Genomic DNA, 72,089 nt, shown 5'->3' with positions numbered 1-72,089 from the left:
TGTTCCAGTCGCGTATGGTTCGCGGGAAGAATGACTGCCGGAAAGCCTCCGTGCGCGCTCGAATCTCTCTAATTTTACATTCGTGATCTCCTCGGGAGGTATAAGTAGGGGGAAGCAATATATTCGATACCTCATCCAGAAACGCACCCTCTCGAAACCTGGACAGCAAGCTACACCGCGATGCAGAGCGCCTCTCTTGCAGAGTCTGCCACTTGAGTTTGCTAAACATCTCCGTAACGCTATCACGCTTACCAAATAACCCTGTGACGAAACGCGCCGCTATTCTTCGGATCTTCTCTATCTCCTCTGTCAACCCGACCTGGTACGGATCCCACACTGATGAGCAATACTCAAGTATAGGTCGAACGAGTGTTTTGTAAGCCAACTCCTTTGTTGATGAACTACATTTTATAAGGACTCTCCCAATGAATCTCAACCAGGCACCCGCCATACCAACAATTAATTTTATATGATCATTCCACTTCAAATCGTTCCGTACGCATACTCCCAGAAATTTTACAGAAGTAACTGCTACCAGTGTTTGTTCCGCTATCATATAACCATACAATAAAGGATCCTTCTTTCTATGTATTAGCAATACATTACATTTATCTATGTTAAGGGTTATTTGCACTCCCTGCACCAAGTGCCTATCCGCTGCAGATCTTCTTGCATTTCGCTGCAATTTTCTAATGCTGCAACTTCTCTGTATACTAAAGTATCATCCGCGAAAAGCCGCATGGAACTTCCGACACTATCTACTAGGTCATTTATATATATTGTGAAAAGCAATGGTCCCATAACACTCCCCTGTGGCACGCTAGAGGTTACTTTAACATCTGTAGACGTCTCTCCATTGAGAACTACATGCTGTGTTCTATTTGCTAAAAACTCTTCAATCCAGCCACACCGCTGGTCTGATATTCCGTTGGCTCTTACTTTGTTTATCAGGCGATAGTGCGGAACTGCATCGAACGCTTTCCGGAAATCGAGGAAAATGGCATCTACCTGGGAGCTTGTATCTAATATTTTCTGGGTCTCATGAACAAATAAAGCGAGTTGGGTCTCACACGATCGCTTTTTCCGGAATCCATGTTGATTCCTGCAGAGTAGATTCTGGGTTTCCAGAAATGACATGATACGCGAGCAAAAAACATGTTCTAAAATTCTATAGCAATTGATGTCGGAGATATAGGCCTATAATTTTGCGCATCTGCTCGACGACCCTTCTTGAAAACTGGGACTACCTGTGCTCTTTTCCAACCATTTGGAACCTTACGTTCCTGATGAGTGGTTCGCGAGTGTGACATTCAGTTCTGCACCGTTGCGTCATCATAGGCCTCGTCACGGTCTCTAATAGAACTCTTTGCCTCAGGAAGGCTTGGATCGCGCGGAGGTCGGAGGCGCGAGGGCAGTGCCAATGAGACTGGGAAGGTGAAACAGTTCGCTCGCGATGAGGCGGCCGAGTTGTAACCTGGCGGCAAGGCGAGTAGTGTGCCGGCAGTTCATGGTTGATACAAGTTCGGCAGTCAACAGCCACAGGCTCTGAGAGTAGTAGCGATACGAGGAAGATACACTCAGGCGGGTGCCTACATTGGCAATCATTATTATCTCGGTTGCGGCTGGCTGCAAATCTTTGGACGTGTGGGGTACCTAACGAGGAAGGAAGCGTGTTGTGTGCTTCAGATACCGACCGGACATCGAGACGGACGGCAGACTGCTACTATGTTCAAGTTGTGTGTCGACTCCATGCTGTCCTTCATGGACCGTTGTATGGATATCTCTGGTGAGCTTCCGATTTGACTTATCGGATGCGAGTGAGCATCGGCATCGGCAGTAACCACAGGTATACACTCCTGCAAATGGAAAAAAGAACACATTGACACCGGTGTGTCAGACCCACCATACTTGCTCCGGACACTGCGAGAGGGCTGTACAAGCAATGATCACACGCACGGCACAGCGGACACACCAGGAACCGCGGTGTTGGCCGTCGAATGGCGCTAGCTGCGCAGCATTTGTGCACCGCCGCCGACAGTGTCAGCCAGTTTGCCGTGGCATACGGAGCTCCATCGCAGTCTTTAACACTGGTAGCATGCCGCGACAGCGTGGACGTGAACCGTATGTGCAGTTGACGGACTTTGAGCGAGGGCATATAGTGGGCATGCGGGAGGCCGGGTGGACGTACCGCCGAATTGCTCAACACCTGGGGCGTGAGGTCTCCACAGTACATCGATGTTGTCGCCAGTGGTCGGCGAAAGGTGCACGTGCCCGTCGACTTGGGACCGGACCGCAGCGACGCACGGATGCACGCCAAGACCGTAGGATCCTACGCAGTGCCGTAGGGGACCGCACCGCCACTTCCCAGCAAATTAGGGACACTGTTGCTCCTGGGGTATCGGCGAGGACCATTCGCAACCGTCTCCATGAAGCTGGGCTACGGTCCCGCACACCGTTAGGCCGTCTTCCGCTCACGCCCCAACATCGTGCAGCCCGCCTCCAGTGGTGTCGCGACAGGCGTGAATGGAGGGACGAATGGAGACGTGTCGTCTTCAGCGATGAGAGTCGCTTCTGCCTTGGTGCCAATGATGGTCGTATGCGTGTTTGGCGCCGTGCAGGTGAGCGCCACAATCAGGACTGCATACGACCGAGGCACACAGGGCCAACACCTGGCATCATGGTGTGGGGAGCGATCTCCTACACTGGCCGTACACCACTGGTGATCGTCGAGGGGACACTGAATAGTGCACGGTACATCCAAACCGTCATCGAACCCATCGTTCTACCATTCCTAGACCGGCAAGGGAACTTGCTGTTCCAACAGGACAATGCACGTCCGCATGTATCCCGTGCCACCCAACGTGCTCTAGAAGGTGTAAGTCAACTACCCTGGCCAGCAAGGTCTCCGGATCTGTCCCCCATTGAGCATGTTTGGGACTGGATGAAGCGTCGTCTCACGCGGTCTGCACGTCCAGCACGAACGCTGGTCCAACTGAGGCGCCAGGTGGAAATGGCATGGCAAGCCGTTCCACAGGACTACATCCAGCATCTCTACGATCGTCTCCATGGGAGAATAGCAGCCTGCATTGCTGCGAAAGGTGGATATACACTGTACTAGTGCCGACATTGTGCATGCTCTGTTGCCTGTGTCTATGTGCCTGTGGTTCTGTCAGTGTGATCATGTGATGTATCTGACCCCAGGAATGTGTCAATAAAGTTTCCCCTTCCTGGGACAATGAATTCACTGTGTTCTTATTTCAATTTCCAGGAGTGTAATTGCCATTTCCTGTACCAGTACTGTGACTCTTTAGGTCGGTAGTTTTCTGGTTGTTTGTTCAAGGTTCAAGACCGGTTCCATACCATCCTTCTGGTTATTGATCCCGCTTTTGTGTCTGGGCTTGGAAGTTATGTGTGCACTGTTACAAAACTCCTGAGTTTGTTTCTTTCTTTAATGCTCCAGTCTGAATGTTATTTGCTGTAAGGTGTCAGATTCCAAGCGATGCGCATTTATATATTAAGTGGGTTCATTTCATGTGCTGTGTCCTGCATTTACTGTTAATGGAACGCACGATTTCATCTATTCTCTTGTTGGGTGTTTATGCTTTTTATTGTCTATAAGGGTGGGGCCTCTTAATCTTCGTTATTAATTCTCTCCCAGTGAGGACTTTACTTTGCGTTCGTTACTACTGCCTTACATGTGGCTGTAACGTTATTCAAAAGGCTTGTAAGACGTATGCATTGCCGGCGATGGGCGAGGCATGGCAGAATCTCTGACCAGAGAGTAGTATGTAGTTAGTTGTTGCTTGTCGCGAGTCGGCGTGAGTCAGTAGTAGTCTTCAATCCGTGCTAGTCGGCAGTAGTGTTCAGTCCGTGCTAGTAAGTAGTAGTCGTCAGTCCGTGCTAGTAAGCTGTAGTCGACAGGAGTCATTGCGTGCCTGCGCGTGCCGGCAGTCTGCTCTGGTCGGGACTCTGTAGGATGAGTATTATTGTAGAAGGTAAAGAAGCAGCCTTGCGCATATCTAGTAATGTATATTAAATATCAATTTGTTTAAAAAAATGCCCCCAATAATAATTTTTATAATATAAAGTAATATTTTTAAAGAAAAGCATTCATTTCAATTTAAAGAATATTTCCAATGCATGATCATTCCTTCCAAGAATCAAAAAAAAAAAAAAATATACGCCAGCATTGCACGAAGCTGTGTCGAAAAATATCTAATTAAGAGCAGATATAATTGCAGTTTTTATTGAGGTAAGAATTTTTGCTTTTTTATTCAGAATACAGGGCCGAAGGGCAGCGCTGCTGTCCTCATAAAATTTATCAGGTTACTAAACTTTTTTATTATTTTTGGTGTTTAGGAATTTTTCTGTTTCGATCTTGACATTTAAATGAGAAAAGAATTTTGTGGGAACATTAAATGTGAATGCATTTCTGCGCACAGACTATAAATGGGAGCCAATTTTGTTCAGAGGTTACAATATTAGAAAAATTCATTTAATTATTATTTCCGTGGGAGGTTACATCTGGTTCATGGTTCATATTTTTATTTATCATTTTGTGGGGAGGTTACACATGGCGACATCCGGCCAGGATCGTATTTCTTTGTGAATATTCTGAGAAGTAGTCATATATCTGCTCTTATTTACTTAAATGTAGTTTGCATCTGGCGCAACGCATTTACTAATTTGTCACTCTTTCTTTCACAGATCATCGGCAATTTGTTGCTCTTTGTTGTATTTGTGTTTGTTGCATTTTGCATTGGCTTTGTTTCATTTGTGAATAATTTTTGATTTGTGAAAAATGCCGCGAAAAACTGTTAACAGTACATCGCGATGTACAATGAGTGAAATAGCCGACTCGAATAGTTTGACCGATAGCACTTGCAACACTCAGTGTAATAGTGACAGTCCTCCATTTACAGACAATCAGTGCGTACCGACCACTAATATTGATTTTGATCCTAGTGATGATCAAACAAATTCAATTGTGTCGTCTGTTAATTTAACGACAATTGATGACGCTGCACGTTCTGTTACAATGAACGCTGCCCAGCTTGACACACCCGGTTTGCAAAATCTGCGTAATGAACAGATAAATTTTTCTAACGAAAATGAACAGTGTACTCAAAGCACGACAGATTTATTTGATTCCGAGGTAGTGACTAACAGTGCACATCCGATTGGCGAAGCTTTTCAAGAATCACAGAATATCCAAATGGATACACAAAACGTGACAATTGCAGATACACCATCGCACAGCACGGAGAATAGAGTTACTAATTTTAGCTTGGATCCAATTAATGGCATTGTTGGTTCAAATGGCTCTGAGCCCTATGGGACTTAACATCTATGGACATCAGTCCCCTAGAACTTAGAACTACTTAAACCTAACTAACCTAAGGACATCACACACATCCATGCCCGAGGCAGGATTCGAACCTGCGACCGTAGCAGTCGCGCGGCTCCGGACTCAGCGCCTAGAACTATGGCATTGTTGCTACAAATTAATGAACATAATAAAAAACAAGACGAAAATTCCAAACAACAGAGTGAAAATTTCAAACAACTTAGTGAAAGTCCTAAACAGTCGAATGATAAGCAAGACAACAATCACAAACAACTTAATGAAAATTTCAAACAACTTAGTGAACAGAACAAACAACTTAGTGAAAATTTTAAACAACTTAATGAACACAACAAACAATTTAGTGAACAGATTACAGCCATTGCCGTGCAATGTCATGATAGTAAAGAACAATTACGTGAGGAAATTAAGGCTTATGCTAGGAAAACTAGTGAAGAAATTAGATCTATTGCTCAAGAATTAAGGAACATGCAAACAGCTACAACAGAATCACTTAGAGATGAAATTAATGCAGTCACTGAACAATGTTCAGAAAACGCAACACAGATACGCGACGAGTTTAATTTAAAGTCACCAGAACTTTCACACACTCTGGATACGGAAGTCGATAAGAAATGTGAACAACAGAACAGCCAAACTTAGGAACGTATTAAAGTAACAGAAATGAAAAATGTTTCAGCCTTTAATAGATCACAGCATACGGCACATTCCGAACATTTGTCACACTCACGCAGCAAGTGTAACTTAGCCAATTTACAGAGACTATGTGACTCAGAATACGAAGTGACACAGACAAATAGATTCTTATGCAATCGTGAACCTGTTCACACATTCAGAGACGATAACGTTGATCACGAGCAATTCTTATCCGTAAGAAAATCTAAGGTATTTGAAAATGACAGAGCACAGGTATGCGCTTTGAACTGTATACGACAATTTATTTTTGTACTTTCACCAGCATGGCCTGTAATGCAGAAACTAGAATTAGCATGGATACAGCAATTTGCTTCTGAATTTCCAACGGCATTGCCTCTAACGCAAAAGCTAAAATTTATTTGCAGCGCGTAATTGACCTCAGGGGATTCATTACGCTTTAATGAATATGTGCCGTAGCGTGCACAGGGCCCCGAGCCGTAGTAGTGCTATTTCATCTTTAGTTTTCTGCACTGCAGCTTCTCTTCTACTATCCTATATATCTTTCACAACAGCTCTTCAACTATCGATCTATCTAGTATTAAGAATGAGTAAAGAAAAACCGGATATGACAAATTTTACTGAAAGTGACAATTTTCATTAGGCACTCCAGAACCACCAGCGTAATTTTAATAACAGGCAAATTTTTAATCATCAGTATGTACAACATTTTCAGCAATCGTCAAAATTATCAGCACCCGCATTTTTGTAACAATAGAGGTTTTTCATCGCAACAGCAACAAAACCAACCGGTTAGCATACCAAACCAACAATGTAATGTACAAGGTCAACCAAGCTTTAATGTTTCGCCGCCTGCACGTATAGCGTCAGCTTCAACAAATCGTAACGCACAGCAACAAGGAAATCAGTACGTACAGAAAACACACCATTTCAATTCCTATCGCAATGCACCGTATAGAAATGACTATCATGACAGACGTAAAAGTAATGAGCACAATTTTCAGCGTACGTTTAATAACAGTCGGTCTTACCAACAGCAAAATCATCCGCAACAACATATTATCATGAATGAACCAGACAGCAGATATCATCCCGAACGTAATACATCAGGACGAAATAACAGAACAGTACAAATAGTGGAAATGCCACAGCATCCTCCCGAAAATAATAGCACGTCAGATAGAATTTGACTAAATACAGTACAGGTTGCATCTTACAGTAACGCAAGCGATACTTTTGACACGCAGAATCTTGTTCACGACATGTTATTTGAAACATGCTTTGTTGAATGCACTTCTTTTATCACATACAGATCTTACTAGAAATTTTTCCATTGCCATCGACAGTTCTAACACCGCTTTAGGCGTAAACATTTTTCAGGAAATTTAAGAAGATGGTTCTACAGTAATTAAAAACATCGCCTTTGCGAGTCGCATTCTGTCACCTGCTGAACGTAATTATTCTGTTACTGAACTTGAAACATTATGTGTTGTATGGGCATTTACGAGATTTCGGCATTTCTTTATGGAAGACATACCACCGTTTATACAGACCATAGAGCGATACAGTTTTTACTTTCCGCTAAATTTACACACGACAGATTAAGTAGATGGATACTTTATTTGCAGGAATTTAATTTTACAATTATTCACATTCCCGGCACACAAAATATTGTAGCAGACGCACTATCCCGTTCTCTTAACAACAATCAGCAAGACATCGCAACCAACTTCTGCAAAGCAAATTTCAGCGTCATGTACATTCAACAAATTGCATTTGAAAATTTCATTTCGTCGTCATTACAAGACATAGCACCAGAACAGAGTAAAGACAACGTATGGAAAGAAATTAAAGACCTTTGGCAAGATAGGAATAATGTTACCATTAGAAACCATTACACTGTACGCAATGACATTCTGTTTCGCCGCTCTCACCCTGACAGCAACAATTGGTTATTATGCATTCCTGACGAACTTGTTAACAAATTAATCTGGTATACTCATTTAAGTTACGCACATTACGGAGCCAGAAAATGTTTTCTTGTACTGAGACAGAACTGTTATTTTACCAACATGGAGAAACGTATACGACGAGTCTTAGCGTCATGTAAAATCTGCCAGAAAGCTAAATCAGACACGACTTCACATGTTCCTCCAATACATCCCATTGTACCTGTTAAATTGAGACACATGGCCGCTGTAGACATTTTTGGTCCGATTCCCAGAACTAATAGAGGTTTTTGCTACATCTTTGTCGCTGTTGAACTCACTTCAAAATTTGTTACCTTCACTCCGTTACGCAAACCTACTGCTAAAACTGTTTCGAAAGCATTTGTAAAACATTTTCTATTTCATGTAGGGCATGTGTTGAAAGTAATTTCCGACAATGGATCACAGTTTCGATCTGCTATATGGACACGTATGTTACGAGCTAGAAACATTTCTCCGATCTATATATCCAGGTACCATGCTTCTTCGAACCCTTGTGAACGATTAATGAAAGAAATTGGTAAACTGTGTAGAATATACTGCCATAAAAGACATATTGATTGGGACATACACATACTCTCATTCCAGGATGTAATTAATTACATACCAAATGAATCTACTATGCTATCTCCGTCTGTTATACTGAAAAATGTTGAACCACCTAACAAAATTAAAGAATTAGTAACCTTTCCTACATCTCGTCGACTACGCCACCATGAAATAATTGACATTGCGCTGAACAACATCAAACGTGCCGCAGAGCGCCGGAGAAGACAGCAAAAACAGGTTTGTACACGCCGTGACCTTCACATTGGACAGAAGATATTAGTACGTACACACTATTTATCCAACAGAGGAAAGAGTAGATGCAGTAAATTTGAGCTTCTATATGCAGGTCCATATCGAATTAGCAGCATTCCTCACCCCAATGTACTACACGTCGAAACTTTGAGAACCAGAAAATGCAAGGGCAATCACCACGTCTCCAACATCAAACCCTTTATTGAATGAACATACTTTATGATTTATCACACTGTAATGTCATTTCCTAATTTTTTATGACCACTTATGCAATTATATTTATGTGATTACTTACTGATGATTATCGTATTTTTTCTTGGCAAGTGCGCGGCAAGGTAAGGTTAGCAGGTCGCTTTTCTTGTCGTTACATATCAGACCGTGCACATTTTTCCAGATAAACTCACGTATCTTATGAATAATTATGCAATTTTATCTAGCGACATATTAATTTTATTAAATTCTCTCTCCATTAAAGTCTTCAATTCTCGCCTCTATTAACTACACAACATACAAGCTGAACACAAATAAGGTCAGATTTGTTGTCATCATATATCAGACTGTGCATATTTTACGTTTTTCATGTATGTATGATTGTTTTCCTGTTTTGTTTGTATGCACTATGAAATATTTAAGATATGACAAACACCAGTTGACTTTAACTTTTTGCCTTATGATATCTCAATATCGTGACTACTTTTTTTTTTGTTTTTGCTGCTACATTGTGATACACTGTGTACATTTTTGCCTCTGAACACTGTCTATGTTTTGACATATTACGCTTTCTGACATGCTATGCTGTCTGCTCAATTATATCACTAGAAACCAGTTTTTATTTAATGGGTATATGAATTAAATGCAAGACATTAATCTTTGTTCATCATTTTCAGAAAGAAATAACGTGTAAAAGAAATAAATTAAACAGAAATGGGAATTTCACCTTTGGAATGAACGAAAGAAGATGCAATACTTCGTGACGAAGAGTAAATGGATCTGAATTAACAAGCATTAACGAGAATATACTGTACACATCGTATGGTAGCAGTCTTAACTAATTTTTTCTTTCAGAATACAAGGCGATTGATGCAGGCTGTCAGACAGAACGACACATCTTAGTTTTAGTGATGAAATATGCTAGAAATAAGGAATAGTTGTATAATGAATAATGAAGTGACTTTTTTGCAGATGATAATGAATGGTGATGAATAATGATGAAGAATATGTTAATATGGATAGTGAAGTTTTTCTTTACAGGTAATGATAATAATGGAATTATGTTGATATGGATAATGAAGATTTCTTTGCAGATGAGGATAATGTTGAAGTTTATGTATTTATGCTATATAGTTATTTAAGTAATTGTTGCAGTTCGTTTTGACAGTATGTCTTATGTCGCATGGTATGATGACTGAAAGTTTTGGAAAGGACAGCCAGAGAACATATATATTTTATACAGATTTCACTACCTGTTAATTCGAAGTTCACTACTTTTCAGCATAATATGCGTTTCTTCTTTCAGCTTAATAATCCATTTTGTATTTTTCAGGGAGAAGCTCACGAAATTAATACGCTATAAGCAGTTAATCATTAAACGTGTGTCATTCATGAATGTGATCACATATATTCTACTTGTTTCATAACCTTGCTATAGCTGACTCATGACGAATGACATTACACATCTTCATTTGCAGCAATAACTCAAAAGTGAATATTGTTATGCCCGTGTAATTAATTATCGATCCCAACGCAATGCATTGCTAGCACAAAAAAGAATGTATTACCTGTCCCAAATAATGCTACCCGTTTAAGATCAGTTCTGAGTAATACTGAATGATGTTTTCTAGTCACAGACGTTGAATAATAGTTACGGTGTATTACATTTTCACTATGTCCTATGTCACTTGACTGATGAGTTCTGAATAATATTTTCTAACCACAGACTTTGTGTAATAATTACAGTAGGTTACATTTTCAATATGTCCTATGTCACTGGATTGATCAGTTCTGAGTAATACTGAATGATGCTTTGTAATAATGCATACATGCTATGCCAACAATTTCTGTAAATAATATTTTGTTATACTCTATAAATGCTATGCCAATAATGGACTCTCATTTTCAATGATGACTTCTGATGTTGTGTAACTGGCCAATGAGTGCCAATAATTATTTTAAATATGTTGTATGTCACTTGAATGATGAAAAATGTTTTGTACTATTCAATACTTGATATATGTTTTGTAACTGACCAATGAGTGCCAATAATTATTTTAAATATGTCGTATGTCACTTGAATGATGAAAAATGTTTTGTACTATTCAATACTTGCTATATGTTTTGTAACTGGCCAATGAGTGCCAATGTTCACTGTAATCAGATGATTTATGAACATTATTCTGTAATACTTCATACATGGTACAGAAATGTTCAGTAACTGGGCGATGAGTGCCACCAATTACTTAAATCAGTTGTTAGACTAGTGTAATTCTCAATGAAGACTAATATGTGACTTAATGTCCTTCACCTTCTGACCTAATTACCAGGAATCACTGCAATATTCGTTTGTCCTGTGTATCCTCATGATCATGGAGCACTATATTTGGTTTTTGCACTAATTCTACGTTGGTGTACCTTACAAGAACGTGGTGTTGACACGACATGCTGTCCACCACCTTGAGTGATGGAGATGTTATTATGGTCCCACTGTTTGGTGTACCTAATGTACTACCAAAATGATAACATGGAATGTTACTACGACATTTCAGTGTCTTGGCTACACTGATTAATACTTCAAGGAAAAGAACTTCAGATTTTCTCACTTGGTGTTATGCTTCTGTAGAAAGATATGGACTTTCAGTGCAGCTGCGTGCAGCCTAAAGTGCTACAACCATGATGCAATCCTTCCCTTTCCTATCCTAGTTCTTGTAAAATAGTAAAGAAAGTATATACAGTGCATGTGCACTTTATGCATTTCTTAATATGATTTGTACTCATTGCCTATACATTTATGATTTCCTGATATGTTCAGTACTACAGTGCGTGTGCACTTTATGTCATTTTGTTAACATGATTTGTATTCATTGCATATACATTTTGTGATTTGGTGATATGTTCTGAACTACAGTGTGTGTGCACTTTTTGTCATTTGTTAATATGATTTGTACTCATTCCGTATACATTTTGTGATTTGCTGATATATTCTGAACTACAGTGCGTGTGCACTTGTGTCATTTGTTAATATGATTTGTACTCATTCCGTATACATTTTGTGATTTGCTGATATATTCTGAACCACAGTGCGTGTGCACTTTATGTCATTTGTAAATATGATTTGTACTCATCGCCTATACATTTGTGACTTCCTGATATGTTCAGTACTACAGTGTGTGTGCACTTTAGGTCATTTGTTAATATGATTAGTACTCATTCTGTATACATTTTGTCTTTGCTTGATATGTTCTGTACTCAGTGCATGTGCACTATATTTTATTTCATGTTCTGCACCTATATTCTGTGATTGTAAAGTCAGTTAATTGAGAAAAATTTGTTGCTCATGGCAAGTCCAATTGACTCACCAACGCTGCCAAATTTTTGACCCCCCCCCCCCCCCCAGTGGAGGGTTATGTAAGACGTATGCATTCCCGGCGATGGGTGAGGCATGGCAGAGTCTCTGACCAGAGAGTAGTATGTAGTTAGTTGTTGCTTGTCGCGAGTCGGCGTGAGTCAGTAGTAGTCTTCAATCCGTGCTAGTCGGCAGTAGTGTTCAGTCCGTGCTAGTAAGTAGTAGTCGTCAGTCCGTGCTAGTAAGCTGTAGTCGACAGGAGTCGGCGCGTGCCTGCGCGTGTCGGCAGTCTGCTCTGGTCGGGACTCTGTAGGATGAGTATTATTGTAGAAGGTAAAGAAGCAGCCTTGCGCATATCTAGTAATGTATATTAAATATCAATTTGTTTAAAAAAATGCCCCCAATAATAATTTTATAATATAAAGTAATATTTTTAAAGAAAAGCATTCATTTCAATTTAAAGAATATTTCCAATGCATGATCATTCCTTCCAAGAATCAAAAAAAATATATATATATATATATACGCCAGCATTGTACGAAGCTGTGTCGAAAAATATCTAATTAAGAGCAGATATAATTGCAGTAATTGAGGTAAGAATTTTTGCTATTTTATTCAGAATACAGGGCCGAAGGGCAGCGCTGCTGTCCTCATAAAATTTATCAGGTTACTAAACTTTTTTTATTATTTTTGGTGTTTAGGAATTTTTCTGTTTCGAACTTGACATTAAATGAGAAAAGAATATTGTGGGAACATTAAATGTGAATGCATTTCTGCGCACAGACTATAAATGGGAGCCAATTTTGTTCAGAGGTTACAATATTAGAAAAATTCATTTAATTATTATTTTTTGTGGGAAGGTTACACTTGGCTCATTTACATTTTCAATTTTAATTTTTTAAAAGTATTTCTGTGGGGAGGTTACAGGCTGCATTCTGTTTGCTGTAGATCAAGGGTTCATTAGCCGACCGAATACGTTAGCTAGGGTTTTAGTGCTCCGCTCCTCGAAAATTTTGGTACGAGTTTGGTACAATTTGCGGCGGGCAGTCGAACTTCCTTTTCGGTAACCGTATTTACATTTTGACCGCCTTAGAGAAGTTTCGTTAATCTGACTCCGTTAACTCACTGAAAAATCACTTACCTGTTTTTCTTGCTGCTGTAATTTTGACTGAAGTGCGGCGGCATTCTCTCTATAGTAGATACCTGGCCGAATTCCGGTACTAAATTCTGTATTTCTCTGTTAATTAGACTACCATTTGTGTTTCTCTTCGTGGGACTTGGGTGAAATGTGCCTGGTTGATAGAGCAGGCGCAGCGTCCGAAAGCGGAGCCAAGTCCTCGCCCGACCGAACGGCCAGCCGGACGCAGGTGGTCGTGCATCAGTAAATCTTTCCGAGCCTACCTCACCTCGGCAGGACGGAGTTGTATAGGGCGTCGTTGTACTTATTTGTGTCTTAATCACTGCGCCCATACTGCAGCTCTCCTTTTATATATGGTTTTTTATTTCTAGCTCATATAAATCATTGAAGTGTTAACCGGCTAATTTGCCAACTGGTTAATTACTCGATTTCTTTACTTAAAAGTGTGTTTGAGCTGATTAAACACTACGAGATTTAAGATCTGTTAATTTCATTAAGGTTCTGACTGACTATTTGTACCATTCAGGGCGCAGTATTCAACATCAATTTTCTCTGGTTATTTCTCTTGCGTGCCTTGGGCACTTCCTGTATCCAGCTTATAGTAATTTCCTTATATGGGGCTTATTGTCAGAGTATACTTCTATTTTGTACTGTAAATCTTAAAGTTTCTTTCGAGAATGAATTTTTAGCTCTTTATTGTATTGCTGCAGTTTCTATTATTGTATTTAATCTGTTTGCTATTGATCAGCCTGGTACAATCCTATGACCGTAAATCATTCTGTTCCTTAGCTGTCAATCCTCCCCCCGTTAACCATGGACCTTGCCGTTGGTGGGGAGGCTTGTGCGCCTCAGCGATACAGAGAGCCGTACCGTAGGTGCTGCCACAACGGAGGGGTATTTGTTGAGAGGCCAGACAAACGCATGGTTCCTGAAGAGGGGCAGCAGCCTTTTCAGTAGTTGCAGGGGCAACAGTCTGGATGATTGACTGATCTGGCCATGTAATACTAACCAAAACAGCCTCGCTGTGCTGGTACTGCGAACGGCTGAAAGCAAGGGGAAACTACAGCCGTAATTTTTCCCGAGGGCATGCAGCTTTACTGCATGGTGCATGATGATGGCGTTCTCTTGGGTAAAATATTCCGGAGGTAAAATAGTCCCCCATTCGGATCTCCGGGCGGGGACTACTCAGGACGATGTCGTTATCATGAGAAAGAAAACTGGCGTTCTACGGATCGGAGCGTGGAATGTCAGATCCCTTAATCGGGCAGGTAGGTTAGAAAATTTAAAAAGGGAAATGGATAGGTTAACGTTAGATATAATCGAAATTAGTGAAGTTCGGTGGCAGGAGGAACACGACTTTTGGTCAAGCGAGTACAGGGTTATAAATACAAAGTCAAATTGGGGTAATGCAGGAGTAGGTTTAATAATGAATAAAAAAATAGGAATGCGGGTAAGCTACTACAAACAGCATAGTGAACGCATTATTGTGGCCAAGATAGACACAAAGCCCACGCCTACTACTGTAGCACAAGTTTATATGCCAACTAGCTCTGCAGATGACGAAGAAATTGAAGAAATTTATGATTAAATAAAAGAAATTATTCAGATAGTGAAGGGTGACGAAAATTTATTAGTCATGGGTGACTGGAATTCGGTAGTAGGAAAAGGCAGAGAAGGAAACGTAGTAGGTGAATATGGATTGGGGCTAAGAAATGAAAGAGGAAGCCGCCTGGTAGAATTTTGCACAGACCACAACTTAATCATGGGTAACACTTGGTTCAAGAATCATAAAAGAAGGCTGTATACATGGAAGAAGCCTGGAGATACTGACAGGTTTCAGATAGATTATATAATGGTAAGACAGAGATTTAGGAACCAGGTTTCAAATTGTAAGACATTTCCAGGGTCAGATGTGGACTCTGACCACAATCTATTGGTTATGAACTGTAGATTGAAACTGAAGAAACTGCAAAAAGGTGGAAATTTAAGGAGATGGGATCTGGATAAACTGAAATAACCAGAGGTTGTACAGAGTTTCAGGGAGAGCGTAAGGGAACAAATGGCAGGATGGGGGAAAGAAATACAGTAGAAGAAGAATGGGTAGCTTTGAGGGATGAAGTAGTGAAGGCAGCAGAGGATCAAGTGGGTAAAAAGACGAGGGCTAGTAGAAATCCTTTGGTAACAGAAGAAATATTGAATTTAATTGATGAAAGAAGAAAATATAAAAATGCAGTAAATGAAGCAGGCAAAAAGGAATACAAACGTCTCAAAAATGAGATCGACAGGAAGTGCAAAATGGCTAAGCAGGGATGGCTAGAGGATAAATGTAAGGATGTAGAGGCTTATCTCACTAGGGGCAAGATAGATACTGCCTACAGGAAAATTAAAGAGACCTTTGGAGAAAAGAGAACCACTTGTATGAATATCAAGAGCTCAGATGGAAACCCAGTTATAAGCAAAGAAGGGAAAGCAGAAAGGTGGAAGGAGTATATAGAGGGTCTATACAAGGGCGATGTACTTGAGGACAATTGTATGGAAATGGAAGGGGATGTAGATGAAGATGAAATGGGATATATGATACTGCGTGAAGAGTTCGACAGAGCACTGAAAGACATGAGTCGAAACAAGGCCTCGGGAGTAGACAACATTCCATTGGAACTACTGACGGCCTTGGGAGAGCCAGTCCTGACAAAACTCTACCATCTGGTGAGCAAGATGTATGAGACAGGCGAAATACCCTCAGACGTCAAGAAGAATATAATAATTCCAATCCCAAAGAAAGCAAGTGTTGACAGGTGTGAACATTACCGAACTATCAGTTTAATAAGTCACGGCTGCAAAATACTAACGCGAATTCTTTACAGACGAATGGAAAAACTAGTAGAAGCCGACCTAGGGGAAGATCAGTTTGGATTCCGTAGAAATATTGGAACACGGGAGGCAATACTGACCCTACGACTTATCTTAGAAGCTAGATTAAGGAAAGGCAAACCTATGTTTCTAGCATTTGTAGACTTAGAGAAAGCTTTTGACAATGTTGACTGGAATACTCTCTTTCAAATTCTCAAGGTGGCAGGGGTAAGATACAGGAAGCGAAAGGCTATTTACAATTTGTATAGAAACCAAATGGCAGTTATAAGAGTTGAGGGGCATGAAAGGGGAAGTAGTGGTTGGTAAGGGAGTGAGACAGGGTTGTAGCCTCTCCCCGATGTTATTGAATCTGTATATTGAGCAAGCAGTGAAGGAAACAAAAGAATAATTCGGAGTAGGTATTAAAATCCATGGAGAAGAAATAAACACTTTGAGGTTCGACGATGGCATTGTAATTCTGTCAGAGACAGCAAAGGACTTGGAAGAGCAGTTGAACGGAATGGATAGTGTCTTGAAAGGATGATATAAGATGAACATCAACAAGAGCAAAACGAGGATAATGGAATGCAGTCGAATTAAGTCGGGTGATTCTGAGGGAATTAGATTAGGAAATGAGACACTTAAAGTAGTAAAGGAGTTTTGCTATTTGAGGAGCAAAATAACTGATGATGGTCGAAGTAGAGAGGATATAAAATGTGGACTGGCAATGGGAAGGAAAGCGTTTCTGAAGAAGAGAAATTTGTTAACATCGAGTATAGATTTAAGTGTCAGGAAGTCGTTTCTGAAAGTATTTGTATGGAGTGTAGCCATGTATGGAAGTGAAACATGGACGATAAATAGTTTAGACAAGAAGAGAATAGAAGCTCTCGAAATGTGGTGCTACAGAAGAATGTTGAAGATTAGATGGGTAGATCACATAACTAATGAGGAGGTGTTGAATAGGATTGGGGAGAAGAGAAGTTTGTGTCACAACTTGACTAGAAGAAGGGATAGATTGGTAGAACATGTTCTGAGGCATGAAGGGATCACCAATTTAGTATTGGAGGGCAGCGTAGAGGGTAAAAATCGTAGAGGGAGACCAAGAGATGAAAACATCAAGCAGATTCAGAACGATGTAGGTTGCAGTAGGTACTGGGAGATGAAGAAGCTTGCACAGGATAGAGTAGCATGGAGAGCTGCATCAAACCAGTCTCAGGACTGAAGACCACAACAACAGTTGTCAATGTAATTGGAGATGTTTTTCCAATGGATGTTCCATAAATCTTAGTGTGTTCTGTTAAAATAAAGAGAACGTTTACAACACGAATGACGTTCAATCTCCCTTTGGTCCTGTCCTTGCTACCACAGACAGCCTGACGCGGATACTGCGTACCAAGTTCTGCAATGACTTTTGCAGCTGTCGTCATCTTATTTTTCGCCACAACCATCTTCAATGATCGTCTGTAACGATCGCTCAACACACGTGTTCTCCAGCGTTTCAACTAATCGGACGATATTTTTCCGCTTTCCCTGTATACGGTATAAATCTTCGATATGGTGCCTACTGAAACACCAAACACTTCGGCTCTATTGGTTATAGAAGCACGCACCACGCGAGCACCAACAATTTTCCCACGTTCGCATTCACTTACCTCTGACATAATGGATTCTCAACTACACAGAGTACTATTCTGATTAGTAGTGACGCAAAGTATTGAGGACATTGCGCAGGTGCCGTTCGTGGTCAAATACAACAGCGCAACTGGCATGCTAGGCTAGTGTCTGCAAATATGTTGAAGTATGCATTTCTCACGGTGTTCCCATTGTTTTGTCCAAACCGTATAGTATCATATATTTTGTTGGTGTTATTCCTGTTCTCAACTTTTATTTCTACTTCTTTCCTCTTTAATCTTCTGTTCTCTCATCAAGATGAAAAAATTGGCGACCCTGATTTTCGAAAGAGATCCTCATCAACCATTCCAGTGGCCCACATTCGCTGCAGGGATGGCTCAGCAGTTCCCCGAATCACAACTGCCACACAGCGCCTCTTCCAGGAACTTGTGTGGAGCCGGAACTGCTATCAGCCACCTGATTTACTACTTCCGTGCGTAGCTGCGCCCTGTGCCCCCCCCCCCCCCCCTCCCCAACAAATTCGCGTTGCGACGAAAGAAACGCATTCTCCCCGCCTATTCCACTCCCGCGTCCATAACTCAAATCACGCTGCGAGTTTGTCCGTGTAGGAAGCGGCGCGCTCCCTGACAAATGAACAATAGCCGCCGATTATGCACTTAACAAAGGCGACACTGTCACGTTGTTTGCCTTTGTGGGAAACGAAATAATACCCGTACTGTTATTCCAGAACAAACAGTTCTTCGTAGCTTCTACCTTACCTCTGTGCATTGACTTTTCGACGCTCATTACAGAATTATGCAAAGGCCGGTAGGTGTGGAATGTAATGGTGAAGATATAAGACTAACGAAACGACAGCTTTGACTTCCTGACAAAAACAGTTAAGCATCCAGAAGGGGAGGAGGTGAAGAAATGGAACTTCACGCGCTGAGAGGATATGTGACGTTTTTCAGTGATCTACATCTACATCTATATGGATACTCTGCAAATCACATTTAAGTGCCTGGCAGAGGGTTCATCGAACCACATTCATAATTCTCTATTATTCCAATCTCGAATAGCGCGCGGGAAGAATGAACACCTATATCTTTCCTTACGAGCTCTAATTTCCCTTATTTTATCTTGGTGATCGTTCCTCCTTATGTAAGTCGGTGTCAACAAAATATTTTTGCATTCGAAAGAGAAAGTTGGTGATTGTAATTTCGTGAGAAGATTCCGTCACAACGAAAAACGCCTTTCCTTTAATGATGTCCAGCCCAAATTCTGTATCATTTCTGTGACACTCTCTCGCATATTTCGCGTTAATACAAAACGTGCTGCCTCTCTTTGAACTTTTTCGATGTACTCCGTCAGTCCTATCTGGTAAGGATTCCACACCGAGCAACAGTATTCTAAAAGAGGACGGACAAGCGTAGTGTAGGCAGTCTCCTTAGTAGGTCTGTTACATTTTCTAAGTGTCCTGGCAATAAAACGCAGTCTTTGGTGAGCCTTCCCCACAACATTTTCTATGTGTTCCTTCCAATTGCAGGCCTGGGTGGCCGAGCGGTTCTAGGCGCTTCAGTCTGGAACCATGCCACCGCTATGGTCGCAGGTTCGAATCCTGCATCGGGCATGGACGTGTGTGATGTCCTTAGGTTAGTTAGGTTTAGGTAGTTCTAAGTTCTAGGGGCTGATGGCCTCAGCTGTTAAGTCCCATAGTGCTCAGAGACATTTGAACCTTCCAATTGAAATTGTTCGTAATTCTAATACCTAGGTATTTAGTTGAATTTACGGCTTTTATATTAGACTGATTTATCGTGTAACCGAAGTTTAACTCGTTCCTTTTAGCACTCATTTGGATGACTTCACACTTTTCCTTATTTAGCGTCAACTGCCACTTTTCGCACCATTCCGATATTTCTTCTAAATCGTTTTGCAGTTTGTTTTGATCTTCTGATGATTTTATTAGTCGATAAACGACATCGTCATCTGCAAACAACCGAAGACGGCTGCTCAGATTGTCTCCCAAATCGTTTATATAGATAAGGAACGCCAGAAATCATTCCTGTTTCACTCGATGACTTTCCATCAATTACAATCTCTCTGACAGGAAAGCACAGATCCAGTCACATAGCTGAAACGATATTCCGTAAGCACGCAATTTCACTACGAGCCGCTTGTGTGGTACAGTGTTAAAAGCCTTCCGGAAATCCAGAAATACGGAATCGAACTGAAATCCCTTGTCAATAGCACTCAGCACTTCATGTTAATAAAGAGCTAGTTGAGATTCACAGGAACGATGTTTTCTAAACCCATGTTGACTGTGTGTCAAATGGTTCGAATGGCTCTGAGCACTATGCGACTTAACTTCTGAGGTCATCAGTCGCCTAGAACTTAGAACTAATTAAACCTAACTAACGTAAGGACATCACACACATCCATGCCCGAGGCAGGATTCGAACCTGCGACCGGAGCGGTCGCTCTGCTCCAGACTGTAGCGCCTAGAACCGCACGGCCATCCCGGCCAGTGACTGTGTGTCAATAGACCGTTTTCTTCGAGGTTACAACTTAGATGCAAATCTCACAGTATGAATGCACTTATCAACATGACGCCGCACACCCTTGGCCTGAATGTGTGTACTGATTCAGACTGAAAATGGTTGTATCCTCTCCTGACGCATTCTGGCTCACAACTGCTGTAACTGCTCCTTAATATCTTGGGTACTGGCTTTCGACAGGGTTGCTGTCCGATTTAGTCCTTTACAAGTTCTATTGGGGTCCGATCTGGGGATCTTGCTGACATCCGAAGTACCTCAACAATACGCAGAGGTCCATAGAGACACGTGCCACGTGTGGACGAGCATATCCCATTGCAAAATGGCACCGCGATACTGTCGCCTGAGAGGTAACACATGACGTCCGTGACATTCCGTTGTGCTGTCAGAGCTCGCTCAGTCACTACCATGCGTGACTTGAAGGCATAACATTGCAAGAATGGGACATCTTTCGAGGGCGCCGCCATACACGCCGACGACGGTCATCCGGTGTAGGGCAGACTGAACGCAGTGCGACGTCATTTATCAGCAGTTTATGCTTCCCTAACACGGCACGCCGGCCGCTGTGGCCGAGCGGTTCTAGACACTTCAGTCTGGAACCGCGCTACTGCTACGGTCGCACGTTCGAATCTTGCCCCGGGCTTGGATGTGTGTGATGTCCTTAGCTTAGTTAGGTTTAAGTAGTTCTAAGTCTAGGGGACTGATGACCTCAGATGTTAAGTCCCATAGTGCTTAGAGCCATTTGAGTCATTTTTTGTCACGGCACCACAGGACGGTTATTCCCTAAGCCGTCTGCTGCTACTTTCAGACCAATGGTGAAGGACAGCACAGAGAATTGCAGGGAGTCCATTACTTGTTCTCGACTGGCAGGCGCAGATGTGGAGGAATTACTTTGTGCTTGGTGCATAATATAGCGAACCTCCCTTGCGGTGGTCCGACGTATGCGACCGGAAATTTGCCAGCGAGTATGCCTGACTACACGGTCCCAAGTAATCCAACGTCGGGCCTCTGTCAACTCCGAATGCCCCACATGTCTGGATATCGCACGATTCGATCAGCCGGTGAAACAGGGACACACTTTCAAACTCTGCCAAGTGCTGATAACGATGTCTCACACGAATACTTGGCATCTGAATGGTCACTAACCATCTGAGGATGTTTACACCCCTTATATATCCCACCAGACCTGGTAACTGCACTGAACACTAATGCACTCTGCAACAGAGAATTGCAACTCAACTCACGTACGTACCCGCCGACAGTGTGTACGTGTGTAAGTGGGCTGCTTCTGTATTGGCAGTTCGGTGTAGCTCTTTGCGTTGGATCTCTGACTGTGCTTTCTTTGTAAGAGACTCTGTGGCTGGTTGGACTCGTTGTTTGAATTTAGTCGCCAGCAGTGATGGAAGTACTGTTGGGCAGTTGGAGGTGAACAGCCAGCAGTGATGGATGTTAAATGTGAGAAGTTAGCATTGATGGAGGGTAGAGATCTGAAGTGTTAGCGTAGGCTAACGATCTAGAAGTATCCGACTTGGAGACTGAACATTATACTGATTATATACCTTTGTACTGGATGTCAATGACGATTTATTTTCGTGTTTAAACTGGATGTCACATTATTAAGGGAAAAATACATTATTTGGTTTGCAACAAAATCTTTCCTTTGCTAACCACATGCCTATTAGTAGTTAGTGGCTTTAGTAGTTGGAATCTTTTATTTAGCTGGCAGTATTGAAGATCGCTGTATTGCAGTAGTTCAAGTAATGAAGATTTTTGTGAGGTAAGTGCTTAATGAAATGTATAGGTTATTGTTAAGATTTCTTTTTAGTCAGGGTCATTCTCTTGAATTAATTATTTGAAGTCAGGTTGTAATTTTTTGAGCAGTCGGACTGCGTTGCGCTAGAATATGGTGGGTCAGTGTTGACATGATAAGAAAAAGTAAAGAGAAAACAGGCTCAGTACTTTCAGTTTTACTCAGCTGTTTTAGAATCAAATAACGTAGAAGTTTCATCTTGTCAGTCATTCAGCAATTTAAGTATAGACTCACACATTTTAATAAAGAATTTTCACGTGTACTAAGTTACACTGACATCTAGTCATGTCTTCTAAGTGCTCACATTTTTTTCCTCAGGCAGTGAGAGTAATCACTGTAGTAGTAGTAGCAGTACTTTTATACATCCTTGGATATCATTTAGAAGAATACTGCATATGCCACGAAATTACAGTTGAGGAAGAAAAAACATAATTCGCGTATGTTGTCATTTACATCGTACAGGTATATTTGACAAGAATCTGACAGGCGCTGTGGGTTTCTGCTAGGAACAACCCCCGATATTTAGCTGAAGTATTTATTAAATTAAAAAAGTAAAAGGAAAACCATGAAAGCCTGAAGCTGGAGGGCTGAATGGAGATTAGAACCTTCGTATTCCGGAATACAAGGCCAGTCTGCTTAAAACAGCGCAACTTCATTCGGTTTATCGCTAGTGTACAACACTGTATTGTTTATAAATTCTTTCATAGATGGTATTTCGTAATGCTAAAAAGCTATTGCTACTGTGGTAAGTTGTTTCTCAACACCAATCATCGCACGCACTATATAAATTATACAAACATTATTTCGTAATGAAGAAATGCTAGTGTTCCATTGTTCAGTTTCTTAACATCAATCACTGAACATGCCACAAACACGTACTTGTATAAACACTATTACCTGACTTTATGAATATGACGAAAATGTTTCCATTTCAAAGGACTTCATCAGGCAAACAACGGAAAAATTTCCTGCATACACAGCATCCCGTCCCTCACGACATCTGACTGACCTCTCCCATATAGAGCAACCCAACACGATGGGAATGTAACACTTTTCAGTGGCAGCTGTGTGTAAGCGCACCTGCTTAAAAGTGGTCGAAAGTGAATAGAAGTAATGCAAAAAATCCTGTGCCAAGGACGGTATGATTTTGTTTCGATAACAAGGCTGGTACCCCCTCTCGTCCACTGAATGTCTGTGCAGAGCTGGTGTTTTCTCACCTTGGAAGAAACGTGGGTAACTAATTGCTCCGTGTGGTGGAAACGACTTTACTGCGAACTGCTTGGAGTGTTGCCTGTGAAGTGCAAGCGGCAACGGGTGTCAACAATGGACGCAGACTGGTGTCCTATTGGTCGGAATACACACTTGACGTTTGGAACGTCTGGCTTGCTAGTGTTGTGTGGGCAGATGTGGCTGAGAATTCTGACATTTTTTGCAATTAACTGTCTTTAGGAGACCAGGAACTGTTGTCTGCTAATTCTGCTCTCGCCTATCTGCAGTGACTGAACTGTTGTTCTGCTGATTCTGTTAAGGTTACAAGCCACAGTGAATGTAAATTTTGTTGCATATTAAGGGGTGCTATTGTTTTAAATCAGTTCCCAGTGGCTAGTGGTGTCTCAGGAGACTTATAATACTTTGTTGTTAAACTTACGTTTTTGTAATGCTTACTGGGTTTCTGTTCTATTTTGTTCTCTTTGTTCCATTTGGCGTCATCAGAGATGGGTACGTTAAACTGTATTTGTTAACATGTTTTTGTCTCCTGTATCTAATAATGAACAGTTTCCAGGAAAGCTTTGAGTAATGTCTAATTTTGGTTCAAATGGCTCTGAGCAAATGGTTCAAATGGCTCTGAGCACTATGGGACTTAACATCTGTGGTCATCAGTCCCCTAGAACTTAGAACTACTTAAACCTAACTAACCTAAGGACATCACACACATCCATGCCCGAAGCAGGATTCAAACCTGCGACCGTAGCGGTCGCGCGGTTCCGGACTGAGCGCCTAGAACCGCTAGACCACCGCGGCCGGCTAGGCTCTGAGCACTATGGGACTTAACATCTAAGGTCATCAGTCCCCTAGAACTTAGAACTACTTAAACCTAACTAACCTAAGGACATCACACACATCCATGCCCTAGGCAGGATTCGAACCTGCGACCGTAGCGGTCGCGCGGTTCCAGACTGAAGCGCCTAGAACCGCTCGGCAATGTCTAATTTTATACGTGATATGGATCGTTGATTGTTGAGGCAAAATTTTGAAACTTGTGTACTGAAACCAGGCGGATGTTTAAAGGCATCCAGCATGAGCAAGGTCATCTGGGATCTAAACCGGGAACCACTGAACTGCATTAAGGGAAACTACCCCTTTGGTCATATTCTGTAATTATATTCATGTGTTGTGGATTTTATAACTATTAAGCAATATCTGAAAAACCTCTGTATTTTGTCAAGTTGTCAAGCTGTTAAGCTCCTTTTGCACTGTCGAAGAATTTGAGTCAATTATTTGTGAGCATTGTTTGTGCTGCAGTGTTTTAAGATATTGTTACCGGACCTGAAATTACGTGTTTTACCAGTTGTCTTGTTATTTGAATAAATGTGCAAGATTTGTAATTAGTGATTCAATTCACACAGTCGGTCCTAGCCTTTTTTACCCTCTGCCCAGTTGAACCACAGTACAAAGTGTCAACTATCAGGCAATAGGGAACCGGTCTATTAGTGAAAATTTTGGATGATTTTGCCTCAGGACCGAGTAAATGCCAGGATTTTGATACACGGTTGCACGAACAGCGATAATGCAGTAAGCGATAAAGTTCTTTTTTTTTCCTTTCATCCTTCTATGAGGGGTGTCAGCAAGTAAAAGTTTCGTAAAGGTTTCAAATTATGTGACTAGTTTGTTGTAAGTGACTACGTCCTCTCAATCTCATTCTCAAATACTGGATGAATAAAGTCTGGGTGTTTGTACATCGTGGGCTACACTTCTTTTTCGACCCCACACCTTTGATAGGGAGATGGTTCTTATCGCCATAGCACTTATTTCATGACAGTAAGTGATAAGTGAAATGCCTGTGCTAGCAGGACAGAGCGGATGAGGTTATATTAGTGGAAAGGGGCCAAAATAAGTTACTGTCAGCTGCACTCAACATACACTCCTGGAAATTGAAATAAGAACACCGTGAATTCATTGTCCCAGGAAGGGGAAACTTTATTGACACATTCCTGGGATCAGATACATCACATGATCACACTGACAGAACCACAGGCACATAGACACAGGCAACAGAGCATGCACAATGTCGGCACTAGTACAGTGTATATCCACCTTTCGCAGCAATGCAGGCTGCTATTCTCCCATGGAGACGATCGTAGAGATGCTGGATGTAGTCCTGTGGAACGGCTTGCCATGCCATTTCCACCTGGCGCCTCAGTTGGACCAGCGTTCGTGCTGGACGTGCAGACCGCGTGAGACGACGCTTCATCCAGTCCCAAACATGCTCAATGAGGGACAGATCCGGAGATCTTGCTGGCCAGGGTAGTTGACTTACACCTTCTAGAGCACGTTGGGTGGCACGGGATACATGCGGACGTGCATTGTCCTGTTGGAACAGCAAGTTCCCTTGCCGGTCTAGGAATGGTAGAACGATGGGTTCGATGACGGTTTGGATGTACCGTGCACTATTCAGTGTCCCCTCGACGATCACCAGTGGTGTACGGCCAGTGTAGGAGATCGCTCCCCACACCATGATGCCGGGTGTTGGCCCTGTGTGCCTCGGTCGTATGCAGTCCTGATTGTGGCGCTCACCTGCACGGCGCCAAACACGCATACGACCATCATTGGCACCAAGGCAGAAGCGACTCTCATCGCTGAAGACGACACGTCTCCATTCGTCCCTCCATTCACGCCTGTCGCGACACCACTGGAGGCGGGCTGCACGATGTTGGGGCGTGAGCGGAAGACGGCCTAACGGTGTGCGGGACCGTAGCCCAGCTTCATGGAGACGGTTGCGAATGGTCCTCGCCGATACCCCAGGAGCAACAGTGTCCCTAATTTGCTGGGAAGTGGCGGTGCGGTCCCCTACGGCACTGCGTAGGATCCTACGGTCTTGGCGTGCATCCGTGCGTCGCTGCGGTCCGGTCCCAGGTCGACGGGCACGTGCACCTTCCGCCGACCACTGGCGACAACATCTATGTACTATGGAGACCTCACGCCTCACGTGTTGAGCAATTCGGCGGTACGTCCACCCGGCCTCCCGCATGCCCACTATACGCCCTCGCTCAAAGTCCGTCAGCTGCACATACGGTTCACGTCCACGCTGTCGCGGCGTGCTACCAGTGTTAAAGACTGCGATGGAGCTCCGTATGCCACGGCAAACTGGCTGACACTGACGGCGGCGGTGCACAAATGCTGCGCAGCTAGCGCCATTCGACGGCCAACACCGCGGTTCCTGGTGTGTCCGCTGTGCCGTGCGTGTGATCATTGCTTGTACAGCCCTTTCGCAGTGTCCGGAGCAAGTATGGTGGGTCTGACACACCGGTGTCAATGTGTTCTTTTTTCCATTTCCAGGAGTGTATAAACTTTATTTGTTAAAACACACAATCACACAAGCCAGAATCAAAAACTCTCAAGGTTTTAACGAAAGACCTCCTTTCATTTATTTTAGATCGACTGAGGGCCACATCGAAAATCCAATTGAATACCGGAGTTCTGGAGGTTTCACTTCTTTTACCTTCAGTGTGAATAGGCTGAAGGCATTAGCTTAAATTTTTCCCATAGAACTCGGCTGAAGGCCACACATTAACCAAGAACAGTGTTACGGCTAGAGGCCGAGACAAAGATTTTCAGTGTTTAGTCTCAATAGGCTGAAACTCAGCTGAAGGCCGCATATCAACAAAACAATTTAGCGGCTTAAGGCCTAAGGAGAAGAGCTTTCAATTAGAAAAGGCTGAAGGCCTTATCTTAAAATATTTCGTGTAAAACTCAGTTGAAGGCCTCATACTAAAGAATAACAATCTTGTGACTTAAGGATAAGACTAGGATTTTGAATTTTTAATTCAAGGGAATTAAAACTCGGCTGAAAGCCACACACCATTCAGAAAACAATTTTACGTCTAAAGGCCTAAAGGAAAGAGCTTCTAAATTTCAACTAAAATAGGCTAAAGCCTTTATCCTAAAATGTTTCATATATCATTCGGCTGAAGGCCACATACGAAACCCAAACAATCTCACAGCTTAAAGCTCAGACAAAGAAATTTCCAATTTTTAATTTAAGCTGGAAAACATACAAACTAGAAAATATTTCCTACAGCTTAAGGCCTAGACAAAATTTTTCAACTTTTGATTTGAAAAGGCTGAAAACTCGGCTGAAGGCCACATACCAACATGAAACAAATTTACGGCCTAAGGCCTAGACACAAGGAATTTTCAGTTTCAGTTTTAAACGGTGAAACTCGGCTGCAGGCCACATACCAAACAAGATACATTTTTTTACGGCTTAATGCCTAAGAAGGAAAGCCTTGCAATTTTAATAAGCTGAAACTCGGCTGAAGGCCACACATAATATATAAGACTAAAAGGAATTCAGTATGTAAAACACAAGGAGCGGCGCTCAGGAGGTTCCAAAGGTCGGCCTGGGAAGGTAACACCAATGCACGTTTTGGTGAGACAGGGACCCAGACCGACAACTTCTCAATCGGAAGGTAACACAACCTAGGGACGGTTCACGACCGACTGACAATCTGACCGATTTCCAACGGTCAGATCCGACTGCACAGATAATGGAAAATATCGGCCGATGAAGAGTAAACCAAGATACCAATAACCTCAAACTCGGCCTCAGCTAGATCAAGGCATCAAACACCGCTCAAGACAAGTTTAAAGAATACCGAAAACACAAGTCACAACTGGCAAGTCACTACGGGAGGATGCAGATTCTAGGCAGCAAAACACACGACTTATTATCACACGCGTCAACGGCTGAGGAAACAACAATCCACAAATAACGAACAAATCGTAAAGTCGAGTTTTAAGAAAAGGTAAAAAATAATTACTCAACTTGAGGATCTTGCTCACACAGCTCGCGCCTCCAAATGCAACAGCGCGTGCCCGCCGCCAAAAGCCCCGAACTGGCTTCGCGCTGTGGAGACTGCGTCGCTTCTCATTTCTAACGAACCAACAAGGTCCAACCACATCCCAACTCGGAAAATGGTGTTCGTCCCGAGGATCCAAGACGTCGTCGACTGAGACGACCGGGCGAGCAAACGACCCACGGCAGCCCACTTTCGCCAACGGCGGTACCAGCGAATACTAACACCATACGGACCCGACTGTTGCTGGCTGCCAACTCTTCCCCAACTGATACTGGTGTCAGTGCTCAGCAGACCACATGTCGCTATCCAACGACCAGCCGACCGACCGACCAACGGCCTTCCGTCTGCGTAGACCACGGTCCCGGCGCGTACTTGCACCGTGCGGACCTGCTGCCACTCACAACCAACTCGTCCGATAGCCGTGTAACGACGAACCCGACTCAGTCAACAACCCAAAAGCAACTGGGGCTTAGAACCGACTGACTAACATGCGACTGTCTGCCTTCTGACTGACTCTGCCGACTCACTGCACCGACCCACTCCACCGACTCCGTCCACCGACTCAGTCGTTCCTGTCAGAGCAGAACCCGGAAATACGAGATGCATTCAAGTTCTAAGGCCTCCGATTTTTTTTCTAATTAACTACTCACCCGAAATCGATAAAACTGGCGTTACTTCTCGACGTAATCGCCCTGCAGACGTACACATTTTTCACAACGCTGACGCCATGATTCCATGGCAGCGGCGAAGGCTCCTTTAGGAGTCTGTTTTGACCTCTGGAAAATCGCTGAGGCAATAGCAGCACGGCTGGTGAATGTGCGGCCACGGAGAGTGTCTTTCATTGTTGAAAAAATCCAAAAGTCACTAGGAGCCAGGTCACGTGAGTAGGGAGCATGAGGAATCACTTCAAAGTTGTTATCACGAAGAAACTGTTGCGTAACGTTAGCTCGACGTGCGTGTGCGTTGTCTTGGTGAAACAGCACACGCGCAGCCCTTCCCGGACGTTTTTGTTGCAGTGCAGGAAGGAATTCGTTCTTCAAAACATTTTCGTAGGATGCACCTGTTACCGTAGTGCCCTTTGGAACGAAATGGATAAGGATTACGCCCTCGCTGTCCCAGAACATGGACACCATCATTTTTTCAGCACTGGCGGTTACCCGAAATTTTTTTGGTGGCGGTGAATCTGTGTGCTTCCATTGAGCTGACTGGCGCTTTGTTTCTGGATTGAAAAATGGCATCCACGTCTCATCCATTGTCACAACCGACGAAAAGAAAGTCCCATTCATGCTGTCGTTGCGCGTCAACATTGCTTGTCAACATGCCACATGGGCTGCCATGTGGTCGTCCATCAGCATTCGTGGCACCCACCTAGATGACACTTTTCGCATTTTCAGGTCGTCATGCAGGATTGTGTGCACAGAACCCACAGAAATGCCAACTCTGGAGGCGATCTGTTCAACAGTCATTCGGCGATCCCCCAAAACAATTCTCTCCACTTTCTCGATCATGTCGTCAGACCGGCTTGTGCGAGCCCGAGGTTGTTTCGGTTTGTTGTCACACGATGTTCTGCCTTCATTAAACTGTCACACCCATGAACGCACTTTCGACACATCCATAACTCCATCACCCCATGTCTCCTTCAACTGTCGATGAATTTCAATTGGTTTTACACCACGCAAATTCAGAAAACGAATGACTGCACACTGTTCAAATAAGGAAAACGTCGCCATTTTAAGTATTTAAAACAGTTCTCATTCTCGCCCCTGGCGGTAAAATTCCATCTGCCGTACGGTGCTGCCATCTCTGGGACGTATTGACAATGAATGCGGCCTCATTTTAAAACAATGCGCATGTTTCTATCTCTTTCCAGACCGGAGAAAAAAAATCGGAGGCCTTAGAACTTGAATGCACCTCGTACTCGCGGTCGCTCCGAGATAGTAACACGAACCTACTTTCGATAACGCTGGTGCTGCCACTCACGGACAGTGAAGGTGAGCAAGGATAGTGGCGCCAGAAGACATCAACAGAAAATTTAAAAAATACATTCTCGCCGTTTCAGAACTGCAGGAAGGACAGGTCACAATCGTGAACCACACACGGCGCAATAAGTGTACCAAGTTTGGCTCAGATCGATCCAGCAGCTTAGGAGGAGATGAAGAACAAACAACGTACATACATACATATATTTTTATGATGTGTATAGATTTTCCTTGGTCGATACGCGAACGTCATACTACAGAAAATTTATAACGTAGTTGCGATGTCCCGCCATTCATTCACTATGCAATGTCTTTGCGAACTACATTCTCCAACAGTGCCGCTTTGACCTATATTGTCGCAGCTTCCAGAGTGATGAAATGCTCAACATCCTTCTTCGGACAGGGAACGTTTATCGCCATTGCTCTGACTGTAGGCGATCGTGTCATTTTCCCGCAACTTGCGTCGCTTTCGCACCTCTTAGCGACGCGAGCTCCACTTACAACGCCTGTGCGACACCACCCATTACGGGATAAAAACGGAGGCAAAGTAGCGCCAGCGCGTATGAGTCAGGGCTGAGGCTGCTGGCAGGCGGCCCACCCACGCAACTTAGCCAGTAATTGGCTTCGTTCTTTCCCTGGCACGCTTTTCCTCTGCTTGCTCTTTTGTAACACAAAGGAGCAACCATCTACTTGCTGTCGCCTGTCCCTTGCCGTCTTCTCTGGCAAGCCAAAGGCGAACGCATATTTGGGGCTTTTCCTGCGTTACATGAGTTTTACCTTCTCACTCATTTCGGTAAAACAAAGATGCTAGCTACGGATTTGGCTATAGTGGACGAGGAACGCTGAAACCTTTGATAAGAGTAAACATGGAATGTAGGAAAGTAAAGTAAAAGGGAAGGGATGGGTCGTAGATCGTGCCAGTTGCCGCGCAGGGTATTGTGCCAATGCGGTGATGAAAGTTGACAGGGACTCGGAATCTGATTTACCGCTTTTCATGAACGGTTGCCTTAACATGTCCGGCAGAACAGACACCACTCAGATGAACATTTCTGAAAAAGAAAGGAGTGGTTTCATGACTATTTTTCAGTGCGAATGTACAATATCGTCCAAACTCCTACTGGAATCAGAACTTGCAAATAGAGAGTTTAATGGACGAAGGACGCTACATTATAGCGTAAAATTCGCTGGAAATTTGAGTCATTCAGGGACCGCGTCTGATTGGCCGAAGCGTTTAAGGCAACAGCTCACTAGAAGCAGTAAATCCATTTTCGTGTCCCGGTCCGGAACAAATTTTAAGCTTTCGCCATTGCATTAGCACAATGCCCCGTGCGGCCTGCCTTCACTATTTCGCACCCTTTCCTTCTCTTTCCTACATTTCATGTTTACATGTATGTACCAGCTGCGTCATCACGAGTGACGTCTGTTTTGTCGGCCATAACAGACATAACGACGCCACTCAAATATACATTTCGTATAAGAGCTTGCTATATGCAGCGAAAACGAAAGCTCATGTTACTACTTTTGTGTGATCTCTTTTTGGGATGCGAGGCGACACGAAGTTCTTGGTGGAGTATAGTTCATTGAGAGTCAAGCCCGTCATGTTTCAATCTTTTCTTATTTCGTATAACTGGATCTCCATAAGGTTCACAAAAAAAATGGTTCAAATGGCTCTGAGCAATATGGGACTTAACATCTGAGGTCATCAGTCCCCTAGAACTTAGAACTACTTAAACCTAACTAACCTAAGGACATCACACACATCCATGCCCGAGGCAGGATTCGAACCTGCGACCGTAGCAGTCGCGCGGTTCCAGACTGAAGCGCCTAGAACTGCTCGGCCACACCAGCCGGCGATCTCCATAAGTTTCATGTAGTTCCACACTATCACTTATTGGACAAAATACGATTTTAATGACAATCAGACCAGTTTTGTGTACGTATTCAGAAACATACTAGCAAATAGAACAGGAAACTAAGTTCTTCATGGGATGAAACCGAGAGATGTAGAAGTAACTTCGGGAGAATCCCAAGGGAATGTTCCAGAATCATTACAAGACATACACACTGATGAACCAAATTATTATGAACACCTTCGAAGTAGTGGTTGATCCACCTTTGGAACACAATAAGTCCTTGTGGCACCAGACGCCTACGCACAGGACAAGCAGTATACGTAAACCTGCTCCATTGGTTTGTGCGACCAGTTGTCCTACTGGAAGATGTCATAGCCATCAGGGAAGACATCAAGCGTGAAGGAATGTCGGCAGTCCGTAGTAATGTTGACCATGTAAACCAAACTGTCATGGTGTCCCATGGTCCCATGGAAGCCCAGATGAATGTCTCCCGTAGCATAAATCTGCGCCCTCCGTTCTGCGTCCGTGACGCGATGCATGTTTCGAGCAACCGTTCGTCTGAATGGCGGCATATCCGGACACGATCATCGACCTGTAGTAACAATAAACGTGATCCATCCGACCAGTAGACATATTTTAATTGATTCACTGTCCAATCTCGATGATCCTGAGTCTAGTGCAATCGTAACTGACGATATCGTTGGGTCAACTTGGCAGCACATAGCAGAGCCCAGTGCGCACTGAACGATGTGCTCCGAAACACTTGTTGCTACACCAGCATTGCACACTGTCGTCAGATCAGCCACAGATCGCCACCTATTCTACAAGCCTCTGGCCTACAAGTTCTGTGATGCGATGTGGACTATCAACCCCGTGTCGCCCACTGTGGTTTCACCATTCTTCAGCCACTATCCAAAGACGCTCACGACGGTGTTACACGAATAGTTGACCGGATTCGTTGTTTACGAGATGTTCGTACGCAGGTGCCGTGGATGTCTCCACATGCGCCTCTATAGTCACTAGAATTACTCTCAATTCGTCTCTGCTCGACTTCTTCCCTTACCATTTCAAGCTATATCCAGTCACGTGGTTGGCAATGGTCACAATGTTTCGGCTCACCAATGTAATCTATAATTACAGCATAAGTTAATCCTCTTTAAATTGGCTCTGCTGTGTTATAGAAAATACACTTACTTTCCGTCTGTTGATCCCTGCTTTTATTGCCTCAAACTCGGAAGTTTCTGTCATACTCGTCCACGTTCAGATCACTTCTCCTACTTACACAGTAACCACTCTTAACGTAACTCTATTAGTTTCTCAGTGATAAAGTAATGAAAGTGAAATTGGTAGTGGTCCTTTAAGACTGGTTACACTGTATATACGATGAATGATCTGAAGATGGGCGACACTGTTCAAAATTGGTTTGAGATTAAAAAAAAAAAAAGCATCGGTGCATAGAAGCTGTTTGTATTTCCCACATACAGTTATTCTATTTCCACCTAGAATAACTCCGAAAGTATGACAGGAGCTGAAAAGTTTGCGGAACAAAAGTTGCTTGGGACAACGGGGGCCATAATACACTCCTGGAAATTGGAAAAAAGAACACATTGACACCGGTGTGTCAGACCCACCATACTTGCTCCGGACACTGCGAGAGGGCTGTACAAGCAATGATCACACGCACGGCACAGCGGACACACCAGGAACCGCGGTGTTGGCCGTCGAATGGCGCTAGCTGCGCAGCATTTGTGCACCGCCGCCGTCAGTGTCAGCCAGTTTGCCGTGGCATACGGAGCTCCATCGCAGTCTTTAACACTGGTAGCATGCCGCGACAGCGTGGACGTGAACCGTATGTGCAGTTGACGGACTTTGAACGAGGGCGTATAGTGGGCATGCGGGAGGCCGGGTGGACGTACCGCCGAATTGCTCAACACGTGGGGCGTGAGGTCTCCACAGTACATCGATGTTGTCGCCAGTGGTCGGCGGAAGGTGCACGTGCCCGTCGACCTGGGACCGGACCGCAGAGACGCACGGATGCACGCCAAGACCGTAGGATCCTACGCAGTGCCGTAGGGGACCGCACCGCCACTTCCCAGCAAATTAGGGACACTGTTGCTCCTGGGGTATCGGCGAGGACCATTCGCAACCGTCTCCATGAAGCTGGGCTACGGTCCCGCACACCGTTAGGCCGTCTTCCGCTCACGCCCCAACATCCTGCAGCCCGCCTCCAGTGGTGTCGCGACAGGCGTGAATGGAGGGACGAATGGAGACGTGTCGTCTTCAGCGATGAGAGTCGCTTCTGCCTTGGTGCCAATGATGGTCGTATGCGTGTTTGGCGCCGTGCAGGTGAGCGCCACAATCAGGACTGCATACGACCGAGGCACACAGGGCCAACACCCGGCATCATGGTGTGGGGAGCGATCTCCTACACTGGCCGTACACCACTGGTGATCGTCGAGGGGACACTGAATAGTGCACGGTACATCCAAACCGTCATCGAACCCATCGTTCTACCATTCCTAGACCGGCAAGGGAACTTGCTGTTCCAACAGGACAATGCACGTCCGCATGTATCCCGTGCCACCCAACGTGCTCTAGAAGGTGTAAGTCAACTACCCTGGCCAGCAAGATCTCCGGATCTGTCCCCCATTGAGCATGTTTGGGACTGGATGAAGCGTCGTCTCACGCGGTCTGCACATCCAGCACGAACGCTGGTCCAGCTGAGGCGCCAGGTGGAAATGGCATGGCAAGCCGTTCCACAGGACTACATCCAGCATCTCTACGATCGTCTCCATGGGCGAATAGCAGCCTGCATTGCTGCGAAAGGTGGATATACACTGTACTAGTGCCGACACTGTGCATGCTCTGCTGCCTGTGTCTATGTGCCTGTGGTTCTGTCAGTGTGATCATGTGATGTATCTGACCCCAGGAATGTGTCAATAAAGTTTCCCCTTCCTGGGACAATGAATTCACGGTGTTCTTATTTCAATTTCCAGGAGTGTATGACGTTGGTGTTTTGCTGATAGGTGTAGTTGGGTCAGAGATATGAAGGTCAACTTGGTTTTTTTTAAATGGGATATTGTAGTTTGGTACTTTTTTGGTGATAGCGGCTATCGAGACGAATCCAATGATGAGTAACAGTAACGACTTTGAAGGTCAACTAAGGTCACAAAGATGGCATGGACGTCCACTTACAGAAGGTGTTCGAAGTCATGACCGTGGTATCAATGCAGTGCTGCAACCTTCTTATGACGGATTGACTGGTATTCCTCACCACATCGGCACTTACCGAAGCACATGCTCTGACAATCATCTCTCGCATATCTTCAGATGTAGTTGGAACGTCTTTGTAAACAATGTCTCTTATGAATCCCCACAAGAAAAAAACCAGAGGCGTCAAGTCTGGTGAACGAGCTGGCCACGACACACCTCCTCCGCGTCCAATCCAACGATTTGGGAATTGTCCCTGCAACTCATTTCCTGCCATCAGCGAAAAATGTGCCGGACGCCCATCGTGTTGATATCACATTCTGTTCCTTGTTCCTAAAGGTATTTCTTCCAATAACAAACCTAATGTTTCTTGCAGGAATGTGGTGTACTTCCTACCATTAAGATTTCCTTCGATGAAATAGGGGCGTATAACTCTGTCCTCCAGAATCCCACACCAAACATTCACCGACCACGGTTTTTGCTGTGCAACTTGCCGCAGCCAACATGGATTTTCAGTTGCCCAATAATGCATGTTATGCAAATTAACACTTCCATGGTTCGCGAATGTAGTCTCTTCAATGAATAAAATCAAATTAATAAAAGTGTCATCCCTCTGAATCTGAAGTTGAGCCCATCGACAGGATTCAATGCGACGCATACAATCCGTACCGGTTAATTCTTGGTGGAGACTGATATGGTAAGGATGATATTTATGGCGATGCAGAACACGAACAATACTACTCTGGCTCATGCCACATTTCCTTGGGATTTGACGCGGACTAACACAAGGATCTCGAACCACAATGGCAAGAGTACCAATTTGCGTTTCCTCGTTAGTAACTTTCCTTTGCCGGATATTTTTCCGATGCGTTAAAGATCCAATTGTTCCTAGTTTAGCATACACATATTTAAATGTACGACGTGTAGGGTGAGTACGTTGAGGATATCTTTCAGCTTATAAGTCTGTAGCTCTCACTGAATTTCTTTGGCATTCCCCGTAAATGAGAAGCATATCGACTTGTTCTTTGAAGGAACACATCATTCACATTCGCTTGATTCGACGATACTGGTCTTACCGTTCATATTAGTGTTGTATTGTGAAACCGTCGAATGGTGTTTACTTGTCAATGGCACTTTAGATGGATATGCCGTATTCGGCGAATATTTACTATTTGCACGAGATACGATAAATGCCGAAGTGATAAGGAATACCACTCAATCCATGGTATGAAGATTGCAGCACTGCATTGATACCAATGGTCATCACTTCGAACACCTTCTGTAAATGGACGTTCATTCCACCTTTGTGACCTTCGTTGACCTTCAAAGACCTTACTGTTATACATCATTGGATTCGTCTCGATAGTCCCTATCAGAAAATAAGTACCAAACTACAGCATACCATTTAAAAAAACAAAATTTGCCTTCATATCTCTGACGCGACCCCACCTAGCAACAAAAAACCAACGACGTATTATGGCCCCCGTTGTCTCATGCAACATTTGCCCCACAAACGTTTCATCTCCTATCATATTTTCGGAGTTATTCTAGGTGGTAATAGATAGTGACTCACCCTGTAGAAAGGTCGCAGATAACTCCCTGCGACTAGTATGTCATATTACGTAAAATATATTTTATGACATTGTAATGATTCTGTTAATACTTGCTATCTTGTAGTATTACGTCAAACTACTTTATTTTTTGCGTCCATGCCTCCTGCATGCGAGGGCCCTGAAAATGTTTGCAGAAGTTCCTATATTTAGCATTCAATTTCAGTCCCCGACAGGGCGTCAAGACCCAGTCTTCAATCTTTAGAGCCAGTGCGTCTGTTTGTACTGCTGCACTGAACTGTGAGGGGTTCTTATTAGGATGTGTATATTTGGCACAGAACCTGGAGTCTTCACCTACGGTTTCTCTCCCTGCAGCCCTCCACTTCATCGTCGTCCCCGTGAGGCCACGGTGTTAATGTAAATGATGAACATAGGAATTTCATTGATAGATAGCCATGCAGCAGCACTATAGGGTGCGCACTGTCCTGTAGAATTGTGTATAACAGACAACTCTCCAAAATTTGGTCTTATAGCACCCGTGGTCTAGGGTAGCGTCTTATTCTAATAATCAAAACGTCCTAAGCCCCTGGTTCGAACCCCTTCACTACTTAAATACTGAATAAAAATCATCAGAAACTGCGGCCCAAGACTTCCGGCATAAGAAGTCCCCCTCTTTCTGCCAAAGGTCTTGTCAAAGGGAGTGGAAGAGCGGACAGAGTTTTAGGACACTCTCTTGCCCTTGGGATGGGAAATTAATGATTAACTGCATGAGGATGCAGAAGGCTATGAAACCATTACATTAAAGGCACATCACGGATATCCATAGGATATGTGGCCTATAACTGAAAAATACTTTAGTGGACCGGCGAGAGAAGGAAGTACAGAAATGTTCAGGGAAATTCAGGCATACAGAAATACAAATCACTTAGGAATACAATGAACAGGAAGCGCAGGGAGGCTACGGAGAAATGACTGCAAGAAAAATATGAACAGATCGAAACAGAAATGATTATCGGAAGGACTGACTCAGCATATAGGAAAGATAAAACAGACTATGGTGAAATTAAAAGGAAGGGAGGTAGGCCGGCCGAAGTGGCCGTGCGGGTCTAGGCTCTGCAGTCTGTAACCGTGAGACCGCTACGGTCGCAGGTTCGAATCCTGCCTCGGGCATGGATGTGTGTAACGTCCTTAGGTTAGTTAGGTTTAACTAGTTCTAAGTTCTAGGGGACTAATGGCCTCAGAAGTTGAGTCCCATAGTGCTCAGAGCCATTTGAACCATTTGAAGGGAGGTAACATTAAGAGTAAAATCCTAATTCCATCGTTAAATGCAGAGGAGAGAGCGGATATGTGAAAAGAGTACTTTGAGGGCCTCTCTGATGGGAAGACTTGTCTGATGACGTGATAGGAGAGGAAACAGAGGGGATACAGTATTACAATCAGAATTTTGGACTTTGAACGGCTTAATATCAAATATGGTAGAAGGAACAGATAAAATTCCATGCACATAACTTTCTAACGGAATTTCAAAAAGCATTGGGGAAGTCGAAAGAATACGACTATTTATGTTGATACATCGCCAGTGTCATACGTTCCATACATTCTACACACCACCAGACATCCGGAAGAACATCATCAACACACTTCCGAAGACTGCAAGAACGAAGTGCGAGAATCATCACACAATCAGCTTAACAGCTCATGCATCTAAGTTCCTGACAAGAATAATATACAGGGCTATTACAAATGATTGAAGCGATTTCATAAATTCACTGTAGCTCCATTCATTGACATATGATCACGACACACTACAGATACGTAGAAAAACTCATAAAGTTTTGTTCGGCTGAAGCCGCACTTCAGGTTTCTGCCGCCAGAGCGCTCGAGAGCGCAGTGAGACAAAATGGCGACAGGAGCCGAGAAAGCGTATGTCGTGCTTGAAATGTACTCACATCAGTCAGTCATAACAGTGCAACGACACTTCAGGACGAAGTTCAACAAAGATCCACCAACTCCTAACTCCATTCGGCGATGGTATGCGCAGTTTAAAGCTCCTGGATGCCTCTGTAAGGGGAAATCAACGGGTCGGCCTGCAGTGAGCGAAGAAACGGTTGAACGCGTGCGGGCAAGTTTCACGCGTATCCCGCGGAACATTGGCTCATGCCACAACTGGAGACCGACAGCGCCGACTTCATCTTTCAACAGGATGGTGCTCCACCGCACTTCCATCATGATGTTCGGCATTTCTTAAACAGGAGATTGGAAAACCGATGGATCGGTCGTGGTGGAGATCATGATCAGCAATTCATGTCATGGCCTCCACGCTCTCCCGACTTAACCCCATGCGATTTCTTTCTGTGGGTTTATGTGAAAGATTCAGTGTTTAAACCTTCTCTACCAAGAAACGTGCCAGAACTGCGAGCTCGCATCAACGATGCTTTCGAACTCATTGAGGGGACATGCTGCGCCGAGTGTGGGAGGAACTCGATTATCGGCTTGATGTCTGCCGAATCATTAAAGGGGCACATATAGAACATTTGTGAATGCCTAAAAAAACTTTTTGAGTTTTTGTATGTGTGTGCAAAGCATTTTGAAAATATCTCAAATAATAAAGTTATTGTAGAGCTGTGAAATCGCTTCAATCATTTGTAATAACCCTGTATAAAAGAAGGAAAAGAAAATTGATGATCTGTTAGATGAGGATCAATTTGGCCTTAGGGAAGGTAAAGCATCAGAGAGGCAGTTCTAACGTTGTGGTTGATAACGTAAGCAAGACTGAACAAAAATCAAGACACGTTCTCAGGATTTGTCGACATGGAAAAAGCGATCAACAATGTAAAATGGTGCAAGATGTTCAACATCCTGAGAAAAATAGGAGTAAGCCACGGGGAAAGACGGGTACAATTCAATATGTATAAGGACCAGTAGGGAAGAAAATAGTAGAAGATCAAGAACGAAGTGCACGGATTAAAATGGGGATAATATAGGGATGCAGTTTTTCTCCCCTGCTTTTCAACCTATACGTCGAGGAAACAATGGCGGAAATAAAAGAAAGGTTCGAAAGTGGGATTAAAATTCAAGTTGAAAGACATCAGTGTTAAGATTCGCCTATGACATTGCTATCGTCGATGAAAGTGAAGTCGAATTACAAGATCTGTTGAATGGAATGAACTCTCTAATGAGCACAGAATATCGACTGAGTCTAAATAGATGAAAGACAAAGGTAATGAGAAGTAGCAGAAATGAGAACAGCGAGAAAATTAACATCAGGATTGGTGATCACGAAGTAGATGAAGTTAAGGAATTCTGCTACGTAGGCATAAAAATAACTCATGATGGATGGAGCAAGGAGGACATAAAAAGGCTAGCAAAAGAAGCATTCCTGGCCAAGAGAAGTCTACTTGTATCAAACATAGGCCTTAATTTGAGGAAGATATTTCTGAGAATGTATGTTTGGAGCGCAGTATTGTATGGTAGTGAGGCATGTACTGTGGCAAATCGTGAACAGACGAGAATACAATATTTGAGATGTGGTACTGCAGAAGACTGTTGAAAATTAGATGGACTGATAAGGTAAGGAGTGAGAAGGTTCTCTGCAGAATAGGGGAGGAAAGGGCAAGAAAGGACAGGATTATAGGACATCTGTTAAAACATCAGGGAATAACTTCCTTGGTATTAGAGGGTAAAAACTGGAATATATTCGGGAAATAATTGAGGCCGTAGATTTGAATTCCTGCTCTGTGACGAAGAGATTGACACAGGAGAGGAATTCGTGGTGGGCCGCACCATCCCGTCAGAAGACTGATTACTGAAAAAGAAAACGATGGTCGAGTGGGCTCATGTAAAACTGGTCACATACGGACAGCCAACACTCTGGACGTGTACACGACCTTTCAAGTATACCAACACCTAAATCAACTGTGCTAACACTAACGGCAACTCGAGCTGCAACGGTCGTTCGCGGAAGCAATTCTGTTAGTAAATAGCCCGCAGTCGTTCCAATAGGTCATCACAAGCGGTCTACTTAACAGTCATTGTTATCTGATCTCTTCTTTTGGTCCGTGTCTGCATAAACAATACAGTATTGTGTGTCTGTCACGATACAAACGCTTTTGTTTATTTGCTTTCCCAAACCAATTTCGGCGAGATACCATCAACATAAAGCGCCTGCTTTATTCTAAAACATGAAAAAATTAACATTGTTACATAGAATTACGGAAATAAGTTATTTAATGTGTACTGTTTGTGTCCAGATACTGTATAAATAATTTTGAGTACCATTTTACTTTAGGCCTTAAGTCACTACATAATTTCTGTCTGTTGTCGTTTATTTCGGCATACAGCATGTCATCTCCAAAGGTATGAGTGCCCCTTATTAACAAATATGAACTTACGAACATCTGTGTTATTACGAAAGTAGTTTACGGTTGTATTGTGATACAGTTTTGGTGGGCACTGGGCTGTAACGCATTCTGTAGAGTACGCACGCTGGCTGGTTGGCTTTAGTTCCTGTAGTAACACAGAAAGAACCATAACATTTCGGCTTGCGTGTAATTCAAATATTACGCCATCTTACTGCTGACGTGTGTGGCGAGATGCATCGCGTAACACGAGAATTTTTGAAAACTGTGGCGGGAAATCTGAGAACTTCTGTTCCTTAGGTAGGTTTCTGTGTCGGAGAGAGGTGGCTATGGGAGTAATCATGCGTTTATGTATGTATGTATGTATGTGTGTGTGTGTGTGTGTGTGTGTGTGTGTGTGTATGTGTGTGTGTGTGTGTGTGTGTGTGTGTCTGTCTGTGTATGTGTGTGCGTGTGTGTGTGTGTGTGTGTGTGCTGTGTATGTGTGTGTGTTTTATTTCTGTGATGTATCCGGTGTCAGTTTGCTTACGGCAGTAAAAAGTGCGTAGGTCCAGAGTGTTGTGCGATGATTCATTACGTCTTTGTCTACCACTATAGCCTTTTGTATATAATAGATTTCTTCTGACGCTAATTTCCAGTGTAAGCTGCTATTTCGTTTTGAACGTGTACATCAGTTTCGATACTTGTGAGTGACGGTTTTCATTTATTAAGAATCCCGCGAAAGTGGAGTGCGTGCTGTCACTCTTCAGAGCTTTCACGTGTTCTGTGTACCTTATTTGCAAGTTCCTACTTGTTTGTCCTCTGTCCAAGAGTTCATGTGAGTTGGTATCTCCCTACACTGCTGAATTTGTTTGGAGTTCTTTTGTCTGATCTTAGTCTTTTTTATGTTAACGATTTTGTCTGGATGCTAATGGGATCCATTGCTTCCTCATTACATTTCCAATTCTATGTACAATTTTATTATTATGTTTTAGTGTGTACCGTTTGTTTCTTTTCTCAGATGTGGAGTGGTTTGCTATGTTGTCTGTTTGTTTTACCTGTGTGTTTGCAGACGCTTTCGTTGTGAATTATGTGGATGGCCACTTTCATTAACTTACATTTTTATCTCGTGGAGGTTTTTTACAGTGCCTGTTCTGTACTCATAATCAACAGCCATTTGTTTGATTATTTTTGGTTAGTGAGTGTACTCGTGGCGTTTGAGAGGTGTTCTGTTTAACCTGTGATGCCTGCATTTGAAACTTCCATTTTTTATGAGCTGTGGGTAGTTGATTTTGTTGTGTGTAACAGAGCTTGTGGATGTAGGTTTCATATAGATGGAAATTGTGAGTTCTTCTTTTGTTCAGCTGTCATTATGAAGTGTGTTTGTGGTTTATTGTGTTGATGTTATTATGTAGCTCTTCTATACTACTTTGTGTTTCACCTACGAAGCAGATTATGTCATACACGTATCAGTATCAGTATATTACTTTGTTCCCTTTTTGCTTCACAATGACAGTGAACATAATGTTCTCTGTGTGATCCAAGAAATATATGGCTAACATTCCACTGATGGGAGACCCCAACGGCAGCTCCTCTTGTTGCAAATAGAAGTTGTTCTTGAAATTTAGGTAATTTTGTTCTTTGATAATTCTTAGAATGGACGAGATTTCATTTGTTTGTGTGTCTCAGACTTTCTTGATTTTCAGCCATGGTTCTGTGATGCTTATAGTTCCTCCTGTGAGTATATCTGTGAATATGGATGTAATGTCATTCTGTTAGTCTAGTTTGTGTGAAAGTGTGTGTGATGCTTTAAAACAGCGTCCTCAGATTCCTTTGGTGTATTCGTGTTGGGTTACCAGTTAGCTTCATGATGTTATTTTCTTTCAAGAATTTTTCTGTGTTCTCAGTGTAGTATGCCTCTGTATTTATGTTTACTGTGTTCTCTTTCTGTCTGCGTAGTGATGAGTGCTTTATGTTGTTTTAATTTTTTTGCATACTGCTTATGGTTTTCTCAGCAGAAGTTTTTGTATTTGTCTTTATGATTTTTTTCTTTCTGATTATTTGTATCGTTTCCTCTGCCACTAGACTCTCACTAGAACTATGACGTACTAATTTTCACGTTGTCCTAGAGACTTCATAGATAAAAAATAAAAACTTCTTAGAAGAAAAACATAACCAAGATAACCAGTAACCCAACATACAGGTACCAAAGCAACCTGAGGACACTCTTATAAAGAATCACCACTTCAAATAAACCTAATGTTCCAGTCAGACCAGCGGTTAATTTGAGAAAAGCTCCCTCAAACTTGTTAGGGTATCACATGAAGACATCCCTATAGGAAACCTACACGTACAGAAACAACAGAAGCGTTAAAAAGTACAACAGACATAATAGAGAAAATTAAGAATAACAACACCCCACAGCAGCAACACTGATACTTTTGGATATTCCAACCATGTACACACTATTACTCACAGGAGAAACTATGGCCATCATTAAAAAAACTGAAAACAAGAAAGTTACAGATACAGAAATAAACAAAATCTCATCTTCCTTAAGACTATTCAAACGACAAAAGTATTTGACTTTCAACAACAATTCCTATATGTAACGAGAGGGACTACCCTTGGGGTCCCCCATACAGAGAAAATAAAACACAGTAACACTGTGAAACAAAGAAGGTACAAAATAATATACTGATTCCAATGTGTGGATGATACGAGGTGCATTCAAGTTCTAAGGCCTCCGATTTTTTTTCTCCAGACTGGAAAGAGATAGAAACATGCGCATTGTTTTAAAATGAGGCCGCATTCATTGTCAATACGTCCCAGAGATGGCAGCACCATACGGCAGATGGAATTTTACCGCCAGCGCGAGAATGAGAACTGTTTTAAATACTTAAAATGGCGACGTTTTCCTTACTTGAACAGCGTGCAATCATTCGTTTTCTGAATTTGCGTGGTATGAAACCAATTGAAATTCATCGACTGTTGAAGGAGACATGTGGTGATGGAGTTATGGATGTGTCGAAAGTGCGTTCGTGGGTGCGACAGTTTAATGAAGGCAGAACGTCGTGTGACAACAAACCGAAACAACCTCGGGCTCGCACAAGCCGGTCTGACGACATGATCGAGAAAGTGGAGAGAATTGTTTTGGGGGATCACGGAATGACTGTTGAACAGATCGCCTCCAGAGTTGGCATTTCTCTGGGTTCTGTGCACACAATCCTGCATGACGACCTGAAAATGCGAAAAGTGTCATCCAGGTGTGTGCCACGAATGCTGATGGACGACCACATGGCTGCCCTTGTCGCATGTTGCCAAGCAATGTTGACGCGCAACGACAGCATGAATGGGACTTTCTTTTCGTCGGTAGTGACAATGGGTGAGACGTGGATGCCATTTTTCAATCCAGAAACAAAGCGCCAGTGAGCTCAATGGAAGCACACAGATTCACTGCCACCAAAAAAATTTCGGGTAACCGCCAGTGCTGAAAAAATGATGGTGTCCATGTTCTGGGACAGCGAGGGCGTAATCCTTACCCATAGCGTTCCAAAGGGCACTACGGTAACAGGTGCATCCTACGAAAATGTTTTGAAGAACCAATTCCTTCCTGCACTGCAACCAAAACGTCCGGGAAGGGCTGCCCGTGTGCTGTTTCACCAAGACAACGCACCAGCACATCGAGCTAACGTTACGCAACAGTTTCTTCGTGATAACAACTTTGAAGTGATTCCTCATGCTCCCTACTCACCTGACCTGGCTTCTAGTGACTTTTGGCTTTTTCCAACAATGAAAGACACTCTCCGTGGCCGCACATTCACCAGCCGTGCTGCTATTGCCTCAGCGATTTTCCAGTGGTCAAAACAGACTCCTAAAGAAGCCTTCGCCGCTGCCATGGAATCATGGCGTCAGCCTTGTGAAAAATGTGTACGTCTGCAGGGCGATTACCTCGAGAAGTAACGCCAGTTTCATCGATTTCGGCTGAGTAGTTAATTAGAAAAAAAATCGGAGGCCTTAGAACTTGAATGCACCTCGTATAATCTGTGTCATTGGGGAAACACAAACTGGGATAGAAGAGGCACACAATAATACCTGCACAGTAGACCCAAAATGGTCTTCACAATGGAAAACAAACAAAACAAGAAATTACATTCCTGGATCTCACAATAACAAGAAATAATGAGCAACATGAATTTTATATATAGAGGAAACTTGCACACACATAAAGAAGAAGCATGGGATCACAATAACATTTGTAACAAATAACACAATACAAAAAATATTAGCACAGGCAAAAGAACTCCAAGCAAATTCAGTACTGCAGGAATACACGAAGTCACTTGCAACTCCTGTCAATCCCAATACATAGGACAAGCATGCAATAACTTCCGAATAAGCTAAACTGAACACACAAGAGCTCTAAAGGGCGACAGCACGAATTCCACTTTCGCAGAGCTCTTCAAGACTGAGAACTACTACCTCGCAAATATCGAAATTGATCTACAAATTGTGAAAGACAGTAGCAGCTTGCATCAGAAATTAGCGTTAGAGGAAACTATTTCGCATAAAAGGCTATAGTGGAAGACAAAAATGTAACAAATCAACACTCAACACTCTGTAACAACACGTGCTTTACACAAATAATACGGTCACACACACACACACACACACACACACACACACACACACACACACACACACACACACACACACACACACACATTCATACAAATACTTGCTTATTCCCACACCTACCCCACTCACACAAATAGGTCTATGTATGGAACAGGAGTTGTCAGAATTTCTATACAAGGAACAGACAATGTCAGAATTACAGCTACAGCTTTCAAAATTTCTCGCTTTACGTGATACGTCTTTCGACAAACGTCGACAAGAAGGTGATGTAATATCTGAATAACTGCCAAGGTGCAAAGTTATGCTTCTTTTTATGATATCGGAGCAATTAAAGCAGACCAACTGACGTGCGTACGTGACCGAATACGTTGCAGCCCAGAGCCAAAAACGTTTTATCGTAATACAACAGAATATTCCATTTGTAATAATACAGAAGTTCATAAGTTCACATTTTCATGTTTGTTAATAACAGCCGCCCACACCTTTGCAGATGACGTGCTGTACCCCAAAAAAAGACGAGAAATATAGAAATTATACACTGATTTTAAAGCTAAAAGATACTATGAAAGTATTAATACATGCGCTGTCAATAAGTTTTCTCTTAATGTGTTGGTAATGACGCTAATATTGTCAGGGTTTGTTCATGAAGGTATGTCACCGAAACTTGTTCGTGGAAGTAAATACATAGAAGATTTTTCCTTCAGGGCGGACCCACAATGCCTTACTTGTGTACTTAAGTTCACACTGCGTAAGTTAGTGTGGTTCGCACTATGGTACAAGGCTTTTTACTCGATATCCAGTGATTAGCTTGTGTGTAGATGTGTGTGAAGAGTGCGTGTCTAGACTAGTGCTATACTCATGTTGTTGCTGATGGTTTGTAGACAAGTGAGGGCAGAAAGATAAGAATAAATCCAGGTGCAAGCACGTTGGATACTCCTCTGAAATGGAACCAATGGGGCCTCCTGACTTAATATCACTATCCGACAGATGAATCATCACCGAAAATGCACATGCCTCCTCTCAAGGAGAGGCTCCAGATAGTTTTGGAATCTGACACTGAACATCTGCGAAAAATCTGAAGATCAGGAAATTTACGTCACTATCTTGTCGACCCTTGCTGGCCAAACACTGGTGGTGAAATAAATTTTCAGCCAGGATTCGAACCTGCTGTCTCTTACACGAGCACCGCTGCATATGCATGTGTCAACGACTCAAATACGGAACCCGGTAACCAATAGGTAAGTGCTTTTTACTTACCGGTTAAAAACAAGGTAGCAAGAAAAGTATTTTACAGTAAATGAGTTATCAGTATCAACACAAACCAGTAGCTATGCTATGATAAATGCTTAGTAACAGTAAATAAATACCTTTGGCACATAGAGATTTTCTGAAACATTTCCCAGTTTGAGCAACAGTTAGTAATCAGTAATTTGAAAAATTAGCAGTTCCAGTGGTATAAAAAACATTTTGTATTGCGACAAGTTTCCGTTCTTAGGGGAACTCACATCGTGTGTTGTTGCAAATCCCAGGCACTTTCGGATTTGCCTGTTGTGTCAAATATTATTAATCATTTGGACCACCATGTGAACCATAACACTTGTAAATCAGTTGCTTTTTTACCCTTTGCGGAAGCATCTTTTTTTGAAATTTCAAGAATCTTCAGAAAATACGATATTAAAAGTGTCCCTTTGCCTTTGGCCAAAATTAAAGCCCTTACTGGATCTGCTAAAGATGATTTGGGACTGAGGAAACCTAGAATATATAAAATTCACTGTAATTGTGAAAAAGTTTATACTGGACACACTATTCGTACGGTTCATGGCCAATTTGTGGAACATCAACGTCACACACGTTTGCTCCAGCCTGAAAAATCTGCTGTCGCTGAACATTGTCTCAGTAAGGGGCATAATATGTCACTTAAAAGGTCGCACATTAATGCTCCGGCTTCCCATTACTGGAATTGTGTGCTTAAGGAATCCGTCGAAAAATGATTATCCGATGACATTATTAACAGAGGTGAAGGTTTTCCTTTAAGCAAGACATGGAATCTTATTTAATTAGATACAAAACTTCAATGGTATGGTTTTCGACCGGCTGCATCTTAATTTGCGATGCATCGCTTTTGTTATTGTAGTTTCTAGGACCGGCGGAGCTGCAATGCTTCGATTCGTAGATGCCAGCACTTCCTCTTCTCGCTCACGCGCAGCAGTCTATTCCCGGGATATAAAAGCCCTGCCGTATCTGATGTTGCCTCCCTCGACGGACTTGTACGTCTCATACACTCATATCTCACGGACAGGAGTTTCAACGCAGGAGTGCTGGGCAAACAATCAACACGACATGGTATTCAGGCTGGAGTACCCCAAGGAAGCATCCTAGGGCCCATACTGTTTAACCTCTACATTAATAACCTTCCAGCTACAAGTAACACGATGGTGGTAATCTACGCGAATGACACTGCCATCCTCGCGCAAGGTTGGAAACCGTCTAACATTAACTCACGAGTACAGACTGCACTCAGAGCGGCAGAGCCTTGATGAAATGGCGCGTTAGAGTAAACGTCGACAAGTGCGAAGCCGTTCTGTTCACTATAAGACCGAAACTACTGCGCAAACATCAACACTGCAACTCAATAGCACATACATGCACTGCCAATACGTTTCCGTGAGAAGGTCAGATACCTCGGTGTCTGGCTGGACCGGAAACTACTCTGGGGGGACCACATTCATCACGTGACCAACATAGCGAACGCGAGGCTCAAACAACTCTATCCTATGCTTAACAGGCGTAGCACACTTAAAAGGAGGGTGTCCAGGTCCATGTGCACCACACTTATTAGACCTCTGATGACGTATGCTCCTCCCGTCTGGGGATACGCTGCGCCCACACGCCTGCGCCGTCTGCAGCTCATACAGAACAAAGTACTCAGAATCATAAGCAATGCTCCGCGTTACACACGCACAGCGGATCTTCACCGGGAATATCGGCTAGATACCCTCTTACAGATATTCCAAAACTCTCCAAACGACTGTACAGAAACACGAGACACTCGCGTAACTCGTTTATTCTTTCTCTGGGGAACTACGACCACAACCATAGATGGAAACATAATAGACACAAGACACTATTAGCAAGGAGCTGAACATCTATGGTCCATAGCACGCTAACACAACAGTACTGGCGATCCCCTGCAACACAGCTACTACTGGCAACCCCAGATGCTCGACCCGCTGAAAAACAGGCAATCGCAGGGAAGCCGTACTGTACACAACACGCAAACCAGCCACACACACCCCTACACTGTAAGCTGATCTACGGCTGATCGCCCACTAATGTATGACGACCTCGGACTGTTGCAGGGACGCAGCCGGTGCAGCAGGCCCAGGAGCATTCACAGGAGTCCAGCTGCAGCGCCCGGACTGACCCAGCTACAACGAGCACCCGCAGCGACAAAGGTAAAATGTAAATGTCGTGTGACTACGGCCTCCCGTCGGGTAGACCGTATGCCGGGTGCGAGTCTTTCGATTTGACGCGTCGATGGGGATGAAATGATGATGATTAGTACAACATAATATCCAGTCCCTGAGCGGAGAAAATATCTGACCCAGCCGGGAATCTAACCCGGGCCCTTAGTATTGACACTCTGTCGCGCTCACCACTGAGTTACCGGGGCCGGACGCGACAAAGGTAACGATGCACGATATCTCGCACTAAGGTAACCTCACCTTGCATGCACTGTCGCAGCTAGCAAGCCGCTACTGCCCTTACTATCCGTCCTGCTGTCGCAGAGGTTTTTCTCCCATAGTGCTTGCCTTGCCACCTTTTTCCCTCTTGCATGAATATCAAGAACTCAGATGTAAACACAGTTCTAAGCAAAGAAGGGAAAGCAGAAAGGCGGAAGGAATATATAGAGGGTCTAAACAAGGGCGATGTTCTTGAGGACAATATTACGGAAATGGAAGAGGATGTAGATGAAGATGAAATGGGAGATGTGATACTGGTTGGTTGGTTTTGGGGAAGGAGACCAGACAGCGTGGTCATCGGTCTCATCGGATTAGGGAAGGATGGGGAAGGAAGTCGGCCGTGCCCTTTCAGAGGAACCATCCCGGCATTTGCCTGGAGTGATTTAGGGAAATCACGGAAAACCTAAATCAGGATGGCCGGACGCGGGATTGAACCGTCGTCCTTCCGAATGCGAGTCCAGTGTCTAACCACTGCGCCACCTCGCTCGGTGTGATACTGCGTGAAGAGTTTGACAGAGCACTGAAAGACCTAAGTCGAAACAAGGCCCCGGGAGTAGACAACATTCCGTTAGAACTACTGACAAAACTCTACCATCTGGTGAGCAAGGTGTATGAGACAGGCGAAAAACCCTCAGACTTCAAGAAGAATATAATAATTCCAATCCCAAAGAATCAGGTGTTGACAGATATGAAAATTACCAAACTATCAGCTTAATAAGCCACGGCTGCAAAATACTAAAACAAATTCTTGACAGACGAATGGAAGAACTGGTAGAAGCCGACCTCGGGGAAGATCAGTTTGCATTCCGTAGAAATGTTAGAACACGTGAGGCAGTACCGACCCTACGACTTATCTTAGAAAATAGGCTAAGGAAAGGTAAACCTAATTTCTAGCATTTGTAGACTTAGAGAAAGCTTTTGACAATGTTGACTGGAATACTCTCTTTCAAATTCTGAAGGTACCAGGGGTAAGATACAGGGAGCGAAAGTCTATTTACAATTTGTACAGAAATCATATGGCATTTGTAAGAGTCGAAGGGCATGAAAGGGAAGCAGTAGTTGGGAAGGGAGTGAGACAGGGTTGTAGCCTATCCCCGATGTTTATGCAGATTATTCAATCTGCATATTGAGCAAGCAATAAAGGAAACAAAAGGAAAATTCGGAGTAGGAATTAAAATCCATGGAGATGAAATAAAAACTTTGAAGTTCACCGATGACATTGGAATTCTGTCAGAGACAGCAAAGGATCTGGAAGAGCAGCTGAACGGTGTGGACAATGTCTTGAAATGAGGATATAAGATGAACATCAACAAAAGCAAAACGAGGATAATGGAATGTAGTCGAATTAACTCGGGTGATGCTGAAGGAATTAGATTAGGAAATGAGATGCTTAAAGTAGTAAATGAGTTTTGCTATTTGGGGAGCAAAATAACTGGTGATGGTCGAAGTAGATAGGATATAAAATGTAGACTGGCAATGGCAAGGAAAGCGTTTCTGAAGAAGAGAAATTTGTTAACATCGGGTATAGAATTAAGTGTCAGGAAGTCGTTCCTGAAAGTATTTGTATGGAGTGTAGCCATGTATGGAAGTAAAACGTGGACGATAAATACTCGTAGTTTAGACAAGAAGAGAATAGAAGCTTCCGAAATGTGGTGCTACAGAAGAATGCTGAAGATTAGATGGGTAGATCACATAACTAATGAGGAGGTATTTAATAGAATTGGGGAGAAGAGAAATTTGTGGCACAACTTGACTAGAAGAAGGGATCGGTTGGTAGGACATGTTCTGAGGCATCAAGGGATCCCCAGCTTAGTATTGGAGGGCAGCGTGGAGGGTAAATATTGTAGAGGGAGACCAAGAGATGAATACACTAAGCAGATTCAGAAGGATTTAGGTTGCTGCATCAAACCAGCCTCTCGACTGAAGACCACAACAGCAACAACGTGAATCAACAATGGACAATTGTAGATTATTTGCTTTTTTACTTTTTCGGGGAGTATTTGGACGCACACACCCACACATGTACCTTCTTGGGTGTATATATATATATATATATATATATATATATATTGTGTCACGTAGAAGAAGGTGTAATTAGATGACTGACGAACACTTACTTCACTTAACGATGGTTCATTCAGCACTTGCACATACAAGAGCGCGGAGCGAACTGCCGCCGTCCAGAACACATACAGTATACATGCAGCTACAGAACATTCCAGTACAATGATTCTTGCCATTTTTGGATACTTCTAGAATGTACTCGAACCGAGTAGAGAAATTAAAACTGTACAGTCCAGGGGAGTTTTGAAGTCACGACACTTTATGCAACAGTTTGGTATCATACCCACTACACCACGGTGCTACTCGGCTTCCGCTGCGACAATATATAACGTTCAGGTCACTCCACATAACATCAAAAACAGGAACTACACAGCAGAAGTCGAGATGCAGACTTTTAATATTGTACAGACAATTAATTATCTTTATGGAATATTCCGTCGGCTCTTCTAGAAACATAGATATATTAATAACTTGAATGCAACGTATTAATGTTACACAATAAAATTTAATTATATTTATTGGTTCGTCATGAAACGTCTTTGAGCTTCTTAGGCCGTTGTCAGATAACGTAATGATGAACAGATAGTCCACACAACTTCAGCATTCTTTGTACAGCTATGAATTCCCGCTGAAGTTGTGTGGACTATCTGTTCAACATTAAGTTATCTGACGATGGGCTAACAAGCCTAAAGCCGGTTCATAACGAACTAATTAATATTATAGTGGAACATTAATACTTGGTATTCAAGGTATTAAATCAGTATCTCATTAATATATTATACATGGTGTTTGACTATTACAGGTACAAACTAAATAGATGAGTAGAGGACAATGTAACAAGCAAATAAATTCTCATAAAGATAGGTCTGTAAACTAATGATTTCCCCTATACGACATCTTACGACTGAGTACACGAATGCATTATAACAGAGACTGAGACAAGCATATCGTCAGGAGCTTCCCAGGGAAGTGTGATAGGATTGCCGTTGTTCTCTATATACATAAATCATTTGGCAGTCAGGGTGGGCAGCAATCTGCGGTTGTCTGCTGATGATGTCGTGGTGTACGTAAGGTGTAGAAGTTCATCGACTCTAGGAAGATACAAGGCGACTTAGACAAAATTTCTAATTGGTGTAATGAATTGCAGCTAGCCCTAAATGTGGAAAAATATAAGTTAATGCTGATGAGCAGGAAGATCAAACATGTAATGTTCAAATACAGTATTGCTAGTGTCCTGCTTGGTACCGTGAAGTCGTTTAAATATCTGGGCATAACATAGCAATGTCTGCCCCTGGTAGCTGAGTGGTAAGCGCGATGGAATGTCATACATCACGAAGTCGCCGAAGTGGCGTCAACTCGAAAGACTTGCACCAGTAGAACGGTCTACCCGACAGGAGACTCCAGCCACACGGCATTACCATTTCCATAACGTCGCAAAGCGATATGAGGTGAAATGAGCATGTGAGAACTGTGGTAGGGAAGGCGAATGGTCGACTTCGCTTTATTGGGAGAATTTTAGAAAAGAGTGGTTCAGCTGTAAGGGAGACCTCATATAGGGCGCTGGTGCGACCTATTCTTGAGTACTGCTCTAGTGTTTGGGAAGGGAGACATCGAAGCAATTCAGAGGCAAGTTGCTAGGTTTGTTAGTGGTAGGTTCGAACAACACGTAAGTGTTACGGAGATGCTCCGGGAACTCATACGGGAATCCCTGGAGGAAGGCGATGTTCTTTTAAAGAAATACTATTGAGAAAATTTAGAGAAGCGGCATTTGAAACTGACTTCTGAACGATTCCACTGCGGCCAACATACATTGCGCTTAAGAACCACGAAGATATGATACGAGAAATTAGGGCTCACACGGAAACATATAGACAGTCGTTTTTCCATCGCCGTATTTGCGAACAGAACAGGAAAGGAAATGACCAATAGTGGTAAGGGTACCTTCCACCACGCAACGTGCGGTGGCTTGCGAAGTATCTGTGTACATGCAAATGTAGATGTAGTATCTAATCTGAAGATATGCATCTGAGGAAGAACACATTACCACCAGTGTTCCACATTGTCACATGGTCCAAGTGAAGTATGTCTGCTCAATGATGCCCGTACACGTTCAGAAATTGAAGAAGTGTTCCGAATACACTGACAACCATCCACAACGCGTTTCCGGAGTTCACCCACTTTATCAAAATTGCGGAAATTGAACAAATGTTTTAAATATCCCCACACAAAAAATTCAATGGGTTCAGGTCAGAGAATCTGAGAAACCATGATATTAGCAAGCCACGACAGATTCACTTGTCGAGACGCAATTTTCAGAATTTAGGCACCCATAATGATGGTAAAATAAAGTGAGGACAGTTTATCCTTTCGTAATTTACGCCTCACGTATGGTAGCCGGAGACTATCAGTGTCATAACATTGACTTGACTACATTTGTGCAGACAAAGCATCGGGGAAACCATTGGTTTACGGGCCTGTGTTTGTTAGGTTTATCTGCTTGGTCCTCTAATCGCCCCTTTCGTCTGTAGCTATAATAGTTAAACAAGATGTGTAATATTGAATATCAAATCTTCTGAAAAATGTTTAATGTCTATGTACTGTGTCCTGTTGCCCAGTTCATGTTACTGACAATATGTTGAGTGAAATGAAACATCATATATACACTAACCGATCAAAACTATCCAGACGCCCCCAAAAGATGGTGAACTGACCACCAGATGTCGCGAGGGACGGACGCGCCAGTATAAAAACACTTGGTCAGTATTGTATTGTCAGTAGGATTTCATCAGCATAACATACCCATGGGGGCATTTCAGCTCTTCTAAAGCTGCCCAAGTGGATTACTGGTGATATGATTCTAATTTGGAAAAGCGCAGGAATAGCCATGGCTAAACCAATATCAGGTAAATCTCATATACTGACAGGAACCGTCGGCCATTGCTGAGAGGTGCTGTAAGAAGTAGTATGAAATCAACGGAAGGAATCACTTGTGAGTTCTAGAATGCTACCAGAAGTACAGCTAGCACGAAGACTGTATATAGGAAGCTAAAACAAAAGGGGCATAATAGTCTAGCCGCTCCTCGTAAGCCAAATATTTATGTAGTCAGTGCTAAGCGACTCTTGAGATGGTGTACAGAGCCACGCCACCGCGCAGTTGGTGTCTGAAAACGGTTGCTTTGAAGTGATGAATCACACTATACCCTGTGGCAATCCGATGGAGGGGTTTGGCGGATGACTGTAGAACTTCACCTCCGATTACGAGTAGTGCCGTCAATGAAGTACAAAGCATGCAGTGTTGAAGTATGGGGGATGTTTTGGCGGTTATGGTGCATCCCGTTATTTCGCTTAAGAAAATCCTTAATGCAAGAGGATAGGAGCATATTTTACAGGTTTGTATACTGCGTAGAGGAACAGTTCGGATAGGATAAAGGTTTGCTTCAGCATGGCAATGCACTGTGTCGTTAAGCAGCATCTGTGATGCAATGGTTTGTAGACAATAACATTCCCAAAATGGTCAGACCTATCTAGGTCCCGACCTCAACCCAGAGAGTTAGGATGTCAACTTCTCTCCAGACCCCAATTTACACTACCTTAATTGTTTTTCGGCTCTTGGGGAAGAATGGGCTGCTATTCCTCCGCAGACACTCAAAAACTCTATTGAAACAGTCCCAGCGTTCCATAAAAGCGAAGCGTAGACGCATCCTTATTAATGTCCATTAATTGGTGTCCAGATACTTTTTATCTGATAGTGTACAACAATATGTAATCTTTGTTACTGTATGTTATAGCAGCTGACAGAGTGGAACATTAATTGAATTGTAGCTAATCCTTTACCGCTAATAAGCATCCAATAGTAATCCAACTACTTTTAGGAACATTCCGAGATCCAATCACTTAATTGGAAAACTTACATCTCGAAGTCACAACACAATTACCGCCCGATTTCTAGCAACACGAACTGTAAGCTCATACAAACAAAAACAGGGTAACTGTCCAAAGTGAAATGGGAAAAAAGTCACACAAAAGAAAACACCAGCCTTCGAGCTTCTGTAGCAAAAAATGTAATTTATTGTCTTTAAGTATACTTCACCAAGTCCAGGACTTCCAGCTAGCCAGTGGCTTCACATCCTGTTGTGTGGCCTCTTCCTACCAAGCATACACTTGCCCACTAAATCGTATCACTCACCCAGAAAATCAGAAAATGACTAAACCAAAACCCATCTCGACAGAGAGGAACAGAGTTTTGAATTTTTGTAAGACTTACCTGCCGACAGAAAACTTTATCTCTCACTAAATATCACTTAATTCCGCTTTAAAATAAGTAACGCGGTTGAAACGCGACCGTCATCTCACAGGGGCCATGACCCTACACCTATAAGGACTACTGTTGACTCATCCGATGGGCTCTCTTAAATCTGGCTGTTTTCCGGCCACTTCTGCTTCCGGCACAGCGCGCCAGACTAGCGGGTAGTTTGCTCCAGTGCTGCAGGCGCTCCTTCAGAGACAGTCAAGCGCCAAGCATCGCAAGTATTCAACGTGTTTTGGAGACATTACTGCCGACGGATAATAGCACCCCTGTTGACGGCTAATTCCTAGCAGGTGCTACCAGAGATGCCAGCCTCGTTCGCAAGCAGCGCACGCATCGCTGACAGCAACGCTGGAGCCGGAGGCACTATATTGCATCCGCAAGTCATATGTTTTCCCTGTTATGTGTGATGTGGTTTCGCCTGTTGCCTACTTAAGTCGCGGCTCGATTGCTAGCAAGCAACATACGCCGTGCGCTGCAGCGTGACATCACTCCAGCAGGCATATTTCGAGGCGCCAGCCGTCATCCTGGGAGCCTTCCCCTCTTCCAACGCTAGCACTCCTGGGACTCTGTACCACTGGACGGTAGTGCTTCTGTCGAGCGTAAACTGTGTACTTGTGCGTAGCAGTGACTGTCGTGCCCAACGCCACTAGGGACATTGATTGTGTCAATCTAATATGTGATCAGAACCATCTTCCAGTTGTGTTATTCAGACTCTGTCTAATGCTGAACTCTGCTTTTGTGTGTTCCGGAAACTAAAGTGTTCTTAATCTCTGTTTGGCAAGAATCACCCAATAATCAAATGTTTGCGTGCATAATACAAAGAACACAAAACTCCCAGTCTCACTGCAAAATGCTTTTTAGCCAATCTCAAGAGCAGAAAAAAATGGTTCAAATGGCTCTGAGCACTATGGGACTTAACATCTATGGTCATCAGTCCCCTAGAACTTAGAACTACTTAAACCTAACTAACCTAAGGACAGCACACAACACCCAGCCATCACGAGGTAGAGAAAATCCCTGACCCCGCCGGGAATCGAACCCGGGAACCCGGGCGTGGGAAGCGAGAACGCTACCGCACGACCACGAGATGCGGGCCTTAAGAGCAGAAATCAGGCATTTTCACAGCCCTCTAATAGGTCTATTTGGAAATTGCCGCTTCCTCTCAGGACTGTTGAAAAGTTTATTTTCCAGCAGGTGCTGGAAGACCTCCGCCATCATTCGAAAGTTACCAACACCTAAGCCAGTATAGTAGACCCTGCCCACAACCTCTTTAGGTTTAGAGAAAGTCTGATCTATTATCTCCATCATGTCCAGGCTTTCCTCGCGCCAGAAACTGCTTGTAGCACTCACGGAACACTCGGTCGGCCAATACATAAATATTGCGGGCCAGTCTTGGACCCGTATCAGAAATGATCGGTGGAGAAATTAGATAAGATCCAAAGAAGAGCATTTAGTAAGTGTTAAAGCGTCACGGAGATGCTCAGCCAACCCTACTGGCAGACGCTGCAAGAGAGGCATTCTGCCTCACGGTGTGGCCAACTGTTCCGAGTATATACGTTCCTAGAAGAGCAAATCAATATATTGCTTCCCCTACGTATATCACACAAAAAAGACAATGGACAATAAAAATAGAGTTATTCGAGCCCACACAGAGCCTTATCAGCAATCGTTCTTAACGCAAAACACTCGCGGTTGGAATAGGAAAAGGAGAAAGTGACGCCGGCCAGAGTGGCCGAGCGGTTCTAGACGCTACAGTCTGGAACCGCGCGACCGCTACTGTCGCAGGTTCGAATCCTGCCTCGGGCATGGATGTATGACCTCAGAAGTTAAGTCCCATAGTGCTCAGAGCCTCTTTTTTTTTTTTTGAGGAAGTGACACTGGTACAGAAACTCTCCTCCACCACACTTGTAAGGTGGCTTGCGGTGTATACTCGTAGATGCAGACGTTGATGTAGATGTAGGTGTAGCGTCCACAATAGCCAAGGAGACGAGCCCACAGGCGCGGTCAAGAATGATACGTAAGTTACAACTAGAATTGCTGTTTATTTAGATTATGCTATCTCCAGAATGGACATATTGAAGAAAGTAATAATCAGTAAGACGGTCAACAAACTGGGATCAGCCTTCGGAGTCAAAAACATAGTTAGCAGGTGCCGAAATGTGACATATAATCGTGTGTGTTGTGACGGGGTTAAATGTTTATTTCTCTTTGTTTTTTTGATCAACAAATAAAGCTTTAGGCTTCGCTACACAGTGCAATTTCTACGAGTATGTTTGTTACTGAGGAAAAGCGTGTAGAATGCATACTGTTTCGATACTGGCGACAGCCACTATTTGCATTTTTACGACAGCTGGACTTAGAGCTTTTGATGTCAGGTACACTAGACAGACAATTCGCTTGTCATTCCATCTGCAGCAGCCCCTTCGTCTTGTGAGGTTATACAGCTGCGATAAAGTTAACTGCAAGATGTCAGCGCAGAACATTTCCGGGATATCTGCCAGGAAAGCTCTCCAGAGCGTAAATCGATATGGCAACATGCATCGCGAGCCAGCTCGCTGTCGATGCAGAAAACTGGATAAACGCCGACGTATTTCTCCTGCCGGAACAACTTCCACCATATTTCTCTTTCCTAACTTCTTCTTTTATTCCTTTCTTTTCAGTGCGGAACGCGTTCACAAGGCGGTCTCTTCCCTATTACAAGACTATTGATAGATAAAACAAAGGTAACGTTACGTTCTACAGAAAAACACTACAATCATTTGACAGGATAGGTATGTTGACATAGATATGTCATCATACATATCGTATCATTCGTATGATGCAAAGTATACTTTTTACTGTACGAGATATTAAATACTCTTCCGATTCAGTTAAATGATGGAAGTAGGATGAATGACTGGCCCCCTTGGAAGGTATAATTAATCCAGCTTTACCGTAACGATCTTTACGCGCTCGATACGTTGCGGAATGGGGAATATTCACAGTGTCTACATTGAAATCTAGCTCTTTGAATTTCCTAAGTAGGTTTTCGCGAAATGTACAGCTCCATTTTACGACTGTCTGCTCATTTTCGCGAACAAAATTTTATGGATACAGATGTCTGCCATTGTAGTGTTGGGCAGCGGCAGCTGGATGTGAACAGCGCGTAGCGTTGCGCAGTTGGAGGTGAGCCGCCAGCAGTGGTGGATGTGAGGAGAGAGATGGCGGAGTTTGAAATTTGTAAAAATTGATGTCATGAACTGCTATATATATTATGACTATTAAGGTAAATACATTGTTTGTTCTCTATTAAAATCTTTCATTTGCTAACCATCCCTATCAGTAGTTAGTGACTTCCGTAGTTTGAATCTTTTATTTAGCTGGCAGTAGTGGCGCTCGCTGTATTGCAGTAGTTCGAGTAACGAAGATTTCTGGTGAGGTAAGTGATTTGTGAAAGGTACAGGTTAATGTTAGTCAGGGCCATTCCTTTGTAGGGATTTGTGAAAGTCAGATTGCGTTGCGCTAAAAAATATTGTGTGTCAGTTTAAGCACAGTCTTGTATCAATTGTTCTAAGGGGACGTTTTATATGTCGACCCTTAGCCTAGGATACCTCACTGGAATCTTCTGATTTTTTCTTGTAGTTTGTGTATTTAGTGTAGCTTTTGTTTATTGCTAGCGCGTAATTATAGAGAGAATTTCCTTGGTAGTTGTGGTTTTTCATTGTTGCACAGTAAAACAGTTGTGGCATGCATGTAGATTTGCACCAAGTATTTAGCAGCTGCGCTTGCAATTAACTAGATATTATTTTCAGTTCTATGTTAATGTGTTCTCTTATTTTTGCTCTTCAAATTGTGTCTTTTTGTGTTATCGTGTGAAATATTGTGACAATAATGGCGTGTGAAAAACGTAATACTAGGCTCCAAAGTAAACTGAGAAATGACAGTGAAGACGAAAGCAGTGTGTTAGCGCCACCGTGTAATGAAGTAACTAATGTTCAAAGTAGTAATTTGGTAATTGTTCATAGGGAAATGGAGGGGGCGGCAAATAATGGCGTAGACAGTGAAACAATTAGTGAACAGGGAAGCATTATCGATCGATCGGTCGGCAACAGCTTGCCTCAGGAATCCGAAATGACAGGACACAATCTTGCAAATACTGTAGATTCAGGTTTTGCGTACTCACCCTTTTCTCAAATAAGTCAAGACACATTTTCTGCTTGTCAAAATGTGAATGTTGCCGGTGCAAATTCACTGCCGAAAAGCACTGAGGAACATGTTTCAGACACCAGTGCATTGTTATTACAATTAATGCAACAAATGGGACAAAAGCTTCAAAAGTTAGACACAATGGAACAACACCAGAGACAAACACAGCAACAGTTAGACACAGTGGAACAAAATCTTAAAAAGTTAGACACAATGGAACAAAATCTTCAAAAGTTAGACACAATGGAACAAAATCAGAGTCAAACACAGCAACAGTTAGACACAATGGAACAAAATCAGAGACAAACACAGCAAAAGCTTCAAAAGTTAGACACCACTCTTGAACAAACACGTGAAGATTTAACTACTGAGTTACATAACATTGAATCGAAATGTCAAAAAGTCTGTAATGACGTAAAAACACAAATTTGTGAGCATTTTCAACCTACTTTTTCGCGGCATGAAAATGCATTACAGAATCACGAAGCAGCCATAAAAGAACTGCAAACACTTGTTCATGAAAATCATGAGAACCTGCAAGCTAAAATTGACTCAGTTGCATCTACCGATTCGGTTACGCAACTTGCAAAATCTCAAGAAAACTTAAAGGATACAGTAGATACTCTGAAAATTGGTTCAGAAAGACACACTGAGGAAATGTGTTCACTATCGGAGAAAGTAGCCGAACGTTCGGATCAGGTCACTAACTTATCTACGAAGGTAGATGATAATCTGAATGACACAAAACCGGTAGTCTTTAATGACACAGAAGAGTGCGAACAAATTAGGAAACTGAAACAAAATCTGAATCAAATTAATACGCAACACCAAAGAGAAATCCGGGAAGTACAAGATCAGCTGACACAGGTAATACAAGAATTACGTATTTCAGAGGACACTCGCGCTCCAATACGGGAAGAGGGACATAGAAATACGGAACAGCCACAAAATAATAACACAGGGCACTTCGGAAATTATGAAAGAAATTGGCAAGGTACACCGAATTTTGAGATGGAACCGTCGAAACGACGTAACAATGACCGACATGCGACTCGCCGACATGATGATTTTGATTATAAGCTGTTCATTACTACACGTAAATTCAAAACGTTTAAGAATTCTGCCAACGACATTCATCCACAAGCGTGGCTCCATCAATTCTCTCATTGTTTTCCTCCCAACTGGTCATTGGAGCACAGATTAGAATTTATGTGTGGCTATTTGGAGAATGAACCAGCTGTAAGAATGCGATCGGTCATTCACGATTGTCACAGTGAAGGAGAATTTTATCATGCCTTCCTCTCTGCGTATTGGTCTCAAGCTATACAAGACCGAGTAAAACATAGCATCATAATGATGAAACGTTTCGAACAATCTGAATTTTCCAGTCTTATGAAATATTTTGAAGACATGTTGCATAAGAATCAGTATCTTTCAAACCCATAGAGCCCCTCAGAACTCATACGCATTTGCATAATCAAATTACCTGAACATTTGCGACATATTATTTTAGCAGGACGTTGCAAAGATGACATTGAAGCTTTTCAGGGACTCTTACAAGTATTAGAAATTGACACAGACAGTCATGGGATGCGAAAACAGGAAAACAGTCACTACAGGTCACATCCCTCACAATTCAGTGACGACAGAAACAATAACTGGACACGACAATTCTATTCTTACAACGTTAATCGTGACCAAAATAGACACCACCCGTATGACAACCACTGGCAGAGTAATAGTTACAGAGAGAGATCGCATTTCCGTAGTAATGAATATGACAGAGACACTCATAGAAACAGACAATTTGGCAACCAGAACAATTATTTACACGGGAGACAGAATAACTTCAGACGCAACGGTCCAGCGCGCAGTTATGATTCAGGGAGAAATTCTCCACCACTTAACCGACAACAAAGAAACTACATGAACTACCGACATGACGACAGACGATGTGATCGTAACGACAGACCTGAATTGCATCAGAACTGGCGGGATTTAAACAGGGCCTCTCGGCAAGGTGAATTTGTAGAAGTTAGGTCTCCAAATCCCAATAACGACGCGCACCAACAAAGGAACAGACAATGACTCGCATCGCAGGCAGCCACTTGCGCCCGCTGGCTCAGGGAAAAATAACATTGACGCTAACCTTGAGCAAAATTCCAGTATTCTTTACAGACGAATACCGCATGATAATTGCATTCAAGTTGAAACTCTGCGTACTGGGAAGAAAGAGCAAAGGTTTACACCACATTTCACATGTAAAACCATTTATTGAAAGATAATCTGCTTTTTAACTTTGTCTTTGCCATAAAACGTTTCACTTCACGTTACTAGTATGCTTTGTAAGTAGGCTGTTTATGTTTTCTCTATGTAAGTAGGCTGTTTAGATTTTTATATTGGTAATGCCACATAGCGCTCTGTATGAAAATCACTGGCTGTGCTGTGTGCAGCCTGTGGCTAGTTTGCATTGTTGTCTGCCATTGTAGAGGGGCAGCTGGATGTTAACAGCGCGTAGCGTTGCGCAGTTAGAGGTGAGCCGCCAGCAGTGGTGGATGTGAGGAGAGAGATGGCGGAGTTTTCAAATTACATATATTATGACTTGTGATGATATTAAGGTAAATACATTGTTTGTTCTCTATTAAAATCTTTCATTTGCTAACTATCCCTATCAGTAGTTAGTGCCTTCCATAGTTTGAATCTTTTATTTAGCTGGCAGTAGTGGTGCTCGCTGTATTGCAGTAGTTCGAGTAATGAAGATTTTTGTGAGGTAAGTGATTTTTGAAAGGTGTAGTTTAATGTTACTCAGGGCCATTCTTTTGCAGGGATCTTTGATAGTCAGATTGCGTTGCGCTAAAAATATTGTGTGTCACTTTAGTGAATGTTTGAGTACGTTCAGTTTTGCTCAGCTGTTTGAAAAGCAAACAGTGTAAGAGGTTTATCAGCACAGTCGTGTATAAATGTTCTAAAGGGGACGTTTCATATGGCGTCCCTGCCAGGATACCTCACTGGAATCTTCTGATTTTTTCTTGTAGTTTGTGTATTTAGTGTAGCTTTTGTTTATTGCTAGCGCGTAATTATAGAGAGAATCTCCTTTATAGTTGCAGTCTTACATTGTTGTACTGTAAAACAGTTGTGGCATGCATGTAGATTTGCACCAAGTATTTAGCAGCTGCGCTTGTAATTAACTACATATTATTTTCAGTGCTATGTTAATGTGTTCTCCTATTTTTGCACTTCAAATTGTGCTTTTCTGTGTTATCGTGTGAAATATTGTGACAATAATGGCGTGTGAAAAACGTAACACTCGGCTCCAAAGTAAACTGAGAAATGACAGTGAAGACGAAAGCAGTGTGTTGGCCCCACCATGTAATGAATTAACTAATATTCAAAGTAGTAATTTGGTAACTGTGCATAGGGAAATGGAGCGGGCGTCAAACAATGGCGTAGGCAGTGAAACAGGTAGTGAACAGGGAAGCATTATCGATCGATCGGTCGGCAACAGCTCGCCTCAGGAATCCGAAATGATAGGACACAATTTTGCAAATACTGTAGATTCAGGTTTTGCGTCCTCACCGTTTTCTCAAATGAGTCAAGACACATTTTCCGCTTGTCAAAATGTGAATGTTGCCGGTGCAAATTCACTGCCGAAAAGCACTGAGGAACATGTTTCAGACACCAGTGCATTGTTATTACAGTTAATGCAACAAATGGGACAAAGGCTACAAAAGTTAGACACAACGCTTGCCAAAATCAGAAACAAATGGGACAAAATCTTCAAAAGTTAGACACAATGGAACAAAATCAGAGACAAACACAGCAAAAGCTTCAGAAATTAGACACAATGGAACAAAATCTTCAAAAGTTAGACACCACACTTGAACAAACACGTGAAGATTTAACTACTGAGTTACATAACATCGAATCGAAATGTCAAAAGGTCTGTAATGACGTAAAAACACAAATTTGTGAGCATTTCCAACCTATTTTTTCGCGTCATGAGAATGCATTACAGAATCACGAAGCAGCCATAAAAGAACTGCAAACACTTGTTCATGAAAATCATGAGACCTTGCAAGCTAAAATGGACTCAGTTGCATCTACCGATTCAGTTACGCAACTTGCAAAAACTCAGGAAAACTTAAAGGACACAGTAGATACTCTGAAAATTGGTTCAGAAAGACACATGGAGGAAATTAGTTCATTATCAGAGAAAGTAGTTGAACTTTTGGATCAGCTAAATAATTTATCTGCGAAGGTAGATGATAATCTGAATGACACAAAACCGGTAGTCTTTAATGACACAGGAGAGTGCGAACAAATTAGGAAACTGAAACAAAATCTGAATCAAATTAATACGCAACACCAAAGGGAAATTCGGGAAGTACAAGATCAGCTGACACAGGTAATACAAGAATTACATATTTCAGAGGACACTCGCGCTCCAACACGGGAAGAGGAACTTAGAAATACGGAAAAGCCACAAAATAATAACACAGGGCATTTCGGTAATTATGAAAGAAATTGGCAAGGTACACCGAATTTTGAGATGGAACCGCCGACACGACGTAACAATGACTGATATGCTACTCGCCGACACGATGATTTTGACTATAAGCTGTTCATTACTACACGTAAATTCAAAACGTTTAAGAATTCTGCCAACGACATTCATCCACAAGCGTGGCTCCATCAATTCTCTCATTGTTTCCCTCACGACTGGTCATTGGAGCACAGATTAGAATTTATGTGTGGCTACTTAGAGAATGAACCAGGTGTAAGAATGCGATCGGTCATTCACGATTGTCACAGTGAAGGAGAATTTTATCCTGCCTTCCTCTCAGCATATTGGTCTCAAGCTATACAAGACCGAGTAAAACACAGCATCATAATGATGAAACACTTCGAACAATCTGAATTTTCCAGTCTTGTGAAATATTTTGAAGACATGTTGCACAAGAATCAATACCTGTCAAACCCATACAGCCCCTCAGAACTCATCCGCATTTGCTTAATCAAACTGCCTGAACATTTACGACATATTATCTTAGCAGGACGTTGCAAAGACGACATTGAAGCTTTTCAGGGACTCTTACAAGAATTAGAAATTGACACAGACAGTCGCGGGATGTGAAAACAGGAAAACAATCACTACAGGTCACATCCGTCACAATTCCGTGACGACAGAAACTATAACTGGACACGACAAGGCTATTCTCACCACACAAATCGTGACCAAAATAGACACCATCCGTATGACAACCGTTGTCAGAGTAGTCATAATTACAGGGAAAGATCACCTCTCCGCAGTAATGACTATCACAGAGACAATCAGAGAAACAGACAATATGGGAACCAAAATAATTATTATCAAGGGAGACAGAATAACTTTAGACACAACGGTCCAGTGGGCAGTTACGATTCAGGGAGAAATTCTCCACCACGTGACCGACAAGAAAGAAACTATCGAATCTACCGACATGACGACAGACGATGTGATCGTAACGACAGACGTGAATTTCATCAGAGCTGGCGGGATTTAAACAGGGCAGGGCCCAGGTCTCCAAATCCCAATAACGGCGCGCGCCAACAAAGAGGTAGCAGACAATGATTCGCACCGCAGGCACCCGCGTGCGCCGGCTGGCTCAGAGAAAAATAACATAGACGCTAACCTTGAGAAAAATTCCAGTATTCTTTACGGACGTATACCACATGATAATTGCGTTAAAGTGAAACTCTGCGTACTGAGAAGAGCAAAGGTTTACACCACATTTCACATGTAAAACCATTTATTGACAGAGAATCTGCTTTTTAACTTAGTCTTTGCAATTTTCACTTCACGCTACTTGTAACAATTTGTCACACTGAAAAACTGTTAATATGCAACAGTATTTGAAGTTAAATATCCAGTCAAGAACCAAGAGAACTTATTTAAACAGAAATTACGAATGCATTGTTATTGTGAACAGGCGACACAGTGTTATTGCGTGTGTGCATTCTTGCTTGTTAGTTGCACGATTATGTAACGACTATAAGGCTCACATACTTGGAATATATACCGGCACTGCTAATGAAATTTTCATGCAACATTTTGGTTTGCTTGAGAGTGGATTCTGGATTTAAGGTACTTTCAGTGAGATACCAGATGAGACAGTGGTTAGTTTATGTGACAGCTACACGATTTTATCACGACGCTACTAATGAGCGACAATTTACAATGTTGCTTTTGCGGTGTATCTGTTTGATATCTGCACAGTTTTTCTGAATTCTTCTGTAAAGTAAAACATGTTTTAGTAGTAACTTTTGTGCTATAGCTACAAGGAGACAGCCTTTTCCGTAGGACAACAATACGTTACAGCACAGTACTTTCCTCATCACGGCAATAAGCGTAATAACTAAGTTATCTATACACAAAGCATTTCACTTTTGTGTATCATGAGGTAAGTACAGTGACTTCTGCAGAACTTAGCTTTCGGAGGACAATAATTACGACACTTCCCAGAGATTATCTTACAGCAAGACGCACATTTAGCGCTACAGGACACGTATTTGAGTGATTAATTTTGTACTTAAAACATTTATTTTTAAAGATTTTTGAATTACAAAGAAGGTTTTTCGTGATACATTTCATTCCATTCTTGTAATCTGTAACACCTGAGGGTATAATTACAATAAACCTCAGGGGGGTACACGCCTACTTTGTGTACCATGTGTTTGGCAAGCACAAGGAGCCCTAGCTAATATGGTATTTGCTTATACAATTTAACACATCGGTACCATATTTCTCTAACACATAAATTACACAGCTATCTGATCATTTAACAGAGAGACAAACATCTTTTTACTACGTCAGTGACACATGTTTACGCAATTACAGAGTTGGATTACTTCACACTTAAGAAATTGTACTTTGTCTGTACTTTGTGCACTGTTCATATTTTTTTGGAACCATTGTGATACTATGAGAGCTTTGAATGATGTATTTGGTATGGGATCATGATTCTTAAAGAACGTTTGAGGTAGATGACACTTTTGACATGAGCAGAGAATTTTTTTAGATTTTGAAATTATTGGAGGAAGCTACGACGTTTTTGAGATTTGACTGACGTGTTATGATGTTATTTTTACGACGACGATGTGTATTATGCTGTTGAGGTATGTTTATGTCAATAAGATGCTGCTACCATATATGAGGAATGTGATTACGTGTTTATATGTATATGAATAATGAATAGAAGTTAGGGACTCTTGACTTGTGAAAAAGGATGTTGGAAACCAAGAATCGTACTTTAAGAGTTATGAAATGTGTGTGTAAATGCGTGAATGTATCACAATGCCGGCGAAAATTTTTTTGGACACTGTTATATTCATAGGATTTTGTTTCTACACACTTGTGACGTAAATTTTCGACCTGTGAAATTTTCATATGAGACTGTCACTGTAGCGGAAACTGGTGTCGTAAATATTTCCGTAAGAAAGTTAAGTGACCACCTGCACATAATGTGTCGTGGGCACACAGCTGTGTCAAACACCTGGAGAACAAGCCATTAGGGTGTGCCTTTCTGGAAGCACAGGTAGAAAAAAAAAGAAAAAATGCAGGCCTTTATCCTCGCTATTGACATTCCTTTAGAGAAAATATTGCAAATGCGACACCCTCATTACTTCCATTAACCTTGCTATTGACATTCCTTTGTAGAAAGCATCGCAAATATTACACGCTCATTACCTGAAAACATATGATTACTCATACTTTGTGCTAATTACTGAAATGCTTATGAATTGATGGGAAATATTCGTACATCTGCACACCTGATTATGACAAGTGTCTTTCTACGAGAGTTGAGAGCTACTGACTTACGAAATGCCACATGACTATTGAATGATATTTTATGCTTTGGTTTGCGTAATTGCTTATTTCATTTGATATCTGGTTTCCAGCTGTGTTGCAGCACTGCTTTTATAAAATAAAATGCATTTGCTAATGTCAACACTTTCTGTCAACAGATCTATTAAATAATTATTTTATGATCCACATTCTTTAAAAAAGGAGCACTTGGAAAGGAAAGAACAATAAGAAGGAACTAGTAACAGTAACACATAATTTTCTTTTCAAGTACATGGTAATATTTTTTTACAATAAGTTGTTGTGGTGCACCACTTTAATTACATAGACATTAAGATGTAAATTTACATATCCCTTATCTGCATTGTTGTTTTTACTGTAATATTTTTTTTTGCTTGAGCTATGTCTTGTTTAGATATAAGTTGCTGCTGCTGTTTGCCAGGCATAGTGTTATTGAATTTAACTTTGTATTACTCTGTTAAGCTTTTCTTGTTGCTGCACATTGGCTCATATTAGTTGTAATTTTGCATTTTATCTGTTAATTTAGATTTACTGCTGCTTGCTTTGCAACTTTGCATTTTTTGTCATTGCTGTTTGTGATAATTTGTTATGTGATGCTGCATTGCCTCGTCCCTTGGTGTATATATCTGAGCTCAGTAGATTTAAGTTAGCTTAAGAGGGGTAGACTATATAAGAAACTAACTATGATGACTTGGAAGAAATGTATTGAGAAGCTATATGAAAATGGTTGGGCAAAAAAAAGGATACTGTACAGTGGAGAAAAACAATTTTTGACAGAGGATGTGAACAGAATACAGAAAGCAAGCTTAAATAGGACTTTTGGGAATAATGATGAACGAAGGGAGATCTCCATGCAAAATACTGCGGTAAAACAAACCCTGTCCTTTCCTTTTGTGTTATTCCGCTATATGTTTGTGTACCCTTGTGTATTTGTGTTTTTCCTGTCTTTATGTGTTTAGCTGACGAGAGCTATGTTGTAGACTTTTTCAAATAATATGTTATTTACTTTGTAAAGATGTTTAGACATTATTTATTCTGTTTTGTTTTAATGCTCATGTGTGAAGTTGATGTTTCGCAAGTTATTCTGATTTTTTATGTATGTACTCATGTCATAATTCCTGTAACACTGATGTATATGTTTATTTCTATTCTGTTGTAAAGCCTGTACTACAAAATGTTATCTGTATTGTTATGTTTTTAATGATGTATTTTGTACCTTTGTAATTGTATTCTCATGTTATAATATTGTAATTGACGTCAGTTAATCAAATTAAGTAACTTGTAAGTTACATTTCACTGCACAAGTTTCTGTTGGTCATACTATATGGACAATATGTGAGAAGTTGGGACTGTTAGTGTTTGCACATGTGTTAATAATTCAGCAAGGGACTGGATAACAGCATTGCTGGTTCTAAGGACATTTCAAACAAATTTTTTTATGAGTGGACAAGTGGTGGTTTATGGACTTGCTATATTCTCTGCAAGACTCTTCGATGGTGAATGTGCACCTGTACAGTCGCAACAGATGGCTGCTGGCCGTCTCCACAAGGACTACAGTGGGTCTGCATCTTTAATGGCCCACCAATACCATTATTTCTACAAGGACTACAGTGGGTTGACACCTTTACTGACTCACCAATACCATTATTTCTACAAGGACTGCAGTGGGTCTGCACCTCTGGTGGCCCACCAATACCACAATCTCTACCAGGACTACACTGGGTCTACACTGTGATGACCTACCTACCAATATTCATCACCTTCGACTGACTCTGCCGTGGGTTTGCTCTGTTGTGGCCCATTACCTGTCAGCATTTCAAGAGTCAGCACTGTCTTTCCGTTGGAAGGACAACACTACTTCTTCAAGACTGCATGGAAATCCACTACTTCTGTGTGTAATTTTTTTTACTAATGAGACTTTGTGAAAAAAAACTGTAATTACTATTATGATGAATGATCTGGACTGTCTTTATGGACTGTGAGAAAATTTTAGCTTTTGACCAACATTGCATTAATAAGTGTGTGCATTTGATATCTTTCTTACTGTAATTATGAAAAAATTTTTCAAATCTGTATTGGCCACTGGCCAAAAAAATTTGTAAAATGTTTTGTGGGGAGCATGGGGGCTATGTAAGTAGGCTGTTTATGTTTTCTCTATGTAAGTAGGCTGTTTAGATTTTTATATTGGTAATGCCACGTAGCGCTCTGTATGAAAATCACTGGCTGTGCTGTGTGCAGCCTGTGGCTAGTTTGCATTGTTGTCTGCCATTGTAGAGGGGCAGCTGGATGTTAACAGCGCGTAGCATTGCGCAGTTAGAGGTGATCCGCCAGCAGTGGTGGATGTGAGGAGAGAGATGGCGGAGTTTTCAAATTACATATATTATGACTTGTGATGATATTAAGGTAAATACATTGTTTGTTCTCTATTAAAATCTTTCATTTGCTAACTATCCCTATCAGTAGTTAGTGACTTCCGTAGTTTGAATCTTTTATTTAGCTGGCAGTAGTGGTGCTCGCTGTATTGCAGTAGTTCGAGTAATGAAGATTTTTGTGAGGTAAGTGATTTTTGAAAGGTGTAGTTTAATGTTACTCAGGGCCATTCTTTTGCAGGGATCTTTGATAGTCAGATTGCGTTGCGCTAAAAATATTGTGTGTCACTTTAGTGAATGTTTGAGTACGTTCAGTTTTGCTCAGCTGTTTGAAAAGCAAACAGTGTAAGAGGTTTATCAGCACAGTCGTGTATAATTGTTCTAAAGGGGGCGTTTCAGCTTTAGAAACTGTTAACATGCAACAATGTTTTGAAGTTCAATATCCACTCAAGAACCAAGAGAACTTATTAAAACAGAAATTACGAATGCATTGTTATTGCGGACAGACGACACAGTGTTATTGTGTGCGTACATTCTTGCTTGTTAGTTGCACGATTACGTAACGACTATAAGGCTCACATACTTAGAACATTTACCAGTATTGCTAATGAGATTCTAATGCAACATTTTGGTTTACTTGAAAATACATTCTGGATTTAAGGTACTTTCTGTGAGATACCAGATGAGACAATGGTTAGTTTATGTGACAGCTACACGATTTTATCACGACACTACTAATGAGTGACAATTTACAATGTTGCTTTTGCGGTGTTTCTGTTTTATATCTGCACAGTTTTTCTGTATTATTCTGGAAAGTAAAACATGTTTTAGGTGTATCTTTTATGGTATAGCCACAATGAGACAGCCGTTTCCGTAGCACAACAATATGTTACAGCACAGTAATTTCTCCATCACAACAATAAGCGTAATAACTAAGATATCTATACGCAAAGCATTTCACTTTTGTTTATCATGAGGTAAGTACATTGACTTCTGCAGAACTTAGCTTTCGGAGGACAATAACTACGACACTTCCACAGAGATTATCTTACAGCAAGAAGCACATTTAGCGCTACAGGACACGTATTTGAGTGATTAATTTTGTACTTAAATCATTTATTTTTAAAGATATTTGAAGTACAATGATACAAAGGTTTTCCGTAATACATTTAATTCCATTCGTGTAATCTGTAACACTTGAGGGTATAATTACATTGATCCTCAGGGGGGTACACGCTTACTTTGTGTACAATGTGTTTGGCAAGCACAAGGAGCCCTAGCTAATATGGTATTTGCTTATACAACTTTACACATCGGTACCATATTCCTCTAACACAAATTACACAGCTATCTGATCATTTAACTGAGAGAGACAAACTTTTTTACTACGTCAGTGACAGATGTTTACGTAATTACACCGTTAGATAACTTCACACTTACGAAATTGTATTTTGTCTGTACTTTGTGAACTGTTCATATTTTTTTCTGAACCATTGTGATAGTACGAGAGCTTTGAATGATATATTTGGTATGGGATCATGATTTTAAAGTATGTTTGAGGTAGATGACACTACTTAAAT

Source organism: Schistocerca cancellata, chromosome 2 (assembly GCF_023864275.1).
Source record: "Schistocerca cancellata isolate TAMUIC-IGC-003103 chromosome 2, iqSchCanc2.1, whole genome shotgun sequence".
NCBI classification, from domain to species: domain Eukaryota; kingdom Metazoa; phylum Arthropoda; class Insecta; order Orthoptera; family Acrididae; genus Schistocerca; species Schistocerca cancellata.
The sequence above is the reverse complement of the archived record's forward strand: the minus strand, read 5'-3'. Positions refer to the sequence as shown.